Source organism: Amphiura filiformis, chromosome 15, assembly GCF_039555335.1.
Source record: "Amphiura filiformis chromosome 15, Afil_fr2py, whole genome shotgun sequence".
In the NCBI taxonomy this organism is placed as follows: Eukaryota; Metazoa; Echinodermata; class Ophiuroidea; order Amphilepidida; family Amphiuridae; genus Amphiura; species Amphiura filiformis.
In genome coordinates this window covers 28,521,247-28,588,405 of record NC_092642.1, presented here as the reverse complement: position 1 = coordinate 28,588,405, position 67,159 = coordinate 28,521,247, and the positions used below count along the sequence as shown (strand labels likewise).

At 36.2% G+C, this 67,159-nt stretch overlaps 1 protein-coding gene across 1 annotated transcript; it reads left to right on the top strand.

The window, feature by feature from the left end:
• The first annotated feature begins 7,377 nt into the window (after positions 1-7,377).
• LOC140170843 (atrial natriuretic peptide receptor 1-like) lies at positions 7,378-47,600 on the top strand. The gene is made up of 24 exons (XM_072194057.1): positions 7,378-7,411; positions 8,432-8,600; positions 11,759-11,916; positions 22,637-22,782; positions 25,392-25,547; positions 26,680-26,815; positions 27,483-27,568; positions 28,997-29,135; positions 29,269-29,353; positions 30,427-30,541; positions 30,921-30,983; positions 33,942-34,019; positions 34,219-34,323; positions 34,968-35,039; positions 35,995-36,160; positions 38,249-38,398; positions 38,908-39,082; positions 39,760-39,909; positions 41,273-41,396; positions 41,931-41,999; positions 42,989-43,163; positions 46,403-46,501; positions 46,968-47,059; positions 47,547-47,600. Exons 1-24 carry the CDS (start codon positions 7,378-7,380, stop codon positions 47,598-47,600), a joined length of 2,796 nt encoding a protein of 931 aa, XP_072050158.1.
• Positions 47,601-67,159: the final 19,559 nt, after the last annotated feature.

Genomic DNA, 67,159 nt, shown 5'->3' with positions numbered 1-67,159 from the left:
ATACCAGTTACCCAGGGGCGATACCAAGCCTAGCCTATAATCATGAATTCATGATAATATTCTCCCAGACGGGCCACAGCGGTGAGGTTCTACACGTGGGTACGTATAAATTTATTATTATACAATAATTATATTTAAATAAATATCAGGTTAAAATCGGATTGAATTCAGGTTGAAATTAGGTTGAAATGTCGACGTTAATACAACGTGAAATTCAGGTTGAAATTAGGTTGAAATTTCGACGTTGAATCAACGTTGAAATCGGGTTGAAATCAGGTTAGAGTCGATTTGCAAATACAACGTGATTTCAACGTCGAAACGTCAACCTGATTTCAACGTGATTTCAACGTCGGGTGTGCCCACTGGGAAAGCTCAATGTTTAGATATTTCACAATACCCTTAAAACAACTGATGCGCAGTCATTAACCTCTAATCAGAAAAAAGTATCTAGCAAGAAGTATTTATTTTTAGCTAATAGCTTATGGACGATGTAATACGTTATCAGCAATAAGAATCATGCAAGAAGTATATATATTTAGTTAATATAATTGATGTTAATGAAAGAACTATTCACCAATGACACTTTTCATAGCTCAGTCTACACTAGTAATGCCTGCCTTACATCACCACGTGTCGACCGTTGCAACGGTGTGGCACGTGCTAGTGCAGCTTAAGCCCTGTTATTCATAGGCAAGCTGATTTTGTGTGTTTGTAGTAATGAAAGAGAATAAACATAGTTCAAGAACTATTCCCAAGCCACCGTCACAAGAGGAAACTACAATGGAGTGCTCATCATAAAAAGGGTGAAATAAGGCTCCGAAGGTAACAGCGCTGGTGTTCTACCAATGGATAACTTCCCTAACTTATATCTTGTAAAGAAAGTAAATGAAGTATTTATTTTTAGCTTATATATTATAACTTATGGATAAAGTAAGTGATGTAATACATTATCATATATTAGCAATTAAAATCTTGAAGTATTAAAATACACTATATCTTATATCTTGTAAAAAGGTAAATAAAACAGGGCGCTATCGGGTGATTTTTGAGTTAGCATCTAGTTTTGCTACATTACTGGGGCCAATTTTTTGGCATCCTTACACCTCAAATAATAAAAAGAATTGGTTCCATTTTTTATATGCTCCCTGAGATTCCAACGAGGGGTCGAAGGTCATAATGGGGGTATTTTAAATTTGTTCTATCATGTTGTAATATACCTCAAATTGTTCCTCTCATTGCTAGGAATAAAAAAGTAAACTGTTATTCTGTGCTAGAATGCTTAGTTCAGGATAGAGTAAACAAGGTTAAAATAATGTCAAATATCTATTGCACAGATGCCAAGTTTTCAAAATGCAGCGATTCAATCGCAACTTGTTTCAAATTACTCATCTCGGCACGAAATAGGAAAATAATCTGTTTGAGAAATGTATGACCTCAGAATGGGATAAAATCAAGGGTCAAAGTTTATGCATGTACATATTTCTATTGTGTTTGTGATTTCCCATGTTAAAGGGAGTAATTTGAGACCAGCTTCGATGTAATCGGATCATTTTTAAATTTTGACCTATGTGTATAACATTTTCGACATTTGACCTTATAACTCCTGAACTAAGCACCGTAGAAAAATATGACTATTTTATTCGTTGTCATGAGAGAAACAATTTGAGATACATTACAACATGATGGGACCCCCCCTCCGTGACCTACAGCACCTCGGTTGGATGGACACAAACATGATGGGACCCCCCCGTGACCTACAGCGCCTCGGTTGGATGGACACAAACGAATAGCGTTGTGTAGAAGCATAAGAATATATCTGAATATGACGTGAATCTTTCTCTAATTAAGCTCCTGGTCATATATAACATTTATTTGGTCTAGACCACCAAACAGAAGAGACACGGCGCCAAATTGCCCTAATGAGACACCAAATTGCGGGCATTCGTCTGCAATATTTCCAAAATCTTGCAACATCTTCTGCAAATTCAAAAAGCCTTGCGAACCCCATTTATCCGCATTCAGATAAATATGCCATGTTTTCCACATTTTTGGGAAGAGTGAGCCAACGCTAGATTTGCTAATATACTCTCTCATTGCGACATAATCAATGCGAGTGCACGTGTCAGGTGTTGTGTCTACCATTTTGAAATGTTGAAATGCTTCTTCGGTGGAGAAATCCTTACATGTGTGCAGATACTTGATGGTTTCATTGATATCTGGAATCATATCCTGTCTTCTTTCTAGGAGCAGTCATGGTTCAGCAAATTCGGTTAACTGTTTTTGCATAAATAATGACTTAAGGATGTGTTAGTTGTCCAGAGCATTTATGCTTAATTCAATCAATACATCCAGGACTTTTTTGACGGGGTGGGGTGGGGTGAGGGTTGGCAAAGAAAAGGCAGAAGTGGCAATTACTAGCTTACCAGGTAATTCTGGTATTTTAAATATTTTTATAGCACTGCTACTTCTAGAACGAAGCGCCATGACGGACAAAGACAAAGCAAATTAACAGCATGAGGAAAACCAAATCAGCAAGAACCACTTGTGATTGAAAAGCTGAAAAAGTTGAATAATCTGAGGATATAAATGTGACCTTACAGCGATCGAATGTAAATTCAGCTTTAGTTGTTAGTACAAAAGGCCTTTTTAATACCTCATGCACAGGGCAAGGTAGTTGACAGCTAAAAAACTGCATAATGAGATAAGTTTTTGCTTGTTACATTACGATTTACGCTACAATGGATGTTCAAGATGTTTTCGACTAGAAGGTAACGAATTAGATACGTTGCAGCTTAACAATTATTGTAAAAATAGCATCAACACACTATTATTATGTTATTACCCATTTATTGGATCTTTATAATGCAATTTGCATTCGATTTATTTTCAGTTATTTGTCACAATTTTTCTTGTTATATTTGGCAAACATGCGGCATTCAATTGACGAGAATAGGTCAGTCAAAGGTCTATTGCCATTTGTCTATTACTTTTTTGTCCTATTCCCGTTTAGTCTATATTCAATTGGTCTATTACCAGAAAGGCTGATTGCCAATAATCATAATAGTCTAATATCCATTTAGTCTCATATTGTGTGGTCTATGTCTACTAACCATATAGTCTAATAGCCATTAGTTATCGGACCAAATTGTTATCATGGTTATAGGACCAAATGATTATTGAACGTACGGTAATAGACCTATAAATATGTCTAGAGGAAATGGATGTAGACAAAATGGATTAGACCAAATGGTATTAGACCAAATGGTAAATCCCCAAATTAAGGACAATTAGGGGTTAACCCACCATTAACTGCAACAGAATCGATTTAATCACCAATCAATGCAGATTGGTATTGGTAAATCATTTTTTAAATATTGTTGTGAAAGGGGTAACAAAAAATGTGTGCTATGATTTGAACTGCTACATATTTTACACGTGTTATCCGAATAGCGCGAACTTTGACGAATTATAACTCCATAACCATTATCAACTAGAACTGATGAATGGACATTATGATGATGACATTTCCCACAGTGCTTCATTTACTTGCATTGGGTCATTAATGTGCGTGACGAAAAACACACATAAAATCAGTATCCTTTTGGAGAAGAGAGTAAAAAGGAGAGAGAAAAAAGTTGCATAATAGATGTTTTCCCCACCGCACCACCTACCCCTACCACACTATCCCATACCACCACCCCACACCTGATCCAAAGTACTCAAACCACCCAACCCCGGCACGCTTCGACACCACCACCATAAATGTAGACGTGCTCAAGCTGGACACAGAAATAGTAATCTCTCAAGTAGATCCCGAGTGATCCCTATTTCAGGCCTTTGCAAACCATGCCTCCATTTTGACAGTTTTTTGCTCAAATTATACTATTCTTTATTATTATTATTATTGTAGCATCAATGAGAATTAAATCTGAAGCAAACTTGCCCTTTTTCCTTTTGAATTGCAGACAGATTTTCTACGAGATTGCATCAGCGATTCTGTAGAAGCGTAAAACAGACCCTGGTTTTTGTCTCGCTGTCACTCGCCCGAGTTATCATTCGACATTTATTGTTCTTTTATAGTCTCCAGAGACTAACACGTGATTCTATTAAGTAAACCCGCATTATACGGAAGGTGAATAAATCTGACAGGTCCAACGCGAATAAAACAAAAATATAAAAACAATAATACCGGAGAAAGTCAGCATGAGTGAAATCATTTTCCAATCATGCAATCGTGCAAGCAGGTCCATCCTATTGAATTAACTAGGCAAACAATCTGGAAACGTCTGTAGACTTTTTAGTGGATGTAGAATATTCGATGTAACATGTCTTTATTCAATGTATTCCCATTCTATTTCATTTCCAGTAATCATGGTATTATTATTTTTATTAGTATTACTATTATAAAATATTTATATGGCGCTCCACAAAGCACAGAGCGCCTTACAAGAAAACATATACAATATCAATGGGAGGAGAATGGAATTAGATTAAATAACAAAGATATGTTACATCAACTATTCTACGTCGAATACTTGGAGTCTGTAGTGGCCTTAAGTTTGTGAAACATCACCGTTCCCCAAATCGGTTCAAAGAAACTTATTACAATCATTTGGTAAATATAGATCGACCAATATCTGTGTTACCTTGTTTTTCTAAAATTCTTGAAAGAATTGTTCATGAAATAGGCAGTAACTTTTTAAATGCAAAAACAATAGACCATGATAGACAATATGGGTTACTTTGAAAACATTCTACGTATGTGGCTGTATTAGACTTAATTAAAGATGCAAATAACGCTATTGATGAAAACATGTATACTGCAAGTATCTTCATGGACCATTCAAAGGCCTTTGATGCTATTAATCATGACATCTTATCACAAAAATTGAACCACTTTGTCTTTCGCGGTGTACCCTATAACTGGTTTGAAAACTATCTGTATAACTGTAAAGAACCTTTTAATTCTACAAATTCATCCATACCAGTGTTAAGTGTGGTGTGCCACAGGGTTCCATCCTGGGCCACAACTGTTTATTATCTATATGAATGACATCTGTTGAACATGAAAACTTCAATCATTTGTATTATTTGCAGATGACACATTCAACTGTTTTTTTTTCTGATAACAATATTCAAAGGCTTTGTGATAATATGAATAAAGAGTTGAAGGAGATTGTTCACTGGTTTATCCTTGAAAGCCAATAAACACCCCTTATGTTTATAAGACCACCTCATCAAGCAAAACATACAGCTGATATCCACAATGTATTCCTGGATGGATGCAAACTTTCACGTGTTTATGATGCTAAATTTCTGGACAATTGATGACAACCTGGTCACATATTAACAACATTAGTAAGATTTGTTCTAGGAACATTGGTGTCCTAAACAAACTCAAACTATTTTTATCCAAAAAGCCTATATCATTTGTACTGTACGCCAATATTACCATAATAATATTATGGGTTTCTGCTAATAAGTATTAAACAGAATTGTGAAGCTCCAAAAAGAGCAGTAAGAATTATTACAAATACATAGTTCGTATCTTTGCCACACCAAACTACTCTTCGAAAAGTACCATTTACTTAATACAGCCTGTCTCAAAAAATATTGAGCAAGGGAAAAAGGTCCCTCTTTGGCAATTAGAAAATACTGTTGTGGCATGATGCTTACCTGAAAGTCAAGGACGCAGTCTTAGCTTTCAAATGCCATTTGTTCCATTCAATTTGCTGGTTTTAATCTCTCGAGATATGTTAATAGTTGATGAAAAGGTAAAATCACAATTGTGCCACTTTTATTAGGGAAGAGGGATGTACATGTATAACAATGATAGCATCAAGTTTATCAAGAGTCTTAGAAGTCTATGAGTCTGAGGTCTTAGATCCGAGCTAAATAATGCATCTATTGGCCGCTGGTTCTAATTATGATTGATCTGTCTTTGTTTTAAGATATACAGGGGTAAAAATAACTGGTATATTAATTATTTTGCACTCTGTATTTTACATAATGGTGGACAATTGAATAAGTGTGTGCACAGAAAATGGAGAATGTGAAGGGATACGGTGAAAGGTTATATATCACTAAATAGGCCTGGGCGATACATGGAAATACGACGAGTAACTATTTGTTTGCATGGCATCTAAAAAGACCGCATTAAAATCGTTGAATTTGATCAAGTTATATAGCCAAAAAAGTACTTTTTAGTTGTATAGTATCAAAATTCATACGCACGGCTTCGGGTTTTAGTAAATATTCGCCCTGTCATATTGTAACTTTCAGCTTCAAGGGCGCAACACCATTTTATGGATGGTGTTTACGGTTCATTGCGTTAAAACAAGAAAAGTCTCAGGTCAACCTATGTTGAGTTTTTGATCATTTGGCATCTAAATCATAATAGTTTCACGAAAACTGTGAGAGTTCTGAAAATTCCACCCGAAATTAGCAATTTTCCCATTGAAACCCATGTAATACATAATTAGTGGCATTTAACCAAAAGCGACAGTACAAAATTAACTGAGAGCGGCTGATGTCGCGCGAACCACCTGCGCGCGCCAACCATAATAATTATAAAGGAGGTGTCATGGGTATGGTCTATTCTTTTTAAACTTCAATTCCAGGATGTTACTGGCCCAAGTTATCATTGGCCATCACGGACTATGCAATCATTCAGCAACGTTTGTTTCACTAATGAAGACCTGAGCGCAAGAAGACATTAAGTCCACTTGGTCCCTCAACATGTATACACTAAAGTTATGTATAGTTTCTTAGGATAATATAATGATTTAATACATGTTCCAGGGTGAAAACATCATGAAAACATCATGAAAGGCTGTGAAACATTTGTTTTGTCCCCTGAACAGGTACAAAAATGACCAAACTATACGAAACTATACGCAACTTTAATGTATACATGTTGAGGGGCCAAGTGGACTTAGGGTCGTTTTGCGCTCAAATCTTCACTTATGGAAATATGATTCTGCGCAGAAAATGTAACTAAAACAAAAGAATGAGTGTACATTCAGTTTACCTGGACATGAGACACTTGGCGTCAAAATGGGTAATAGGAAACAATGTATTTTGCTCCTGGCACTAAGTTTGTTATGCATCCTCTATACTTTTATCGCAGTAACACAGGCTGACTCGAACTCGATCGAAGAAGTACGAGTAGTGCACTTTATGTGCGACAGGCGTGACACACTTGGTTATGTTTGGATGGAACCGGCTTTTTATATCGCGTATGAAACAATTCTTAAACGAATTGAAAATGGAGTTTATCAAAATTTCACCCTTCATGCGTACTCTTCTTATGATGGGTGTGGAACCAGTACTCTTGGCAAAGCTGTGGATTTGTATACTGCACAACCATATCATGCGATGATAGGACCTCCTATTAGCACATGGACATTCGGTAAGGGAACTTATTTAATTGCACTGCAAGTCTGAAAGATCTATAGGCCTACTCTTGCAAAAATATGAGAGACTTAAATGACCCTTTATCAGTTTTTAATGCCAGGATTAATATACTACGACATTTTTTGCGGGCATTGTTCCGGTGCGAGACATCGCGAGTTCCAAGGTGATCCGAGAAAAACATTTTTTTTGCATCAGGATGATATTAACAGAGTTAGGGATCGAACGTCATTCTGCTCCCACTATAAACACGCTGTCATACAGCGTGTTTATAATGGGAGCAGATATACGGTACATTGAGGTACAATTCTATCCGGACAGAAATTATCCGGAAACTTGCCAACTAACACTAACGTAACGGGTAGGGTATGTAATGTATATATTGGCGCGAGATATTTGCATTAATAAACGCACGAGGATAAATTGTGTAATGTATTACCGAAAGTAACAGCCTTTTCATATGTTCATGATGCGTTGGATGCGTGCTGGACATTCTAAACCCTTCTAGCCCATATTTATCAAAATGGAAGTTACCTGTTCGTCGCCATGATCACACTGTTAACAGATGGTTTATAGCTCATGCCACAATATTTACACAAGTTTCCCGTAATTATGTTTTTACATTAATGTAATTTATTAAACTAACATACCCTTCAAAATCATGACTTTTGATTTTGAATAAAGCTCGGGAACTGTCGTTTTATTATTATGATGGAAACATTAGTCAAACATGTACACGATGTTCACGGGGATGTTCATAACACATAGTACATGTCGTGCGGGACGACCATACACACACTGAAAGGACCGTGCCAAAGCACGACCGAAGGAGTAACACAAATTAATTGGTGACATCTGCGCTGGTAGTAAATTCCAATTTTCTTTGCTTTTACTTCAGTTGTTCGGCTCAAAATTAACAGGGGACATATCTGACAGTAAAAGCTACAATGTTATGGAAAAAAATACTGATCTATTTTTATGGAAATATTACAATAAATTGTGTTTTCTTATTTACTAGGTCTGAGTTATTTAGCCAGCTATTGGAATATTCCAATAATAAGTGGAGCTTCGACATCTTCTGAATTTGCTAACAAGGATCGTCACACGCATTTTACTCGCTTGAGCTACGATGTGATTGGTATGGCGTATCTAGTCTCAGAGACATTCAAACGGTTTAATTGGACAAGGTAAGTTGACGCTGTTTCGTACCTCGTTTCTTTTATGTGTTTTTTCATTTATGGGCAGAAAGGGGAGCATAATGCTCTGGGGCTGGGCATTGTATAAATCTTCAAATACGCTGTCTCTCACGCGGCACTGACAGAATCACGTATCGATGAACCTGCTGTAAACTTGAACAAATCAAGGTGTTTGACGAATGTGTTTGTATTTAAATAAAACTAAGAACAAGGAATATCGCTTTTTATTTTTTATTTAAATGGGTGGAGTGAGAACTGAGAACTATAAAAAAATTTTAGTCTATGCTGATTTAATATTTAGTCAGCTTTGTCATGTGTATCTGCGTCTTGTTCACTTTCTTCAAACCTTCTTCAAAGCCCTCCGTTTCTTTCTATCGCTGGCGTGAGATACCAGGGTTAAGACATTAGGTAGGCAAAGCTTTGTACCGGTTAAGTTTACGGGGCCAATTCCGCGTATTGTTCACACTTTTCATACTATTTAAGCCCCCAACCAAGGTGAATTTGATAAAGTGCGTCCGGAGCAACAATGTTTCAATTTTAGCCAAAAATCAAGGTATTATAATACCGTATATTTTCTGTATTTTTTACAGTTAACCTACTTACCTCGAAAGCATTTGCCGAAACGTGGATAGGGGGCACACTTGATATTGTGTTCCATCCCAAAAATGTGGAGGGGAAATGTCCCCCTATCCCTCCAGGGTCACGTTGATGCCCATGGCGCAAACAAGAATACCGTTTGGCCGCACTACAAGTTTGACTATGGCAAATTAAACTTGATATTCTTTTCCTCATAATCATGATAATCAATGTAAGCGTTACTTAAGTGATTAAGGTTGCCCTTTTTTCTTATCATCCAAGAAGCAATGTTCTAAACCGTCACCTTTCAATGAAAATATTATACTATGTTGACCTTATTTCAACAGTATAAAAATAGTTTCAGATAATGCCACAAAGGTTTTTTGGTATCAAACAACAAAGTATATATATTTAGTAGCAGGTAAGTAGTGTCAATTGCATAAGAATGTTTGATATACTTATGAATATGAACAAGAAAGCTCGTCATTTGATTGATTTCAACCCATCTCCATTGCATCTATAAGACAGGGTTGGGCGTAAGTACGACCATCCTCTTTGAATATAGCAACTCACGTTCTGATAGTTTAGACTTTGGGCGGAAAGGCTGCATAATGATCAACACTGTGTGTGCGTGTGCGCGGGGTGGGGTGTGGTGTGGGTGTGGGTGGGGTGGGGGTGTGTGGGTGTGTGTGTGTGTGAATGACCATTTGAATACATGAATTCAAAACCCACCCAAGTCCATGGGAAGTGATTTTGAGAAAAAAACATATGTATCATTTTAATTCCTTAGATTTTTAATTCCAGTTAGATTTACCTGGTCAATATGGTAAGTTTTACGTGCAAATGAGTAGGTTAAACTGTATTAGGTATGACGATTAGCATTTCAGGGACTTCGTGGAGTTCATTTTAAATGCTGGACTTGGGTGTTTTTTTTAATCATATAAGACAATAATGTTGGAATAAGATTACCACTAGTAAGTAAGATAATACAAAATAAAGCACACAGGTATGTATAATGTTGATAAGCATTCTGCCATGTAATATAAACCACACACTGATTAAACCCATTTTATTTCAAAAGTCACTGTCCAGTAATAAATTTGTTACAAATGGACTTTTATACATACTGGATTTCAATCAATGTGTTACAAGACTCAAATCATGGACTTTGGTGGTTCTTTCATACATGCTATTTTTCACATGCTCAATAGACACAGAGGATAAATTTGAGTTGTTCTTTCATACATATGACAGGCCTATGAATAGCAACAATTTCCAATGCTTAAGGGATCTAAAATGAGCATTTATTGCGTTTCGACAGTATTTTTGTGGGACATGAGAGCACCTCAGACCTATCGAATTGCATTCTGAATACGAAGCATGTCTTTCTGATATCAAATAATTTTAATTTTTGAAAATCACAATATAATACAAATTTTATGACAAATTATAAAAATTTGATATTTTTCAAATTTTGATATATAACAGTACTCGAAGTAAATGAAATAAATCTAATGATATATTCTTAAAGTGTATGTATCAGGAGGAAAAGCCGACGGTCAATTGAAAATTTTGACCTTTCATATTGAAGATATGGATTTTTTCCCAAAAAGACCTAATTTTTTTGGGTGTTTTGGGGAAAAAAATCCATATCTTCAATACAAAAGCTCAAAATTTTCAATTGATCGTCGGCTTTTCCTCCCTGATACATACACTTTAAGAATATATCATTAGATTTATAAAGTTTACTTCAAGTACTGTTAAATATCAAAAATATCAATTTTTAATGATTTGCCATAAAATGTGTATTACATTGCGAATTTCAAAATATCAAAATTATTTGATATCAGAATGACATTCTTCGTATTCAGAATGCAATTCGATATGTCTGATGTGCTCTAATGTCCCACAATAAATACTGTCCAAACGTTCATATCCCAGCCCTTAATTCAATTTGGCCAAAGTATGGACTTGTGTGGGTTTTGTATTCATATATTCATTTGACTACTTTCTCTAACAGTAACTTTAAAACTGTGCAATGTAGCCCATAAAAATAAATTTCTTATGGATACATTGACCTGACCGACCGGTGTATTTCATTCAATTCGATTTGCGAATTGATACTTAGTATACGGTGAAGAGGTCAAAGGTTTTATTTGAATAGCCTTACGGGGCTCGGGACGGGGCTAATCTTCTAAGAGACGTGAAGTCCTTGTGCTATTGGAATACAGTATTTTTAGTGACAACTATGTGATTGGAACAGGCTCTGCAAGTTGTCAAGCGCAAGGCTATACTGGTCAGGGTCAACCAACACCTGTGTTTAATTGCCGCACTGATCTAAAATATTATCTGCCCGACAAAATAGTTCTCCTCCACTGGGGTGCGGGTGAGTTTTAAGCTACAACGCTGCTTGTTCTAAACCGATTGTAGTGAAATAAAGTTTGATTAGTCCTCTTCACGGATCAAAAGACCCCATAAACTACCCCACAAACTTCACTGGTTTTAACAAACTTGTCATCCGATTGGGACAACCTGGAGAATGATAGATTAATTCCGTCTTTTGTCTTTTATAGATGCGGTCACATTAGGGGAAATGGATACATAAGTTCAATTCCAGCGGACACCATAGATGCAACATTACTAAGCGAAGACGTTAGATTATACGAGTACTGGACGAATGATTTTAAAAACGTAACTGACGCTCTAAGAAAGGTGGGAGAAGTATCAAGGGGTGAGAATTTCACAAATTTTGATAGTACACTACATAGGGCCCCTGCCTGTACTGTACGATATTCTAAATAACTATGCAATAAGTAGCTTGCCAGGCCGTCCAGGAAAGCAGTACAGTGGCCAGGGAGCGTAGCAAGCCGGTGGACATGATGGACGAAGTGCAGGGCCAGTACAGGGTCCCCAGGTTTCACCCGGGGCTCCCGCCGAAAGAGAAAATGAAGTAGGTTAGGTGTCCCCCGCTTATTATGGTCAATGCCCTCCCACTGCCCTAGTATGACTCACACTACGTTACTGCAGGGCACACCGTCATCATCCCTATATCTTCGTGTTAAAAATTGCAGTGATAGTACGATGAATCCTCACGTTTTTCAACAACTACGCATGGTGATTTTATTCGAGATAGGCCGTGCAACTCAGGCTAAGCATACAATTTGAGATTTTGAGCGCCTGCCACACTGTTTCTATTCTATGTTTTACGATTTTCGCATGATCAATATATGGCTGGCCGTAACCGTCACAACGTGGAGCTGCTACGCGTAGCTTACTTTTCGCTTCGCGGAGCTAAATTGACCAATCATGTTAGATCTTTTCATTACGCGGAGCCAGTGGATGCATCCTCGTTCCAGAGAGAGAAAACTCTTGCCAAAATTAATGTTAACTATGGGGATTTTAAATGAATCGATTGTAAATAAACCACGACCAGTTGTACAGGATCAATACAATTGTTTGATTAGTGTATAGTCAATGTTACCTTGCATGCATTTGTCATGTGTGTGGCGTGTTTGTTTGTTTGTTTGTCTACTGTGTCAGGCCAGGATCACTGACACCCACGGTACTGATACTCTCATACTATCACGGTGATCATATTGTTGAATGTTGTTGACTTAAAATAATCATGATGCAGTCATGTCTACAGTAGAACTCACCACGACCTTTGAAGGACTTAAACCCTATTAAAAGCTATTAAACCAAGATAACACTCAATGAAAACGGCTCAACTATGTTACATCAGATCTTCTCTGGTTAAATACATACTGCACTTGTGTCTGTTTTACCTGTGCAATGAGCAATGAGCTGGTATTATAGTTTCAGTTGGGTGAACGATTATAAAGCGAACGCAAGGTAACAATACTGTGGGCTTTTGTTTACGAAATGAGACAATAGTCTGCTTATTGTTAACCAGCGTTCTTGAAAATGAGAAGCTTAATGACTTAACACGGTTTAGAAATAATTTCTTCATATTTTTTGGTACAAAAGTACCAATATTTCCAAACACCTAAATTAGCTAAAAATTTAGGACATGTTACAAAACTATATTTTCTAGAATTTCAGAGAATACTTTAAATATTGGCCGGTTATTTTTTACACAGTAGTGACGTCAACTAGGCAATGGCCTATACTTCTAACATACACTATTTGTAGAGGTCACACGTCAATGGTGAGCGCACTGAGTATTGTGTATAGGAAAACGGACAGTAACTACAGTATGTATGGCCTACTACTAGTATATAAAGTAAATCCGAACTGGTTTGCAGTTTGCTGAGTGTCGAATTCCGCAGGGACACCGCGCAAGTTATACAAATTAGCTCCCGGCGATACACTGCAGATCGCAGAACTGTGTGGATAGTTTACCACCACTCTGCCTAGCTATATAGTTATGTTCATTCATTCATTTCATTCGGCTGCGAAGCAGGCGACTACAAAGTTTCTCCATGTACTACAATCTGAAGCCAAAGTGGCAATGGCATCTGGCAGTAGAAAGTTGTCGAAATCCCCCAACAGTTTTTGCACATAAGACAAGTAGGATGTTCTTTGCCTTCCAGGTCTTCTTTTACCATGTAATGGGGTGTAGATCTCGTTTGTCGCCGTATCATTTCCTGCATCCTCAGGATATGTCCCAGGAATCGTAGTTGTCGTGATCTGACAGAGTTGATAAGAGGCACAGTGTTGGTGATGGCATAGACCCTTTCATTACTAACATGGTCGGTGCGCTTGATGTTCAGCATTATCCTGTAACATGATGTACCAAAAGCGTTGATCTTATTTTCCATATCAGTAGATATCACCCAGGACTCACAGCCATAGAGCAATACTGTAACACAAGTGGTGTTAAACAGCTTGACTTTTGTTGTAACAGTGATTGTTGGACTTCTCCACAGATGCTCCAGTTTCCAAAATGCATACCAAGCAAGCGCCTTCCGTCGGGAGAGGTCACTGGTGCTAGAGCCCATCATGGAACCAAGATATTTAAAATCAGTGACATACTTGATGGGTTCTCCGTATACTTGGAGTGGTGGCTGAGGATTGCAGTTGATGGTCATGTACTCAGTTTTGGGAACACTGATGATGAGACCCAGGCTTTCTGCTGCAGCCGCTGTTCTGGTCAGCTGTGCCTGTGCCCGCGGGATGGAAGATTCAAGCAAGGCAATATCATCAGCGAAATCCAAGTCGTTCAAAACCTTGGCAGGATAACGCCTGGAGCGACGCGGGTGTGTTTCAACACCGCTGTTATTCCCCTCGGTAGCCATCGTCATCAAAGAATCGATGAGAACAATGAATAGGAATGGGGCCAGAACATCCCCTGCAATACTCCAGTAGTCACTAGGAAGGGATCCGAGATGTTGCCATCTACCAATACGGCACTTTGCGAATTAGTATACAGTACACGTATTGCCTTTACGATGCTCTCAGGGATACCATAGTGCCGCAAAACAGAAAACATCATCTTCCTGTTGATTGAATCAAAGGCTTTCTTGAAGTCAATGAATGTTATAGTTAGTGGAAGTTGGTAACTATGGAAAGCCTCCATGATTCTACGGAGGATATGCGTTTGCTGTGCACAGCTTCTGCCTGGTCTAAATCCGGCCTGGTTACTTCTTATTACAGGATCAACATGGTCCCTGATTCTATTCAGTAGGATCCTATTGTACACCTTAGCTGCAACTGACATCAGTGTGATTCCTCTATAGTTGTTCATGAGGCTGAGGTCTCCTTTCTTTGAAGGGGAACAATAACATTGGTAATCCACTGTTCTGGTGGCGTAAGCTTTGTAAAAACTTCTACGCAGAATTTATGGATGATGTCTACCATAGCTTCACCACCACCCTGTTATGTACAATAGTTATGTACAATAATGTATGAGTTTCTTATGAGTGCATGTCCATCTTAATAATAAGTCAGTTCGTACTTTTCATAAACTACTTTTTGAATCATAACTTTCGTGACCGAGGATATCTTGCAACTACGTGACGCTCGTCTGGCAAATTCTTAATGAATAAATTCGCTTCACGTAATGAGTAAGTCGTACTTAATTAGTCAGTTTTACCTCCGAGTAATGAAAAACTCTAACATGATCATGATTGGTCAATTTGGCTCCACGGAGCAAAAAGTCAGCTACGCGTATATCCAGCTCCACGTTGTGGCGGTTGCGGCCTACCATATCAGTATCCCATATGATATTTCTATTGCAAGAAAATTTTATTTGTTGTCAGGTTTTATCTTAAATACACTAACTGGAAATTAAATACACTAATTAGTGAGGACCGGTATTTTGCTGTGGATATGTTTAACTGCAATTTGCGGGTAAAAATTTGAAATCCTGAGTAAAAATTTTGATCATATTCAACTCTTTGAGAAAAAAAATTATATAAAAGAATGCATGTAAAATCCAGCTGCAATACAATGTACATTATTGACACACTATCACTCTCTTTATCTACGGCAATAATAGAATATCGATTTCAATCGAATTGAATACGATGCTCAGTTTTGAGTTTATAGTTGACTACTAAGCGACCTAAGCGATCGATTGCTAGCCAATCAGATAGAACTCCTTTTCTTGCGTTCGGTGAAATACCAGTCGCCCGTCGCCCACCAACGGAGTATTAAATTTATATTTATCGAATAGGAAGTCGACACTGTGCAGGGAACGTTAAAATTACCAAATGATGAGGCAAACTTTGACTGAGCCAACCCTATCGTTGCGCCAAAAAATGCTTTCAGTGTGACAAAATGTCTCACTATTATGTTGTCAATTTATGTACTGAGAGAGTGAACATGAGGATTTTAATTGAGATTGCCCGAGTACCAACTCACAGCGAAACATCTCGAACAACTGAATTATGAGAAATTATCCATACCACAAATTTCCCAACAATACCTTGCATATAGCTAGAAGATCCTTTCACTACTCTCATATTTCCAAGAATACATACCGTTTAGTGTTTTGTAGAACATAAATTGGTTGATATTTGATTACACCTAACAAATTTCCGATGGGCTATTTTGATAAAAAAAATTCATAAAAGCTTCAACCATCAATTTAGTATTTTTTTGGATTTTATCGGACATACCTTTTATTATGTATATTAAACGCCTTGGCATGCGATCGGATGCGTACAGTACACAGACATACTAAAACAGGTTTATAAAAGCGAGTTTAAGATTACAGTTAACTACCAAAAAATAAATAGCATGGAATGTAAATATACTTCATGGTTGCTAGAGCGCTTATAACTCAACACAAGAATACGCTGTAAGCAATATGAAAAAAGGAGTTTTTCCGAGTATTCATGATAACAGCATGGTAGCCCACAAGGTAGCTGCCTGGCATTGTCTCTTGAACATGCTTTGGTCGTGCTTTGGTACAACCTTGTTGTATCAGTACTGATCCGTAAATACTTAGATACCGACACGTGTCATAACATTATCCGCACTCTCATTTTATCCAAAATGGAATATTGTAACTTACTCTTCAATGGTATAGATAAAAAACACCTAAACCGTCTTCAAGTCTGCCCGCCTTATCTTCAGGCAACCGAGTCGCAGTCATGCCTCTCCTTTTCTCCACTGTTGCCTGTTGCCCAAAGAAAGAGTCTTCTCCAAACATTCAAAGCATTTCACACTCAATCACCTGATTACATCTCTTCTTATTTTCAACCTCGGACCGACAAAACATCTTATGCGCTTCGATCTGATGCTGCTGTCACATTTGAAGTGCATCGTTCCAAGAAACAAGCTGGCGATCGCGCCTTTTCAATAGCGGAACCGCGCCTTTGGAACGAGTTGCCCACCACTGTCCGAGGTCAGGAAAATATTACCACGTTCAAGAATCTCCTTAAAACTCACCTCTTTCCCACTGATTAGCTCTTTTCCTTTCTTGTCTTCTCTCTTTTAGCGCTTTGTCTACTTTGGTAAAAGCCCGGGGGCACTCCAACTTTGGAGGTGACGCGTATGTAGGGCTGTTAAGACCCCCTTTTCAGCGTCGCTGTCACCCAAAGACCCCATATTTTTTACGAACACATGTTCTGTCACCCGAAGACCCCTTATTTTTTCAATTGATCTGTCACCCAAAGACCCTTACTTGTTCAATTTGAACAGCAACTTTCATTTATCACTGATTTTGTCACTTATTTTGAAAAAACAAAGAAATTTGAAGCCATTTAGAACTAGAAATTCGATTTTCGTGGTTTCTGAGGCGCAATTTCGGCTCTCACCCAAAGATGCCATATAAAAAAAGGTCATGTTCTCACCCAATGACCCCATATTTTTTACATTTTGCTCTCACCGAATGCCCAAAATCAAGCTCTCACCCAATGACCCCATATTTTTTACATTTTGCTCTCACCGAATGCCCCTTAGTGCGGAAGCGCCAGCCCTACACCTATATCCATTTCAAATTGAAGTGCCCCCCCGGGGGTAAAAGGCACGTTATAAATCGCATTGTTTATGGTTATGTTTGTTTGTGGTCAATGGATGAAATATCGATGTGCAACTGGGAACTCGGGTGGTAAAGACAGGGGGATGACACTCTTATTCACATTTTCATTTTACAACGCAAACCTATATCGAATCCCGGTGGTTTGCGAATAATGAAATGTCCGCATCCAAGATCAATTAAACCCTGGTATGAATTATTTATTAGCTTTCGCCACGATCCGTTTTGCAATAACATAAAAGCACTTCAAATAACAGCCCGTTGAGTTCAATGAACTACGCCCTGAAACCGATAGTGCCCCGTAAAGAAGCTCTAGCTCCCATTGACCTCTATACAGGTCAGTGAGCTCTCCATACACAAATGAACAAGTACAATAGGACAAGGCCAGCACCTATGACCTGCTTAGTGACATGTTATTTTGAAGTCTTCTAAAGTTTAATATCTTGAAGATTAGTATTCGTTTGTACATATGGACTGCGCATTTTATGATGCAAAATATTAGTTCTTATATAAAATTACAAAATATTGGTATTATGACACACGGTATAGGTGATATAAAACGACTAATAAAATCATGTCATCATGGCGTCATGTCAAAGGTTCATTATATCCCGTATGTTTGTCTAAATTAATTAATATTTTCAGAACAATTTCTACACCCATTTAATATGTACTCAGGTGGAACCTGACTTTTTTTAATTTTGATTTCTTTTTATAACAAATTCAGGTTTTCCATTGCGCGCGCTGCCGGGCAATACAAATTTAAATGCTAACATTGAATAAACGCGGAATTAAGAATATGCGTTTCTAGTATATACAGCGTCTGACTCTACCTGAGGATCTAGCCTGAGTCCCATGGGCTCCAAGAATAGCTCTCCATACACAAATGAACAAATACAATGAAGGGTCACCATTGCTCTCCATACACAAATGAACAAATACAATGGAGAGTCCGACTGCCATGCAAATGAGCCAAGTGTCCTCTCAAGGTATGCTCTGTGGTTAAGACTCTGGACCGGTAATCCAGCGATCGGGGGTTCAATCCCCGCTAAGATTATGATATGCGATATGCATATGAATAGACACTCGAGTAGGCTTCAAGTGTTTTTATAATCTCGGTTGAAATATTTCGATGGTCTATATTTGTTCACAGCGAAATATGCTAAGACTAATTTGGAAATCGAACCCATGCTTACTAACTTGTTCGACTTCTCTACTCGTGAAATTGCACTGCGAAATTTAAAAACGTCCTTAGTATACTTTGATCAAGGTATCTCTAAACCTGATATTCTGCGGTTTTTCGAAAATCGAAAATGCTTCCTACACGTTTTAAGTTTCTGACAAATAAAGATATCGATAATGTTATCAGTTAAGAGGATGATAGGAAACCACGTGACCAGAACCAAAACTAAAACTCAATATTTGAATGACCGAGTGGCTACATAAGCTGTATCTTTGCTCGAAAAAGCCCAATTAATGACATTCGGTGTTCTTGGAGAAATAACTCGAAACAGACTTCCATGACAATCGTTCAAAATTGTGGAGTTTTTAGCCTGATGATGGAGACTTGATCAAGACTGAGTGTCGCACACCGTCATCATCCCTATATCTTCGTGTTAAAAATTGCCGTGGTAGTACGATAAATCCTCACGTTTTTCAACAACTACGCATGGTGATTTTGAGCTATTTTGTTCGAGATAGGCCGTGCGACTCAGGCTATGCATACAATTTGAGATTTTGAGAGCCGGCCACACTGTTTCTATTCTATGTTTTACGATTTTTGCATGATCAGTATATGGCTGGCCGTAACCGCCACAACGTGGAGCTGCTACGCGTAGCTTACTTTTCGCTTCGCGGAGCTAAATTGACCAATCATGTTAGATCTTTTCATTACGCGGAGCCAGTTGATGCATCATCGTTCCTTATATATAAAACTCTTGCCAAAATTAATGTTTACTATGTGGATTTTAAATGAATCGAATGTAAATAAACCACAAACAGTTGTACAGGATCAATACCATTGTTTGATTAGTGTATAGTCAATGTTACCTTGCATGCATGTGCCATGTGTGTGGCGTGTTTGTTTGTTTGTCTACTGTGTCAGGCCAGGATCACTGACACTCACGGTACTGATACTGTCATACTATCACGGTGATCATATTGTTGAATGTTGTTGACTTTAAAATAATCATGATGCAGTCATGTCTACAGTAGAATTCACCACGACCTTTGAAGGACTTAAACCCCATTAAAAGCTATTAAACCAAGATAACACTCAATGAACTCAACTATGTTACATCAGATCTTCTCTGGTTAAATACACACTGCACTTGTGTCTGTTTTACCTGTGCAATGAACAATGAGCTGGTATTATAGTTTCAGTTGGGTGAATGATTATAAAGCGAACACAAGGTAACAATACTGTCTGGGCTTTTGTTTACGAAATGAGACAATAGTCTGCTTATTGTTAACCAGCGTTCTTGAAAATGAGAAGCATAATGGTTTGCAGACTTAACACGGTTTAGAAATAATTTGTTCATATTTTTTGGTGTTATCTGTCGTTTACATATCCTTCCTAAAACACAAAAGTACCAATATTTCCAAACACCTAAATTAGCTAAAAATTTAGGAAATGTTACAAAACTATATTTTCTAGAATTTCAGAGAATACTTTAAATATTGACTGGTTATTTTTTACACAGTGACGTCATATAGGCAATGGCATAATACTTCTAACATACACTAGGTCACGCGTCAATGGTGAGCGCACTGAGTATTGTGTATACACCTATCCGACTTCGCCATTACTGCGGTGTCCCCGATGTAAAACTGCGGTGTCCCGAGGTCGGGGTTCCATCCATTATTTATTGTGTGCTATACAGAATTGTACCCGGGAATTGTACACAACAGTGATATTCAATACACAATCAATGGTATTGAATTACGAATTAAATCTCCCGCTCTGGTACATCTGTGTTGCCGTCAATAGAGGGCCAAATACAGTAAACGCTTCTCGGATTGGTGTATAGGAAAACGGGCAGTACCGTAACTACAGTATGTATGGCCTACTACTAGTATATAAAGTAAATCCGAACTGGTTTGCTGAAGGTCGAATTCCGCAGGCCACGCCGCGCAAGATGTACAAATCAGCTCCCGGCGATACACTGCAGATCGCAGAATTGTGTGCATGGTTTACCACCACTCTGCCTAGCTATATAGTTGTGTACAATACTGTATGAGTTTCTTGTGAGTGCATGTCCATCTTAATAATAAGTCGGTTCGTACTTTTCATAAATTACTTTTTGAATCTATCATGACCGAGGATATCTTGCAACTACGTGAAGCTCGTCTGGCAAATTCTTAATGACTAAATTCGCTTCACGTAATGAGTAAGTCGTACTTGATTGGTCAGTTTTACCTCCGAGTGATGAAAAACTCTAACATGATTGGTCAATTTGGCTCCACGGAACAAAAAGTCAGCTACGCGTAGCAGCTCCACGTTGTGGCGGTTGCGGCCTACCATATCAGTATCCCATATGATATTTCTATTGTAAGAAAATTTTATTTGTTGTCACGTAAATCACAGGTTTCGTTTAAATGTACTAACTGGAAATTAAATGTACTAATTAGTGAGGACCAGTATTTTGCTGTGGATATGTTTAACTGCAATTTGCGGGTAAAAAATTTGAAATCCTGGGTAAAAATTTTGATAATATTCAACTCTTTGAGAAAATTATTTTATAAAGGAATGCTGGTAAAACCAGGTGCAATACAATGTACATTATTGACACACTATCACGCTCTTTATCTTCGTCAATAATAGAATAATCGATTTCAATCGAATTGAATGCATGAGTTTGTAGTTGACTACTGAGCGACCTAAGCGATCGATTGCTAGCCAATCAGATAGAACTCCTTTTCTTGCGTTCAGTGAAATACCACTCGCCTGTCGCTCACTACCACTCGCCCGTCGCTCACCAACGGAGTATTAAATTTATATTTATCGTATAGGACGTCGACGGTGTGTGTCGTTAGTAGCGTAGTGGGCTAAAATACATAAATTAGTTAGAAACTCAACAAAATAAGTAAATATGGGTCTAATATTTACTCTATTAAAACAATTATGAATTTGTAGTGAGCCCTACCAGGATGGTGAAAAAGAAGGAGGAAGAACGGAATTATATCCTTGAGATAATCCCGTAGGTTATCCTGTCGCACCTATTCATAGTCCTTTATTCTCAAGTAGTTACACATCTACTTGAAAGTAGCCTTTGATGTGATGTGCCTTGCCGACTACGGTTGATTAATTTTCACTCCAGAATTGAAACCATATCCAATGTTTCTATAGATAATTCCTTGAAAGTATGACACGTGTGTGTTAAGAACCTGATGTTGCTCTGCAGGGATACAGCACGTGGATACTATAAGAAAGAAATGTAGTTTTGTAAAGATTCCAAAAAAATCCGCCCATTTTGGAATATATATTAATTATTTAGGAGAGTGTTTTAGGATTTTGTTAGAAACGGGATGATTTTTGATCATCTATATTTTATTGTTTTAATGTATTTTCCTGTCATTTCCTGCAAACCTAATAAAGATATTTTGATAATTGAAAATAGTCTGTATCATAAATCGTAGAGGTTGAAAGCGTAACCAAGCGTGCAAAATTATTATTTGCCATGGAACTTCGGTCATATTTTATTTGAAATAAACTGGATGTTATGATCTGCATGCATGGTATGCATGGTATTGATGGTATACAGACACTGACCTTTCCCTAAAACCAGTAAGCAGCAACTTGTGTATCACACCCGTCATGGGTTCGAACCCTTTTGTTGTATTTCATTGTTAAACCTAAATAGCGTGATTGCTTTTGAATGAGCGGCAACACACATATTTTGTTTGAGGATAGCTGGATCTATCTCCTTCTTTTACATCTTCTCTGGCCCTACTAATGAGGTACGTTTTAAAATTAATTGTGTTTATGCCTCTTGTTCTATTTCAGTAATTATCCTTAGTGGTCGAGGTCACGAGATACGCGAAGCCATGGCGGCTGCTTATGACCTTGGTTTCATCAATGGCGAATACGCGTTCCTTGCATTCTACCCATTTAATAATACGTTTTGGTGGGGAAATTACCGATGGAATCAGGTAAGTTTTAAACAATTACAACAGGCCGTATCACATACTGACGTATTCGACATTTTAAAGATTTTTGAGATATTGATCCAATAGTTTATTATGTTCTACTCTATAATTATATTCACCAAAACCATGCCTCAAAGTGGCCATGGTGGCTTAATTAGTAAGATATTAAAGGCCCATTCAGTGATTTGCTCCTCCGGACGATCGTAAAAATCATAAAAATTCAGATTTTGGTACCTTTGTCTGTATCACATAACGACGTATTTGCCGATCACATACTGCGCAAGCCCAATATATCGTATCTAAAATTTAAAGAATTTACCGTTTCACAATAGTGACGTATTTGCGCTACGTATTTGCGCGACTTTGTCATTGCACGGTTGTATTGTCATTTTCACATAGTGAAGCATTTGCGTAACTGTTTCACATAGTGACGTATTTGCACGGCGAAATTGTCATTAGTGCTTTTGCACATAGTGACGTATTTTATTTCACATTGATTTTTTTGCAGAATAAATTATAAGTGAATTATTGTGAAAATATTGCATATTTGCCTTATTTTTATTTTGGTTTTAATCGACAATAATGTTTTAATCAAGATTATGCAGCAAATGAAAATCGCTACATTTTCAAGTTCGATTTACTCGAAATGCGTATTTTGCAAATACGTCAGTATGAGATACGTCCAACGATTTCAACAAGTTACCTCAGACCTAGTGAAAAACTATAATGAGCTGTGACATCATCACCCTATTTACACATCGCCGTCCACAGCCAATACAATTGGAGCACCATTGACCTGTTTGCCAAATGTTCATGAGACTGCCACCAGAGGATGATCATGCAAATGAGAATGTACACAATGACCTGCGCATGCACGGCTATAGAAGAATCCAACGAGCCAAGCGATGGGCAGAATTCAGTTGGCCATTACTGGGTCCCGTCTGCACCAAACTGGTGTTGTTACTGCCCAATTGGATGGATTAAATCCACTTAAAAATCGATGTTGAATTGTACTGTGTTATAAACATGTCTACTTGTAACACAGGTGATGGAATGCAGTTTAATATCCCCGCCAAGGCCACATCATTTCACATTTCAGGTGGTATAGATTTAAGGTGGGACCCAGCTATGATTGCCATTGAGGTGTAGGAATGCCTGAAATTGGATTCGTCTATAGAGGCCCTGTATGCTTTTATCGATTGGCTCCAAACAAAGTATTTGAACCGGTTTCCTTCTCCGTATATCATGGTAATCATAGCGCTCCAAATATTCAAAAGTTCCAACAATTAAAGTTTCAAATGTTCAAAAGTTCCAATTCCAAAAGTTCAACATGTAACACAAAAGTGTAACTAGTTTCAACAGGTTTAACATGTGGTGATATTACTACTGTAGTCTATATATCTACCTCAAGTCACCGGCTCTAGCTTTGAAGTTCAGCGTGTGCTGCGTTAGCGTGGTTTCTTGCGTGTACAAATACGGCATGTTGATTGCGCGCGTAAAAGTATTAAAATCAACGCTAGGCTAACACAAAACACGCTGAACTTCAAAGCTAGTGCCGGTGACTCGAGGTAGATATACAGACTATAGTATTGCTTAAGGGGCGGGATATGAACGTTGGGACAGTATTTATTGTGGGACATTAGAGCACATCAGACATATCGAATTGCATTCTGAATACGAAGAATGCCCTTCTGATATCAAAAAATTTCGATTTTTTGAAATTCGCAATGTAATACACATTTAACAGTACTCGAAGCAAACTTTATAAATGTAATGATTTATACTTAAAGTGTATCTAGGTGAGATGAAAAGCCGACGATCAATTGAAAATTTAGACCTGTCGTATTGATGATATGGATTTTTTTCCCAAAACACCGAAAAAAATCCATATCTTCAATATGAAAGGTCAAAATTTTCAATTGATCGTTGGCTTTTCCTCCCAGCTACATACACTTTAAGAATATATCATTAGATTTATAGAATTTACTTTAATGTGAAAAATATCAAATTTTTGTAATTTGTCATAAAATTTGTATTATATCGTGAATTTCAAATAATGAAAATTATTTGATATCAGAAAGACATTCTTCGTATTCAGAATGCAATTCGACATGTCTGATGTGCTCTCACGTCCCACAAAAAATACTGTTGTTGAAACACTCAAAACGCTCATTCGAGATCCATTAATATCAAAGGACAGTCAGTGGATAGAGCGATTTCTGATGCACCACTACACTCTGCATGCCCAGTTTGTTGACTTTGTTCCAAATGAACCACCTTCTCAGTGAATTCCAGTTGCGAACTGGTCAACTCAAAATCAGGCAATCCCATAGTGGTGCCATGTGTATCAGCAAAACTACGATCGTTGGGTGTCTTACGGGGGAATATTATTTTTTTTACTTGAACCATGACGAGGAAATTTTAAGTTTTGAATTGAGGTAAAGAGGAAAACAGGAGAAATCTGACAATTTTGAGCGGACATAATAGGTGAGCTCCAAATTTGTGTCGATTTTTTTGTCAAAACTCGCACTACACTCCGGTGTAAATATTGAACTGTCCCTAAAACGCATTTTCAATAAAATTATGAATTTTATGAACGTGTTTCTAAACAGAATGATGGTTTAGACGAGAAAGTCAGAAAAGCATATGACGCTCTTCTACATATCAGACTCTACGAACCCAGAACTCCAGAATATGCTGAGTTTGAACGCAAAATAGCTGAACGCCAGGTGAAAGTGCATAACTGGACGCGCCCTGAAGGCGATTCCGTGAGTATAGTAGAATCAAGTAGGATACGGCAAATCTTACCCGTTCTCACAAAACCCGAAACGGACGACGGACCTACTTTTGAGAGAGCGCGAGAAAAAAACCCAATTATTATTAAACAAAACACAGGTATTTAACAGCAGGATAATTCATCTGCTTCATTCCATAGTGTTTTTTGGTCATTTAAAAAAACCCAAATTGGTACATATGTTTTTAATAATTTTTAAAATTATCGGAAGTCTGGGGAGTAAAGAAAGGCCAGGACATGAACAATCAATATTTTATTAACATTCACCAAACAAACTGGTAAGTTAATACGGCATTAAAGTTACAAATACAAATATTTACAATTGAAGTTGTAATATCAAATCTGATTTTGTTAAAACAACTGCTAGGAATTTTCACATCTCCTCAAAATTTTGCTTGTTTCTGATGCTATGAAAATAACCAAAGTTGTGTTCATCTATAAAAAAGACATAATATTATCAGCTCTCAAGTATTGGGTAATTATAGACCTGTATCTGTTTTACCGACTTTTTCCATTCTTTGGAACGAATTGTACACAGCAGATGCTATATTGCTTTTGCTCAAAAATAATGTTTTCTTTAAAATATGGATTTAGATATTAAGCATTCCACGTACATGGTTATACTAGATTTCATTAAAAATACAAGTAAGGCTATAGATAATAATATGTTCACTTTGGGTAGTTTCGTGGATTTGTCGAAAGCATTTGATAAGATAGACCACAATATCTTGTTGGATAAATTGTCACTATGGCATCCGTGGAATATCTCAAACGTGGTTCACGTCACAAATTGGTGTACCCCAGGGTTCAATACTGGGACTTTTTTTTTTGATTGTCAGGGGATGCAATGCTTTCTCAATCCCAATTGTTGCGATTAGTTGTTTATTCACGGTGCCGCACCTAACGCCATCGTGGAATGAAGGCGATGAATTACTCAATCAAAAATGACCTTTTGACTATCATGACTATTGTCATGTACATTCACAGGTGTGCATGTTGACTAGTCTTTGCTGCATTTCTAATAATTACTTTGTGACTGTACGGTATATTACATTTGTTTTTTGTTGCAATAGACAATGATTGATTGTTTGATTTTCTTTTAATAGACCAACTATTTTGCTGGTGCTTTCCACGACACGCTCATACTCTACGCCAATGTCGTCAATCAAACTCTAGCAGAGAACGGTAGTGTTAGGGACGGAGCTGCCATGGTGAAAAAGATGTGGAACTCAACATTTGAAGGTTGGCGTTTGATGGGCCAAAAAAAACCCACCCAAAAAAAAAACAAGCAAAAAAAAAACGCTGCGCCGTTGTGATGCGCAACCCTGGTCTGGTGAGGTAGGGAGGTACTGAGCTCAATCAAGGGTGTAACCATCTTTTTTTCTGGGGGGGGGGGCACATACAATTTGTATCCATTGTTTAAAACTACCTATCATAAGAGCATCAACCAACTGTTCCATGGTTCAACTCTATTCAGTAACCTTTGTCACACACAGACAAAACTGACCCAAGCGGTTTTAAGACTAGGTTTCATAATAGAGGTTATCCATGTTCTATAAGCTGCATATCCTATCAACGACTGCTATACCTTGTTTAGGACATTCTAAAGAAGTACCTGCATGTGCAACCATGACTGTTTCAAAATAGCCCGCCAAAGTCATGCAGGTAACTCCGAGGTCGTGCATTGAATTAGTTTGAATGAGGAATACTACGGGAACCAGTGCCTTTTGTTAGAAGTCACACATGAGTGAAGTAGATAACCTCTATTGTTCATTTCTTCACTTGTTATCTTGATACACATATAAATAACAAACCAAATTTTTTTTAGTCATGAACCAAAAATATCCAAATTGTATAATACAATTTTTTGTTACACCCTATATTGTAACATATTCATTTTATTTTTCAGGAATAGCAGGTACAGTAGCAGTCACAGCTACCGGCGACAGAAATGCTGATTACTCACTGTACGACTTCAAAGGGGATAAATTTGAGGTGAGATTATAGAAGACCATAAGAAATTTATTTTTTAAAATAGCATAGAAAATATATTTGAAAAACTCACTGAAACGGAATGCAGCGAATGCATCGGTGCTTAAGTTGATAGTGTTGCACTGATGGAAATTGAAAATAAATGGGAGGTGACCATTGGATTTTGGAATACTTAAAACTTATGTTTAGGGGACCCTAGCATAAATTGTTGTCCCTTTCAAGCATTCATGAGAAAAGAACACGTAAATGTACTTGTAAATATGAATAGTTCCTTAATATGGAGTTACTGACACATACCGTACAACCCCGTCTACAAGCATATAGAGTGCTTCTGATGAAAGCTATGGAGTTTGAACAAATAAATTACGGATCCAAGCATATACAAACAAGTATTATTTTAAGACCAATCTATTGTATAGGTATATTTACGTTTGCTTCGAATTAATTTAACTTTCATTAAAAACACTATATAAGCTTGTAGACGGGGTTTTACGGTATACAACGTTATTAACTGTAGTCTACCGTACTTTATTTTTTCTCATTAACATATTTAAATTAGGAGTTCCAGATCGGCGTTTATCCGACGAAATCATCCAAAAACTGCCGAATTAGTTTTGAACTTGGTATACCACAGTCAAGACGAATTCTACAGTTTTTTTTTTTTTCTTTGGAAATATACCTACTTAGAACGTTTACTTTCAATATGATAATGAGAAAAATATGAGTTTTTACCTGGTATAAAAATCAGCATTGTAATGGGGGTAAAGTATGGGATGAGGCTATCATTCGGGTCATCCACCTTAAACTGAACCATGCAATATATTTGGATACCTCGGAACTTAACAAAAGGGAAAAAAACTTTCCTGCCCGCCCTGCGGCCTTGATCGAAGTAGATAGCCCCACAGGGCTACAAAGAACCACACACTGAGAAAAATATGGATAATAAGCTTAAACTATAAATTAGCCCCCGATAGAGGGCAGGGCTTGAAGAATGGGGAAAATTAAGGGATGATAAAAGTTAAAAACATTAATATTAAAAGTAGTAGTTTTTACTAATGGTGTTCCAATATATTAAAGGCCCCGCAGGTCAAAAATGCGTAACCATAATGTAACATTGACAAACAGTAATCTTAATGTACTTTGACACCGCAGAATACTTTTATATATCATTTTGTTAAGTTGAATTGGCGGGAAAATAATACCATGTCAACATCCACTTCTTTTCTTTGGTAACTTAACTTGGCGGGATAATTTAACTCGCTACGACAACAAAAAGTTGATTTGGCGTGATAAATCATCTGTTAACATAATGGTGATAATAAGTCGACATGGCAAGATAATTATCGACATGGCATTCTTGCCAAGTCGTGGCACTTAGACGCTTCCGTAAATATATATGTCAATAATGCATGTATTATTTCATAAACATAGGTTGTGGCAAGTTATTACGGGGCAACGGGTCAAATTGTTATTGAAGGTGATATACATTGGCCAGGAGGGGCAGACGGACCTCCACCTGATACTCCATTTTGTGGATATGAAAATGAGAATCCGCTCTGCCGTCAAGAAGGTAATGACATATTTTAACTTACATTTGCAAGTGCACGTAGCACTAAAGGTTATTACGTGAAAATTGACTGAAGATCACAATGGCTGCAAACGGCCATTTTATTTTTCGAATTTTCTATTTTCTTCTTTTTCAGAAACTGTTTCGCCTATAGCAATAGCTGGAATATCTGTGGCTGGAATTGGAGTCATTGGCATAATTATATGCTTTCTTATCTACAAGTATGTTTGATCGAAAATGATTATTTTAAGTTAATTCATTATTATTTGTCATGTTTTGTTACATAATGCAAGGATGACCATATGACCATGTAGCGACATTTTCTTACTCTCTTAAAAATACGTGGTCATTTTAGTGTAAGTTTGTTTGCACATTTGATTTTAACGACCCTTGGTTTTGAGAGTGTAAATTATTCAGTGGAATACTGTTACTGTTATAATATTGCATATATTATGCCCATTTTAATAAAAGCTAGAAGTAACAAATGAAGAAACAATTCCTCTAGTTCCATATTCAGAATAAAATGAGTATTATTATTTCCAACATCAAAATAATGGTAAATGACATCTATACTTTAATCAGCTTGTAATCGGCGGGAATTGTTAGTCTATACTCTTATGCCAAAAAGTAGACCCACAATAAGAGTGATATAGTTGACATGTTTGGTCTATATTGTTAAATAAAGTAGACAAAGTATTGGACTTAAATTAATAATTCGTGATACTTCTGGCGTCATATCACAAGACAATTCTCGAAATGAAATATATTGATATTAATCCGCGATGCTATAAGGTCCGCCGATTACGAGCTGATCAAACTATGGCCTTCCCGTTTGTGTGACAAATGTACCCAGAGGATGATTTAATGAAGCCCCATCATGCACTACAAAATTATTATCACTAGAGTCTCAACCGCCACTTTACTTTTCAAATCCCATTGAATTCTGTGCAAAAGATGTTGTTTTAGAATTGTGTGTGTGTCATTATTACTTGGTCGATTTCAGAACAAAAGTGATGTATGCATAAAAGATAATTCACACCTTCTGTAGATAACATAAAATATGAAATCGACCAGCATTTTGAATGTGTTTTTATTGTAAATATATCTGTCTAATTTCAAATTTAACCATGCACGTCTATGCAGTGGGCGAGCAGTGGTGTCATGTTCACTCACACAGCTATGCTAACCGCAAGTAGTGTTGGTTAGTACTTAAATCATTCTCTGAATGTACCCAAATTACCCAGGGTTAACACAGTAACATTTGTGTTTTATACTCTCCTTCCTTATATTACAGGAAGATGAAGATGGACGCTGAGCTCACAAATATGTCATGGAAAATCAAGTGGGACGATCTCGTATTTAAAAATATTGGCAAATCTACAGGAGCGTCTTTAAAATCATTATCAAACGTAAGTCTGATAATATTATTTCATCATGCAAAGATATATTATTGAGTTCGATAATCAAATCATGGAAACAATGTCACGAATGAATGATGAATGAATGACGGAATTAATGATGAATAAATGACGGAATGAATGGATGAATGAGTGAGTGGGTGAATGACTGAATAAAAATGAATGAACAAGTGAATGGAAGATCAAATAAATAATCAATAAATAACCATCTATGCTTGGTCGATTATGAAATCAGTTAATTTACTATTGTTAATTGTGATAACATTTTTTTGCATTTTAATTTTTGCATGTAGTGATATTTCACCAATATATAATTTTGTTTCGGGTGCCTAAATAATCAATCAGGCCTGTATGTATTTGTATTGGATAGCATGACAGAGCAGCGGACGAAGCGATGGAAAACCAAGTTTTTGCAAATGTGGTTATGTACCAAGTAAGTAATAACTTGTCAAGTCGTGTGATACGTAATTATACCGCAATATACTTTTATTGCACATTCACCGTTATGTATTCTTCTCCCGTGCATGATGATAAGGATAGTGAACTTTGTGAAACGCACTAATCAAGATAATCGCACGCGATGTGGAGTTATTACATTTTGAATATCGCGTGTTTAGAGACGACTGTTTCTATTCATTTGTTATGGTCAATGTAAGTTTGTTTTAAATAAAACCATGTGATTTGTGCTTGATAATTATTTTTCTAACATATAGAGCATAATGTCGTGATTGCCAGAGACTTCCTTTAACCCTAACCCCCTAAGGGCTTTTTGGCGACGGGAAGGGAAAGAAGGAAAGAATAAAGAGAGAAAAGAAGGAAAGAAGTTGTTTGCTCTGGGTGGGATTCGAACCCGAGACCCCTCGCATGCCAAGCACTCGGTCGGCGACACTTTGTCACGGGTCTTGGGCTTCGCTGCACAGTGGGCCAGAATCGCCTCAAAGTGTGCCAAAAAACGGACAATCAAACGCATACAAACACGGTAAAATAATTATACTAGGGGTTTTCGAGGCTGCAGAATTCAATGGAAGCATTTTTAGAAATGTATGACGTCATCAAAATGCTGAACGGTAATTGGTCGATTATTTTTACAACAGTATTTCAAATTATACATGTTAAAATTTTAATTGAAAAAGCAAAATAGGGGTTCCAAGGGGAGCGAAATTCAATGATGACATTTTGGAAAGCGTATGACGTCATTAATATGCTGATGTATGATTGGTCAATTATTCCTCCCGCAGTAGGGCCTAATTCAAATGCCTGTGTAAGAATTATTATAAAAACTTTCAAATCGGGGGTTTTAAGGACTGCGGAATCCAATAGAGCCATTTTCCAAGGTACGTCATTAAAATAACTAGCCGTGATTGGTTAATTACTCTTACAACAGTGATTGTCCGATTGGAAAAGTATTATCAAATAGCATATTCAAGGTTATACGGATTGCAAAATTCACTGACGGAATACCAAATCTAGATGTCACGTTTAAAAATTGGCAGACCATGGGGTTCTTGTGTCTTGAGTTTCTTTCATGCATAAATTCTATAATTTATATGGATTGGATGTTCAAAGCAGAATAGAATGTGCACGTAATATATGAATATACGTTTCAATCAACAAAAGGCTAATAATGTTAGAATAGGCCTACTCTAATTCCCAGATATTCATAATTTAAAAAACAATTATTTTTCCGACCAAAATGACCACAACTTTATCACATGTCCTTAATTTCAGCACAGAGCTTAGGATTTTTCATATGAACTGTGAAACTGAGCTACTTTCATGAAATTGTTTTATGATACCATTATCATGATTAAAAAAGTCACAAAACTAATCCAAAAACTAATCCAAACTGTGTGTGTTTTACTAGGTCATTTTGTGAAAGCAAGGAGTTTTCATATTAAATGTATAGTTAGCATATGTCTTGTGATGCTGCGTATATCAGGCTCTTTTTCTTCTAAAAGATCATGTGCTTTCCTTTTCTTTGAACGATCGACAGTGCCTCCCACATATTCGATGGACTTCTCGGCCCTCCTAGGAGGGCCGAGACGTCCATCTCGGCTGGTGCTGGTGCTGATGAAGTTCCTTCAGAATGAGAAGTGCTACGAACCTCTGCAGCTGAAAGTTCAGCTGCTGCATTGTCAGTTTCCGGTTAAGCCAGTCTTTATTTTGAATGTGAAATGATCCACATAGTGTCTAGACAGTTATTCCATCGTTCACGTAAACGACAAAGAATGCTTTTTACTGTCTTTTAATACCTTTCAAAATGTTAAGCTGTGTTATCTGGAAGTTCATTTCTATGATGAATGTGCAAAGCATCCATACAAACATGGTATGATAAATTTATATCTGAAAGTGAGCCTGCTTCATAAGCAGCATAAAAAAAGTTTTTGATGATTCCATGATTTTGTTTTATCTCGATCAATGATGTTTTAAAATATTGAGACCTTATGCTATTTCTTAGAGCAGAGTTGTAGTGAAACCGCAAAATCCCCAGGGTATTAAGCAATATGAGGGCGCTATACACATGACATGATATCCCGTGCGCCGTACTGATCCATCAAAATCAGCTGAAATGTGAGCAAATAGGGTACATTGTATGGACCCTGGAATGCAGGCTGGCAAATATTTGCAAAAACAATTGCCGTCAACATAGTTCTAAGACTTGTCTACAAATTATAACATTATTTTTTGAACAGGAATCGACAGGAATCCAAACTAAATTTCTATTTTTTCCCAAAAATGCATATTTTTACCGTATTTCACCAAATTAGCCCCCTCATTACTCCTGATTAATACAATTATTTATATTTTGACTTTAATGATTTGGTTTGACTACTATTAGGTATGACATATGCACAATGGTAAGACAACAGTTTCTCATTTACTAACGTTACATTAGTTGTTTTCAAAATTCACACTTTTACCATTTTAAGAGAAAATGTGACACTTTTGGGGCAAATTCATGACTAAACGACACTTATGAAATCCATCGAAACATAAATTATGGGCCAAATAATATACTTCAGAATGTTTTCTTTCACAAACAACTGAAAAAGTTTGGAAATTACACATTCACCAAATTTGAATTTTGGCACACTTTGATTCCGCCCTGGCCCACTGTGCGCTGGCCAGCGAAACCGTGCCTATATATCACTTAGGGCGATTGCGTTATCACAGCACGTGGGATGCATGCACGAACAGCGCATATATCAAGTAGTATTTTGTAGTATTCAGGCGGGTTAGGGTTAACGGTTTTTTAAACAATACCCACGTTCTTAATCTGTCGGGCTAAGTTACACAAATTAAGGAATTATAATGATATAACTTCCCCCGCCGTTCAAAATGTGCTAGTTATTCGTTTTAACCTTTCCCCGCCAAAATCTTTGTTTTTCAGGGTAGAATGGTTGTTGTGAAACGCATTCAGAAACAAAAGGTGGACATTACGCGAGATCTCCTGATGGAAATGATGAATGTATGTTCATTAAACTTTTTTTTATCATTGTAATCAACATTAGTAGTAGTTTGGCCAAGTATAATAAAATATAATACAATGTTTGGTCAAGTATAATACAATGTTTGGCCAAGTGCAAAACACTGTTTGGCTAAGTATAATACAATGTTTGGCCTAGTACAATATTCGTCATTAATGTATCTATCATTTTGTTTTATAGATGCGGCGAGCAGAACACAGTAATATTGTGCGATTTGTTGGTGCGTGTATTGATAGTCCTAATATTGCAGCATTTGTGGAGTATTGTCCGAAAGGAAGCCTTCAGGTATTGTATGTTTATCCTGGTGTCAAGTATCCAACAAACAGCCAGTAAATATTAATTGAAAAGAAATAGTTCATTTAAGATTGTTATGATATAGCAGTGTCGTACCGTGGCCTCTTTCTTTCTACTGAAGAAAAGCCAATTTTGCCGCCCCTTCCTCATCAGCTCGAAAAGGTTGCCCCAATTTTTTTACGGTCGTTTGGAAAAGTGAAGAGCAAAAAAAAACAAAAAAAAAAAACCGATTTATAGGCGCTACCGCCCCAAAAGCAACACATTTTGGTGTATAGTACAATTTCTTCACATTTTCCGCTCTTTTTTCTTTACTAATTCTTTTTGCCGCCCCCTTCTTCTTCCATCGCCCCTCTTTTTGCCGCCCCTTCGAATTTGCCGCCCCTGCTTGGACACCGGGGGGCTGGCGCCCCCAAAGCCCCCCCCAATACACGCATGTTTATGTTAGTATTTTATATTTAAAGCTAAGATACATTAACATTAGCCGACTTCTGCCACGATATAGATGCATTATTTTGAAAGAAGACAAATTCATTTTTAATAATGATAATGTAAGGATATATTAAAATTAGGCAACTCTTAAATGCTTACATTATAATGGTTTATAATAATATACCTAAATTGTGGTAATATTTCAGGATATATTGGGGAATGAAGCTTTGAATCTAGACTGGACTTTTAAAATATCCCTCATGACAGATGTATTCCAGGTTCGTAAATATTAAAGCCATATTATAACATTTTCAAACAAAATAGATTAGCATTTCTTTGCCATAAAATGTTAGCTTTTACTGTCAGATATATCCCTTTTATTTTTGAGCCGAACAACTACGGCAAAGCAAAGAAAATTGAAATTTACTACCAGCGCACATGTCGCCAATACGTACCACTCCTTCGGTCATGTTGTGGTACGACCCTTTGTTGTGTATATCACCGTCCCGCACGCCGTGTACGTACTGTGTGTTATGAACATCGTGTATGCGTTCGACTAATAATTCCATCGTAATAATAAAGCGCCGAATCCGGCATTTTATTCAAAATCTCGGATTTTGACAAAACTACAGCACCTAGAGTCTTGATTTTTGCAGGGTATATTGGTTTCATAAAGTACAATTTAATCGTGTAAAAAAAGAATTTTAAAAATTCAGTGAGGGCATCTTCCTCAGCAAATGTTATAATATGGCTTTAAGTTAATTTATTATACAAAGTTTTTTCAAGGGAGCTAAGTTCACTTTTTACATATGCTAATTTAATTTAATTTATAGGATTTTATTATCAGATATTCCGCAACACCACCTGAACAAAGAATCCTGGATACGGCCCTACAGTTTAATGAAAGTTGTATAGACGAATCCAATTTCACGCATTCCTGCTCCTCATTGGCAGCCATTAGCCGCGACGGGTACCCAACTATCCCACCTAAAATGTGGGATGATGCGGTTTGAAGGGTATTATAAACTGCATTCTATCACCCGTGTTACACGTAGACAAAAGAATGATGACAGTTTACAACACAAAAGAATCTAACATCGAATTTTAAGCGGGTTTAATCCACCCAATTGGGTACTCACAACACCTGTTTGGTGTATGCAGGTACCCAAATATGGCCGACCAAATCATGACCATGACTTGGCTCATTGGATTCGTCTATACCTTTATTTTTAGGGACTACAATATATTCACAGCAGCGAATTGGATCATCATGGCAGCTTAAGCTCGTCAAATTGTGTTATAGACAGTCGCTTTGTGTTGAAATTGACCGATTTTGGCTTGGATGTTTTGAAAAGCGGAATGGAAAATCGCGACGACGATGAAAGTGCCGCTGTAAATAGTGAGTATTATTAGATGTAGAGAATAATGTACAGGCTGAGTCAAAAAGAAGTAAACCCATGTTTGAGTGGCTGTAACTTGAGATTTGCAAGGAATGTGCTAAAAATAAAAATACCACTGGAAAGAGCAAATTATACACGTCTAAATAAATAAAAGAATTATTGCAATTGCTTACAGCAAACTAAAGTTATAATCATTTGAATACAACCACCCATTTTTGTAGCTGCACACGGCTGATTGATTTTCATCCATTTCAATTTCGACGAATCAGCAAAGTGCTAACAGGATTTTGCTTTTAATTAATATTCAAAAAAGTCCATGACGGTACTATAGTTTGTAGGGATATCAATTCAAGTCTTTACGAACGATCCGGCAGAAGCTTGATTGGGGAATGTTGGGTAAAGGATTGAGCTGATCTTTGGTCTTGCTGCAACGCATGTCTAACTCTAGCAATGTTCACTTGTGATCTAGCAGTTCGTGGTCTGCCTGAAGCTTCCGGCTATCTGTTCCTTAGTGTCACTGTCCCATGCACATTGAGCTTGTTCACATTCTTATATACTGCTCCCTTATATAAAACCCGGTTAGCTGTAGGAAATTGGAGACGAAAAAGACGCTGAACTACAGTGGGACTCTTAGTTTCATGATACTTCGTCGACAGACACGTGCGCTCCTGTACGGTAAATTGTGGTGCCATGTTGTCATTTGGCCCGTTTTATTATAATGTAGTGCAATGAGGTAAAATTCATATTGAAAAAAGCCCTTTAACATGTAGATATTATTGATCGAAACCACACCTGCCACAGAACTTTATTTGCATTTGAATATCGCGCCTTACCAATCAATATAATAGGTAGACCCATACTTGGGAAGTAAAACCGTGTGCAGCTACAAAAATGGGTGGTTGTATTCAAATGAGTATAACTTGAGTTTGCTGTGAGCAATTGCAACAATTCTTTCCTTTAGACGTGTAGAATTTGCTCTTTCCAGTGGTATTTTCATTTTAGCAGATTCCTTACAGATCTTTAGTTACAGCCCCTCAAACATGAGTTTACTTCTTTTTGACTCAACCTGTACTAGCATTCAATTAATAATTGATTCGTGACATTATCTTGTCATTCTGTGTAATAATTCGGTGCAATAAAGTTGGCTTATACACATATATCCCCAGCAAACACAAAAACGTTTTAAAAACGTTTTTAATAAGTTATATTTTGGCTTTTTGTTCAGATAAAACGTTTTAATAACATTAAAATGTCGGGTTATACAAAGGTCATGAAAACGTTTTGTATGAAAACACACTACAACAATATTGTAACAATGTTATCAAAAATGTTATCGTAAACTATTTTTGCAAAAATTTTTGCCATATATTTAATCAACACTTTAATAACATTATGTTAAAATATTTGCACCCAGCAAACACAGAAATGTTCTTAAAATTATTTTTTTTACATTTTAATAACATTTTTAAATGTCGGGTTATATAAAGGTCATAAAAATGTTTTTGATACGTTATTGCAAATATTTTGGGTAAACCTTTTTCGCAAAATATTTTGCAACCTCAAAATAACATTCTGTTTAAAATGTTTTGTATCAAGTTTTCAAAAATGTTTTTGGAATGTTATTAAAACGTTTTTATACCTTTTATATAACCCGACATTTAAACGTTTTCTGTCAAACATTTTGTGTTTGCTGGGCAGTAGATGATCAAAAAAGGTTTTTTAATGTTATGAATACGTTTTATACCCTTAATATACCCTTTATATAACCCAACATTTAAACGTTTTCTGACAACCTTTTACAACCTTTTGCGAATGATGTCGAAAACGTTTTGTGTTTGCTGGGTCCTTGCCCACACCCCGACGCACACAACCGCCACTCACCCCTACCCCTCACAATCAGCGAACACACAGATTTATGTATATGGCGGGTGTTTTTTCGCTCTAATGATATTCCGTTTATCGTTAATCATCTATTACTTGCATAAAACATTATTTAACCAGTGTTTTTTACTTTTGCTTACTTAAAAAAAGAAATAAATATACCTGAAGTTTATCAAAAACATTTTATTCGCTAATAATTTCTTTAGAACTTTTGTGGAAAGCACCGGAATATGTACGCCAACCTGACTTAAAGCCAACAAAAGAGGGCGATATCTACGGAACTGGAATAATAATGCAAGAAATTGTGACTCGTGGCCTTCCGTTTGATACGGAAAGACAGAATATGGACGTTTCGGGTAACGTACTTTATCACAGTTCAATCTCTACATTAGGCTAAAAGAATGTTGCATTCAATTTTACTTCAAACCTGATTTGTTGGCATAGTTGTAATGCCCAATTTAACCTAATGGGATTCAGCCAAATTCATTGTGTGTCCTTAGGACAACAGAGCAAGTTATTCATAGTTATAGCTTAAAATCCCCGGCACATAGAACACCACAGTAATTTATTAGTGACTAAGAGTTTACTTTTATGTTGCCTTATTAGTTTAGCAAAGAATAACTGAAATTAAGATTTTACCGACATTTTTTAGGGTTTAAAAAAAAGTATTAATAAATAATGACATTTGGCTTCAGATTACAATGTGGAAAGGACGATGTGCTCTCTGTGTCACACAAAAACACTGTGCAAACGTTGCTATTTGATCCCTTAAATTTGATATCAATGCATAGTCGAAAACGTTCAAGTTACTATTGAGCTATTTTACGTTTCTTAATTAATTTCTATTATTATCTTAACATCGCAGGTATTTTAGCTCAAATAAAGGCAAAGCAGAATCCGCCGTTCCGACCCTCTATTTCACACGAAGCATGCAACAACAACAAACTTTTAAGGTCATTAATAGAACGGTGCTGGACGGAAAATCCACATGATAGACCATCAGCATCTACGATAATTACCGACTTCAGGAAATGTACAAAGTATGTTATCAATTGAGAAAAAAGACAATTGGGACTTAAAGCCACATTAGAGAGATCAGTCGATGACCTATAAGACTGAAATTTGTCGCTTGTCAAAATTGTTCATAAATCGGGAGAATACCTTTAAAACATTTCTTTTTTTTTTTTTTCATGTAGAAAATTGGAAATACTACGTCCGTCTTTGATATCCCCGTCCTCCAATACACAATTTCCATTTCGTGCGCCACCAGTTAATGGATTTTAATTTTCAAAGTTTGTATGTTTCTATTACAAAGAAAGCAAAAGAAATAAATATCAGTTTGGATTCGCAGGTAATCGTTTTTGTCCGGGGACAATGAATTACCTTACTCAATGAATTACAAAGTTTAAAAGATTTGTCTCTCCTGACACGAAAACACGGGTTATACTTATAGCTTGGGCTTAAAAATTGTTTTAGTGGCGCAACATAAACAAATTAGGGTAGGCCGGTCGGCATTAAAAAAAAAAGATTTGCACACATTTTAAGCTGTAAATTGGAACTTTTTTTAATTTTAATTTTTTACATTTTTTGGCAAAAATATAATAAAACAAAGTTGACACTATAAACATTTCTTGCTGACCTCAGATAAGCGTGTTTTAATAGAGCATTCAATAACACGAAAATAACATAAATGGAATGTTTGTTTACAACTTTCTAGGGGTACTTTATCTGGTGGTATTCTAGATAATTTACTGTTACGGATGGAGCAGTACGCAAATAACTTAGAATCCATCGTAGAGGATCGAACATCGGCGTTCCTGGAGGAAAAGAAACGATCTGAGATGCTTTTGTATCAGGTGTTACCCAGGTAAGTAAGAATTGTACCAGGCTGAAGAATACAGGGAAACAGTGAAGTAGGCAGGTCCAACTTGCCCAATCGCGACATGAGTAAACAGGAAGAGGAAGACCCAGTGGAGGCTGGTTGAGGGCATGACAAGGTATGCAATCTTCATTCAATTGGGATTGGGCAAATAGTGTGGTTGGGGTAGACTCGGGCCAACCCGGTTTATGGTCCTCCGTATAACAAACTGTCAGGAGACAACCCAGTACGCCTTTCTTGATTAGCCGAAAGTCATCACGATCTGTGACCGGGAGGAATTGGCTGTCAATCAAGCACTGGGCTTCAGTGGTTGATGGCAGACAAGTGGTGATATAAATCATCATAATGCGCGCGAGTGCTGCGACTTCTCTGGCTTGAAAGGCGATATCAGTTGTCTCGGCCCAGCCGGTCTGTGTTCCTCCGTCACTAAACAAACCGTCTGGCGACAACCCGTAAAATGACGATCGCTGATTGGTTAACGAATTTCCAAATAATACTGTTTTCAAATGGCTATATAGGACGTTACTTGTGTAAGTGAAACTAAGCATCATAGGCCTCCCACTATTTGTAGATATCTCAAACGCAAAATATACGCTAGCTTAGCAGCCACTGAGGCGCCAATCGTCTGATATGATCAGCGATTCGTAGCGCGTACTCGCGTACGTTGTGTGGATTTATGTAACCACATAGCTGTCCGTCAACCGCTGCATGCGCTGAAGCCCAGCTCTGATTGACAGTCAATTCTCAGTCTTTCCATTTTATGATGACGATGATTAGCCAGTCAGAAAAGACGTACTATGAGGTTATCGCCAGACGGTTTGTTTAGTGACGAAGGAGCACAAATCGGCTAGGACCGAGACTATGATATCAGCTGATTGGCACCTCAGTAGCTGCCGCTCCTAATCTAGGCATATTGTAACTATTGTACATTTTGCGCTTGTGGTAAGCTACAAATCTGGGCGGTTTTGGTATCACTGTTACACAAATAATGTCACTTCCAGGGTCCACGTGGTTCCATAACCAATTGAAAATGTTTATATATGTAAATTCATTAACCAATCAGCGATCATCATTTTAAGGGTGTACGGTTTGTTTCGTGACGGAAGACTTGGACCGTGTGCGAGTGCTGATAGTCACTGTGGTGGTTGCGGCAAGTGTATGTGGGGGTTGTAAGTGTGGGGTGGGGTGTACCTGGTATGTGTGGTCGGCATGTGGGTTGTGTATTGACTCCGACCCGTTGACTATTACATACCGATGTTCAGGAAATAATGTAATTACATCGTGTACTAGACGCACTTTACATTATAAACATAAACCTGTTGTAATACGGTATGTTTCTCGTCTACCGCAGAAGTGTGGCTGATCAACTCAAGAAAGGAGAAGCAGTAGACCCTGAGACTTTCAGCTGTGTTACCATATATTTTAGTGATATTGTCGGTTTTACATCTCTGTCTGCACAGAGCGAACCTTTGGAAGTAAGTTAAACTTGGAACAAAACTACATAGTTGTAACACAAAAATTCAAAGAACAGACCTTCCAGAATAGGTAGTCGTTACTCTCAGACGACACCATGAAATGCTTTGGAGGGACTACCATCTCTTTGGAATGTGAAAGAATATACATTCCATGGTGTCAACACAGCCAAAGTCTATCTCAGAGTCTGACAATTGCCTTTATAGGTATGAAACTCAGAGTAACGGCTACCTATTCTGTAAGGTCTGTTCTTTGAATTTTTATACGCTCTCCGTTTTGGGTTTGAGCACTTTATTCAAAAGATAGTCTAACTATGAGTAAAAGGTTTGTTTGTTGTAACATTTAGATTTTTAACCCTTTGAAGAATAAAGATTTCTGTATTATCCACACTGAAGAAGCTATGTACGAAGAACCTGATACTGTTCCCATCTTCCTGTACTTACTTTAACATTATTCCATATCAAATCAAATACCATTTTCCTAGATTAACACTTTAAAATATAATGCTTTTAACACGTTGATTAAAATTGTTGCAGGTGGTTACTCTACTGAATGATCTGTATATCTGTTTTGATGAAACTATTGACGAATTTGATGTTTTCAAGGTAAACACTACACGATATACATGTATTATTATTAAACTGGCGTTTCCAGGGGTGGACAGACCCAGCAAACACGAAAACGTTTTAAAAACGTTTTGAATAAGTTATATTTTGGCTTTTGGTTTAGGTAAAAACATTTTAATAACATTAAAATGTCGGATTATATAAAGGTCATGAAAACGTTTTAAAACGTTTTGTATGAAAACACACTACAACAATATTTTAAAAATGTTTTCAAAATTGTATTCTAAACTATTTTTGCGAATATATTTTGCCAAATATTTTGTCAACACTTGAATACCATGATGTTAAAATATTTGCACCCAGCAAACACAGAAATATTCTTAAAATGTTTTTTTCAAAACGTTTTAGTAATATTTAAATGTCGGGTTATATAAAGGTCATGAAAACGTATTTAAAACGTTATTGCAAATATATTGGGCAAACATTTGTCGCAAAATATTTTTTCAACCCCCAAATAACATTCTGTTTAGAATGTTTTGTATCAAAAATGTTTTTGGAACGTTCTTAAAACGTTTTATACCATTTATATAACCCGACATTTAAACGTTTTTTGTAAAACATTTTGTTTTTGCTGGGTAGTAATTATCAAAAAAAATGTTTTTTAATGTTATGAAACCGTTTTATACCCTTAATATACCCTTTATATAACCCGACATTTAAACGTTTTCTGACAACCTTTTATAACCTTTTGCGAATGATGTCGAAAACGTTTTGTTTTTGCTGGGGAGTGCCCCCAGAAATGTTTCAGGAATAAAATGGGGACGGCAAAGAGTACAGTTTTCTTCAAATGGCTAAAAATGGGACAAAAAATTGACAAATGGGAACAAACATTTGGCTTTGCCCCCTCCCAACACAATCCTGGCTATGCTATTGGAATTTGAAATTGTTTTCTTTATTGTTATTGATAATATTATTGATAACATAAATAATGTTTACGATGTTTTTTAATTATCATGTTTAATTTTTAGGTTGAAACCATTGGTGATGCCTATATGGTCGTATCCGGTCTGCCTATACGTAACGGTGACTATCATGCAAAGGAGATTGCTTTAATGGCATTGGCGCTTGTCAAGAAAGTCGCCTCCTTTAGAATTAGACATCTACCAGATCATATAATGCAACTTCGCATTGGAATTCACTCTGGTAATTAAACATGAAATATCTAAGAAATAATTAATCATATTTTAATATATAAGTTGGATAAATCGTTTTACATTAATGATTAAACAGTTGCAAACGGAGCTTCTTTTGTGACCTAACAAATACTGGAAAAATGGAACTTTTAAATTACATTGCTATTGTTGATAGTGCCGTGGTGGTGGTGCACGGCCCGGAGGTGAAAGTGCCGTGGTGGTGGTACAGTGGTGGTAGTGTTGTTGTTGTTGTTGTTGTTGTTGTTGTTGTTGTCGTTGTCGTTGTTGTTGTTGTTGTTGTTGTTGTTGTTGTTGTTGTTGTTGGTGGTGGTGGTGGTTGTGCTGCTGGTGGTGGTAGTGGTGGTGCTGGTATTTTATTGGATTCGCCAGTGCTGCTGATGTGTCTTTAAATCCAGCATTTTGTAATCATTAACGCATGATCCTTGTTTGTTAAGGGGGTACTACACCCATTGATTTTTTTTTTGCATTTTTTTGCATTTTGTGAAGAAATTACAAAAAAATTGGACAAAGTGGTATGCAAAATGAAGGGGCAAATCTTCTCGTTTTATTGGTGGCATCGGTATCAACGTAGCTTACATGCTTTTAAAAGTAGAAGCCAAAAGGTGGTACATCACTGATGATTTAAATTCACTTCATTTTGGATAGCTTAATATCAACGGATTTCGTTAAAATTTTGGATATGTGTTGCTAACACGTTAGGGAAATAAAGTTGATATGTAAAATGGGAATAAGTGGTTCCTGATTTCTTTTATGACTTCATGAACTTGGTGCTCCACAACTATCAAAAAAGGAACTGGTTAAAATGCTTCTATTTTCAATGTTGAGCTATATTTTGTATTTTTAACTTGCGACATTATTTCACTGAAACTTAATTAAGCCACAGGTAACAGGTTACCACAACCATACTACAGCAATGTTGAAAAAATTGTATTTCTTGTCACCTATACCACCATATTGGGTAGTTTTCCGTAAGCTTAGCTTTTGTGATTTTGGTAACTATTTTATATTTATTTGTGAAATCCATCTCAACTAGGCATTCTAAATTATACTCACCATTTACATCCCAAGGTATATTAGTATATCCACCTTGCACTTCTCGATATATATCCAGTTAAAGACAGAATATCAAAATTATTCCTCATTATGATACATTTTGTATCACAGACTCTCACATGTGTATTCAAAATTGATGCTTAAATTTGACCTGAACCAATTGACCTATAACCTGACATACGGTGACATAATAGCCTTTTCTTCTCCTAACAACACATCAATAACAACATCAATATCAAATTGACTAATGACTATGCATCTATTGTGTAAGTGTTTATTTAATTTATTCAGTGTTATATATTTTGCAAGCACCACTAGATTTTCTATAGAGAGTATAACAAAGGATTTAATGTATTCTATTCATGTACCCTACTTGAACATGTTGAAAAGAATAAATTATGGTTTGTTATGAAACACGCATCTGAGTTACCAGGATACGGTAAACAAAAAATATATAGGGCTAAAAATTTTTTTTTTTTGTTTATTTCACATGATCCGTGCATATATCGCCTCGCTATAAATGAAAAAATATTTTTTTAGACCAATCAAACCAATATATGGGTGTAGTACGCCCTTAAGGTTTCCACCGGATAGTCTAAGAGCACCTTAGATCATGCGCTTTAACCCTAGAACAACTAAGTCATATTTTGTAACACGGATTAGAGGTGGGGGTTGTTGCCAAAGAGCTTTTAAATAGAAATAGAGTCGCAATAGATTATATAATCTTTTGTTCGTTTGATGCCGATTAGAAGTTGCGACAGGCTATTCATAAAAGTGGTACCATTGTTTCGAATAAAGGGGTTCCGCCATTAAATTGGTCACTGATCCGGCATCATATTAACGCTCTACACAACAGGCGAGTATAAATAAGTGACCACACTACAGTCATGTGTAAGGGCAGTCATGTGTAAAGTGGTACCATTGTACTCACGTATCCCAAATGTGTGCTTGTGTGGGTCTGAATTCTATAAGGAGGCTTTAGCTGTCGATGCAATCATCTTTACCACCCACCTGACGTTAGGCGTTTCATTTAAATAAATTGAATGCTCTTCTGATCGATTACATATTAGAATGTATGAAGGCTGCCATAATGGTAATCGCTATACGTATACATTTAAGTATAAGTATAGGCCTAATAAAGGTTGTTTTTAAGAAATTTCCATTTAATTTTATTTTAAGAAAGAGATTGGTATAGAAATAGTGGCGTACCCAAAGAGGGAGGGGGTTGGGGAGGGCAGATTCACCTCTGTGAGAAGTCTTGGGAGGGAGGAGGGAGGAAGAGGGGAGGATGGGATATGGAGAATGAGAGAGGGCTGGAGGAAGGGATAAAAAGATATAATAAAGACAAGTAGATAAATAGAAATATAAGGAAAATGATGGGAATGAGAGAGGGAGGGTGAGAGGGGACAATGAGAGCGAGGGAGTGGATAAAGTGTAGGCCTAGGAAAGAATAAGTACAGAGAAGGGAAAAGAAAGGAATGACGAATACATTTAATAATAATTATTAGGCCTATATAATAACTAAACACATAACAGCACTGGGCAGCCATTCGATGATGTCAATACCTTTATTCGTTATGTAATTAAAACGCCCAGTCAGATGTATTTCACACCTACCAAACACAACTCACCCAATTTCGCAAACTGGACGTTGAATGTACACTCTCATGAATATTGATTGGCAACATTTTCCAATATGTCAGCGCTCTAATCGGAAACAATAGAACAATAGACCCTGCAGAGCGTTGGTTGTTGCAACCAACACTCTTACAAACGTTATATTTGCTATTAATGTATAGCTATGAGTATCTCCTATCCAGTAATACCAAAATAAGTACAAACATTCCCCACATAATGTCGCCATGACGTCCTAATGTGACAGCATCCTTGCAAAATTGAGAAATTCTGGCTATGTACAAAAAATAGGCCGAATTGATTTTCGGCTAAAAATTGTACAAACATGCGATGCGATTTTCAGCGATTGTTTCATAAATATAAGAGAAAATTAGATATTTTCTAACAAATTAAAAGTCAGTATCTCTTGAAATAATTTTGCAAGAGCGAAATGAAAATCACGGATTTTACTGTAGAACCCTATGGTAGGCTCACTACGACCATGGTAATTTCTGATGGTAAGTCCTACCCCATTAATAAATTTATTTTGATATCATACAGGTCCTTGCGCAGCAGGCGTAGTGGGACTCAAAATGCCGCGATATTGTTTGTTTGGAGACACTGTCAATACTGCATCCAGGATGGAATCGAATGGACAAGGTGTGTAATACGACTCTGAGAGTAATATATTTTTGTCTCTCTACATCCTCCTTTCAACATAATCGGGTTTGGCGGTAAACGAATCATTTAACTTTATAGTCAGTAGGATCGCATAAAATTTAAAATGATATTATTAGCAGAAAGGTGCACCATTCTATGAAAACATATAAATTAATAGAATTCTTTACAGAAATTTAGTATTTTTGGTTTACCTCAAGTTCGTTAGTGACATAAATACCTTTTCGCGGTTGCGCTGTAAGCGTGCCGATAAACCGCCCTTGTACACGTCGTACGTGTACGTTCTGTGATATTAACTTTACGCCACGATGTGATACTGCTCCTAGCGAAATGCGCCACTACATCACTACCGAATAAGATTGGTATCTTATTTGACATGAAGGCATATAATTCAGATACTTTCTGAATGATTATAAATAATGTTTTTCGTTTTTCTACGTTTTAATAGCTCTGAAGATCCATATAAGCAATTCAACAAAGGATATTCTGGAAACATACGGTTCATTTGACATCGAACTGAGAGGTGAAGTAGAAATGAAGGTATTGCTGTTGTTCCCAAACGATATACTTTGTGTAATTTATATACTTTTGTAGGTCCTGCGGTTCATGAGTTATATTGTAAAGATGGCTGAAACAACAACACTTTTGTAACACGTACTCATTAACAACAATAGCTCAAGCAAGTTTTCAAAGTATATGATTTGTAGAATGAACTTTTGCAAAACATCAAAGTGTTATTTTTCAATAACATATTGATTAAGATAATGAAAATCAATCTTTTGGCTGCTTCGACCAACAATACCTAGTCTACCCTTAAACACGCAAAAGATATATTATGTGGAAATTCTTTCCTTTGGATGTTTGTCAGTTTCGTACCAGATTCCTTTTAAAGTAAGATGTTTTTTGTCAGTAGGTACGGAATTGATTTCTTATTGCGGACTGTTGCCTTTTTATCGCTGTTGTGTCTTATTTTTTGATCCACACAATGTACAGATTTCTAATATTTTACCTTAATTTATTTTTGCAGGGAAAAGGTAAACAGACGACTTACTGGCTAAACTCTTGTGGCACATGGAAGTAAATAGCACAGATATCCTCCTTCAAATCAGGGTGATAATGTGTTTCACTTTTAACTCTTTGTCAAAAAAAGTGCAATAGAGAAAAGAATCCATCTTTATTTAATAACCGAACTGAACCTTTTAGGTTTTAAAACATTTTATAAATAACATATCCATTAGTGATCTTGTGTGAAAAAAATCAAGGAATTAGCATTCACCGTTTTGTTTTTATGCCACATTTTATAGCGATACTCAATTTTAATGTTTGTCCAAGAGACATCTAAAATTTGAATGTCAGCCCACTCTGTGTAAGGTAGATTTGGAACAACTGCCGTCATTGGCATTGAAATAAAATGGAGCACCCAAAGTGTTATTGTCCTTGGTATTGTTTAAGGAGAAGAAACATTATTTGTTGTTGTTTTCATTTTCCTTTTACTTTAAAGATGTTTATTCTCTATCAAAAACATATAAATTTGTAAGCGGGTTTTTCAAATGTCGAAATGAAATGCGCGTAAATTGAAGTGGAGTGAATTACAAAATATCCAGTAAGTTGGACATATTGAGATAAAAAAAACTGGAGTTGGAGTCGAGTGAGGTATGAAAGACTTAAAAATAATGTTAGAAAGTTTGTTTGAGCAGAAAAAAAAGGAAATTAAAATAACGCAAAAATCAAGTTAAAGTCAGTTTCAGAGCTGGTGCCTTTAACGTGCATTGTGTGCTCTGTTTCAAAATACATGGTACCTCGTGGACAAATAATGAAATTGGGTATCGCCGCAAAATGACTCATAAAAATTAAACGGTAGTAGCGAGTCACTTAATTTTTTCATAGATGGTGACTATTGAGTGTGGCATTTATAACAACTTTCAATAATGGGAAAGTTCAACTTGGTTCTTACATAAATTTTGATTGTTTGCTCTATTGCACTTTTTTGACTCAACCTGTACCATGCCTGTCCTGTTTGAATCATTTTATGCGAAGATGGCATAAATGATTGGTAATTTAAGTGTAAATTTCTAATGCCTATAGCTGATACGACAAAATCTCACGTATTCATAGGATATTATAGACACACCTGAATAGAGTCAGTGTAGTAATTAATGACAGATTAAATTATAGTTAAGTAGATAATGGGGCAACGCATCATGCACAAGAACAAATATACACACATAATTTTTAAAAAAGCAAGGGAATGTGTCGGCATTGGATTCGAATGTGCCCACGTTAGTACGCAGTTTTAACCACCGTTTATCAGTGGGAGCTGGTAACGCGTTTGTTACGAGTCGTACTTGACTCAAGGCCAAAATCACCTTTTACCCGAACTCACACGAATGCACAACACAAATACACTGTTTGATTATGCTAACAAAATCTATGTCTTTAATTGAAAGCACGTTATAATTGGTACAATATATGACAACAATGCACATACACAATAATCAAATATAATCACTCTTTATCTATTTAGTACTTAGCCAGCATTCTTCTTCTTGGTGATCATAATGCAATGTTCTGGACGACTGCTGTAATATATCCTTATTCATTTGTCCTGCGAAAATCAGCTAAGTCCTTTGTACACTTGCATTGATAAATCCTTGCGTATAAAATCCTTATACGAAAATGGTGTTCTCCAAACACGTTTATAACTCCTTGCGCAGTTCTCCTATACTAAACTCCTTGCGCCGTTCTCCTATGCTAAACTCCTTGCGCAGTTCTCCAAATTTAACTCCTTTCGCTGCTTTCTCCAAACTTGGTGCTATTTCTACCTTTCACACAATATCTTCAGGAAGCAGGACTGCGATGCAGTTGTCCCCACTTATTTTGACAGTTGCGTTGAATCAAAATACCAGACTTCAGCAAGTCGACAGAAGAATATATTTCCTTTCTTTGACGTATTCTAGATCTTCTCCAACAACACTGGTAAATAGTAGTACTTTGACTACATAAAATATTTCTGGTTTGCAATTTCCTTTCTTTGAAGGAATTGGACTGTAAGCATATAGCCCAGATCAACACTATCGATCAACTGTGACAATAGTTATGTTTACATTTTCTTATATATCAGGCCCTGGGAAATCCCCAGTATTAATACACATGATGAGAACTTGGAAATTCCCAAGCCTTAATTATAACATTAACCTTTCTCATTACATCACTTCCTGAGGGGAAATCCCATTGCATCACTTTCATTTTACAACCTCACGGGGTTTCCAAATATTCCAAATTTAGAAATGATTCAATTTGTTTTTTGATCAAGTTGATTCAAGAAAGGGAATCCCTAAAATGTCTCATAAAATAGATTTTAATTGTAAACAAAGATAATCAAATTAAATTACTCAGGGCACATCACACATTCGTCTAGAGATCGAATGGTCGTGGGTTCGAATCCAATGCCGATACATCCCCTTACTTCTTTTTCATGTTAGGTTGTGTGAATCTTTATAAGAAGGAACATGTAAGAAATAAAATCGAGGTCATCCGCGGTCAAAGGACATCTAGGGTCTAAATTTTACACTTGGGCTTAAATTTGGTCAACACTCCTTAATGTGGGAAGCATGAACAAAAGCAAACAGGTTATCCAGGTCATGCAGGGGTAAAACGTTAAATTTGATAAAATAATTCTCTCCATGACGTGAACATTATTATCAAAAATTGAAGAAGAGGGCCATGAGTCAACAAGTAGTATCGTTATCATACTGGTGGTGCTCTCATGTCCAGCTTCAGGTATTCTTGTACTTAAAATCATTCACGTTGATATAATGATTGAAGTCGGTCGATTTTATGTTTATTTATATATTATTACTAGTATATAATATTACAAGTTATACTAGAATACGTACGATTAAAAGAATGTTCGATGTTGTAATATCGTGTTATATATAAATCAGAACGTTGTAAAACACGTAAGATGCATGGTGTATTTTAAAGGTAAAACTATGATTATTTATAATCTTCGTGTTACAGTTCATTGTGTTCTTGAGTACCAATGTTCTAATTATGTTATGTTATTGATATATTGTCGAATAATCTAGTAAAAGAGAAAACAAAACATTAGTCATCACTAATTTGTCAAATATAAAAAGAAAATAGCACACTAATTGCAATTTGTTAAAGCTGTGAATAGAATAGACAAGTAGACAATTCAAAAGATTCTTATTTTAGCAACCCTTTTATTCTAAGCCAAAAGGAAACTTTTGTTGCATGTGTTTGATTTTTTTTATCACATTTAAGCACCATGACATTTTCAAGTTCATTTCGGAAAGCTTACTATCAGCTTGTTTAAATATTTTGATAACACATTACAGAAATAGTGTTGATATGCAAAATAAGAATATGCATTGAAGTATAATTTCTTGCAAATATTTCCTTGACCTTTATATAACCCGACATAATATGTGTTATTAAAGCGTTTTTACCAATTGAAACAAAAACGAGTTTATAACTCGTTTAAAATGTTTTAAAAATATCTTTGTGTTTGCTGGGTATTATTATCAAGTATCTTATATACCTTTTATCTTATAAAGTAAGCAGTGTAAATATACCCCGGGAAATATACACTATCCGATATTAGCAAACAAGTGGCTACATAAATAAGAAAGTGAAGTTATATCTATAATGTCAGATATTAGCAACAAGTATCTAACAAGAAGTATCTATATATCTAATATAATATTGCTTAAATATAAAGTGATAGTATATCTGCATTAAAATTTAAAATTAAAAAGTAACAAGTATCTAGCAAGAACTATTGTTTAATACAGTATAGCTTATATATTGTAAAGAAAGTAACTGGTTTACTATCTACATCATAGCAACAAGTACAAGTATATAGCAAGTAGTATTTATTTTAAGCTTACAAATTGATATGGTTTACACACCGAGTGCCACAACACTGTGTTTCATGCCCTGCAATCTTCAGGTGACTGAGCACAAATTTAAAACTACTTCTTTTTAACACGGCTTGCTGGCCTGTTGCCATGCCTACATTTACTTATTAACTCACTTCTTCTATTTAGCAGATCCTTTCCTTTGATACGTTTTTCACACAAAATTGTAAACTTCTCCTCCAAACACAAATTGCAAATCCCTGACTTTCTCTTGAAGGTATTTGATTTCTTAACGATTTCCCAATTGATTGCATAATCTACCTCATTCTCTTTCAATTTCCATACATACTTAGACAATTCAGTTTCTTTTCTGTATTTATCTGATCTGAATGACTTTGAGTGGTTGTTATACCTTTCTTTAAAAGTATTACCTGTAAGGCCTATATACTCTTTTTGTTACATTTTGATATTTCACAGTAGCCTTGTAAACAACTGATTTGCTCAAGCATTTCCTTTTAAGGACAACTGTCCTTTTTCCTGCAGTTACACATTTTCTTAGGTGTTTTGCTTTCATTGCTTTTGCTAATGCCCGCATTATGGGATGTTATAACGCTGCGCATGTTTGGCATGCAACAGTAGCTGACCTTCATGCTATTACTGTTGAAGATTTTGTTCAACTTTGTACGTTTGGGGAAATGCTTTTGATCAGTTTTATAAAGGCTCCCCTACATTGGTTTTCACATTCATACTATATGGTGGATTGAACCATATCACCTTTCTCTTTCTGTTTCTTTTGTTATTATTGTTTCTTTGAGTTGTTTCCCTTTTAGTGAACTTGATTGCTTCTTTATATCCGCACGATTTCAGAGCGTTGTTGTAATTGTCAGCTGCTGCATTAAATATATCCTCATTTGAAGACAAGTTGGAAACTCTTTTTCCAATTGCCGCCGGTATGTTCTTGGTTATAACAGTAGGGTGGTTTGATTTAGTGTTGATGTAGACTGGTGGGTTGTTAGGTTTGCGATATGGTTTATGACTGCCATCCCTGAGATCTAAGTGGGCATCGAGAAAGTTTACCGATTTTAGGTTAGTTTCTACTGTTATTTTGAGACCGAATTGTTGAAATTGCTTGGTGATTTGTTTTCTTATTCTGTCCGCTTTGCTTCCGGAGCACCTTCTTAATACCGCAAGTCCGTCATCTCGGTACAAACCGACACTTTCTATGCCCAGGTTGGATTCTAGTTCGTGGAGTATAAATAAACCTACGAGCTCGCATACTTCCGCTCCATCGAAGGCGCCCATGGCCACGTCGAATGCGCTGTTGGTTTCCCGTTTCATCCACGCTCTGCCGTCGTTGTCAAAGAGCAGGGTCTTTCTAGAATGCATAATGGTGTCATATTCCAGTTCTGTTATTTTCGTGAACGTATTGGCCCATTCTAGTGTCTTCTTGAGGAGGTTCTCGGAAATTGACGGATAATAGTCTACAATGTCAAATGTGATGAATGTTAGCGTGCTCTTTTCTGGTAGATTCATGAACCAGTCTAAGACAGCATCTGTGCTCCTCCATTGTTTCACTTTTGTTTTTTGCCTAATCTCATTGTTTATACGGTCCAACATTATCTTGCTTGCTCTGCCAATTTCGCTCTTTGTTGGATTAATGAGTCTACACTTAGTATTGGTCTCAAAATTGTCCTTATGATCTTTCAAGGTGATGAATGCATCTTTCTTTGCAGTTTGGTTAATCCTTTCAGATAAGTTGAGGTTCCTAGCTATTTCATTAAATTCCTTGTCTATTTCATTGACAGTGTTCTCGTCAGCTAATTTATAGTTCTTTGTTATGTTGTCTGTCAAGAGTTTGTTGTATTCATTGCTATCCATCTTGTAAATGTTTCGTGATTTGTCAGCGTTCACAAAAATCTTGTCAGATGAGTTGATATCGTGCACGTCCCGTTTAAGTTTGGTTTGGAAACTGTCGTTTACTTCTTTGAATTGTATTTTGTCTACCATTTCGAACATGTCCCTTTCAAAGCCATCCATTTGTCCCTTAAAAGGGAAATGCTTGAGCAAATCAGTTGTTTACAAGGCTACTGTGAAATAACAAAATGTAACAAAAGAGTATATAGGCCTTACAGGTAATACTTTTAAAGAAAGGTATAACAACCACTCAAAGTCATTCAGATCAGATAAATACAGAAAAGAAACTGAATTGTCTAAGTATGTATGGAAATTGAAAGAGAATGAGGTAGATTATGCAATCAATTGGGAAATCGTTAAGAAATCAAATACCTTCAAGAGAAAGTCAGGGATTTGCAATTTGTGTTTGGAGGAGAAGTTTACAATTTTGTGTGAAAAACGTATCAAAGGAAAGGATCTGTTAAATAGAAGAAGTGAGTTAATAAGTAAATGTAGGCATGGCAACAGGCCAGCAAGCCGTGTTAAAAAGAAGTAGTTTTAAATTTGTGCTCAGTCACCTGAAGATTGCAGGGCATGAAACACAGTGTTGTGTGGCACTCGGTGTGTAAACCATATCAATTTGTATTACAGCTCTACCCATCTGGGTATCGAGCACTCTAAAACTGTTAGTGGTACTTTTTACATATGTTTATGATATTTTAAGCTTATATAGCTTATGGATAAAGTACATGTATATCAGCAATTATAATCTTGCAATATTAGTTATTATTATTTATATCAGGCTTTTGAGCGATACAATAAAACTGTATATTTTCAAAATACCCGGATGCAATACAATATTTCTTGAATATTGTACGCGTATCGCGTGCGCGTCGCGCGTTACCATGGTGACGGCACTAACACGCGTCATGATACAACAGCACAACAATACACTACAGACATACGGCACACAGGAGATTTCGTACTATAGGCTATAAACAAGTAAATTCTCAAACTTAATTCGCGGTAATTCTGGAAGATGATAACCTTAGGAAATATAATGCACATCTACAAATAAAATTATTCTGAAATTGTCTTTGGAAAGTAAAGAGCAGAAAACAAGAAGGTCAAAAGGTAAGCTTACATTACAATACACATTGGTTAAACCCGATGGCTAGTTAAGCTTAAATTTTCATTTTACCGCATAGCAAAAGCCTGATAAAATAATAATAATAATATTGAATGGCTTATTTTCGTGTGATACAAGAATATATTGCACTCGATAGAAAAATATTCTTGTATCACACTTAAGGGAGGTGTAATGAGAGTGAACCTGGTTTGGATGCAGAGGGAGTGTGCCTGTAACAGACACAGCCACCAGAAAAGGACCAGCTCAGATCGCGCGCCAAATAAGTTTGCAGTCCAGAAATTTCATTTTTTCTCAGCCTTGCAAAAAATAGGCAGAGGCGGAATCGAACCCGGACCTCGGTGTTGTAAAACCTACTGCGTTACCACTGAGCCAACTGACAATCAGCTATGAGAAGTTTGATAGTAATCCTTGATATTGCTGAATAGAATAAATCAATACTGATAGGTCTATTTATCTAATGTACGATGCTATTCAAATTGGCCTATAAACTAGGAATATAATGTGAAATAACTATCAATCGATCAATCAATCAAGTTGTCAAGTTATCAACAATCAATAATAAACCGACGTAGGCCTATCATGGAATATTACTAACTAGGCCTACTAACTAATATACCAAATAAATAAAATAAATAAATAAGTCAGTAAATAAATAAATAGGCATAGGCCTAAATAAATAAATAAATACATAATGCAGAATGCAGTTAGTATTTTAGTTGCAAAATTCCAAACATTCTATTCACACATTCTATTATAATTTTCTGCTATACACGCAAAGGACCTGTGCCTTTAATATGTCCGCGCCTAATCAATAATGAGTCTTTCACCATGCTCACACACCATGTTAAACTATTGTATCCCTGCAAGTATTATCTACTGACCAAGTCCTAACAATGAAATGGATGCTATAACGTACCCAATCAAGCGAACATATCAAGGTCATATCAGGGCGTTATACAAAGAATGGTCAAAGGTCAACGTTTCCAAAGAAGTATAGTAATAGATGTAGACACAAGCTTTCGTGCGGGAAACATAAACACATAGTCGTCAGTCGTGTGGTTTTTATGAGATTTGATACGGCGCTGAAGTCTATTGGCTGTCCCAAAATCAGTACCAGACCCGGTTTCCAGACGGCAATGTGTGTTGTTACAAGGAATGCAAACTCATTTTATCAATGAGCGAACCACATAGAGGAATACGACATCTATCGTGAGCCAATCTGCATTCTGTTGCCTGCAAAAGCCGACGATCAGGTAAAAATTCTAAAAGCAGCGTGACTAGATATTTGCGTTAATTTCATGATACGTGTAAAACGCATTGAAAACGCCAAATTGCAGTCATAAAATATATAATATTAGTAAATCACCCAATCGAATGTTAACGTAGGTATGTGGAAAAGAACTGCAATAACAATAACAAACTATGTGCCCAAAGAGTTGTCTTTGGCATGTCGCTTTTTTGGAATATCACCAAAAATATCAAATTTTGGAAAAACGCCCCAAAATTTAAAACAAACACGAACCTTCCAAAATAAATATATATTAGCACCGGCGGCCCAGTCACTACCTGCCGCTGTGATTTGGGGTAACTCATTGATTCCCCTCTCCAGATACCGGTACTTCAAGGTCGCTCATACCCCAGCCCTTAAAGCCATTCAATATTATATAAATATACTATATCTTATATCTTGTAAAAAGGCAGATGGTTTGATATCTACATCATATAATTATAAGCAAGAAGTATCTAGCATAAGTATAATATATTATTGCTTATGGATAAAGTAAATTATGTAATACATTATCAGATATCAGCAATACTATCATGTAAGAAATATATATTAGTTATATCTTATATCTTGTAAAAAAGGTAAATGGTTTAATAGCTACATCATATAGGCCTACTTGCAATAAGTATCTAGCAAGAAGTATAATATATTATAGTTTATGGATAAAAAGAGTGATGTAATACATTATCAGATATCAGCAATAGTGTCATGTATAATATTATAGTTTATGGTTTAAGTAAGTAATACATTAGATATCAGCAAAAAGTATATAGCAAGAAGCATTTATTTTTAGCTAATATGTTATAGCTATAATGGATGATGTAATAATTATGTTATCTGCAACAAATATCTAGCAACACGTATCTATAGCTGATATCTATTGCTTTACAAGCCATATCAAAATGATTGTTCTTTATATATTTATAAAAACCATTAATAATGTAATACCATTTCATTTTCAATATAAATTAAACCGATTTACATAGTACATAGGCTAAGTACTACTTGTTCCGTTGATTTTGATAGAATTCTCCATAACATTTTGGAAATATTTGTCCTTTGATGAAGATAATACCACGAATATCACTCACAGCACAAAATAATGCGTTCACTTGCTTGCCAAATTGAGTACTTCTACTGTGACGAGCAAAATGGTAATTTCTATACTTTGCGTTCATAAATTTGTTCAAACAATAAATTATACTGAAATATATACTAGACTTGTAAACAAAAAAGTCATGTTTAAAATAAAATAATTATTGATTCTTGATCATTACTAGAAAAATACAAACTGCTTTTACACATTTTCCTGTCAAATCACAGCATTGCTATAAACAGTGGGATCGGATAGCAACGTTTGCACAGTATTTTTGCGTGGGACATCAAACATATCGAATTGCATTTTGAATACGAGGAATGTCCTTCTGATATCAAGAAATGTTCATTTTGAAGTTGGCGATATAAAGCACATTTTATGGCAAATTATTAAAAATTTATATTTTTTTTATTTTTCATATTTAAGGGCTGGGGTATGAACGTTTTGGACAGTATTTATTGTGGGGCATTTAGAGCACATCAGACATATCGAATTGCATTCTGAATACGAAGAATGTCCTTCAAAAACTGATATTTTTGATATTTAACAGTCCACGAAGTAAATTTTATAAATCTGATAATATGTACATAAAGTGTATGAAGGTGAGATGAAAGGCCGACAATCAATTGAAAATTTTGACCTTTCGTATTGAAGATATGGATTTTTTCCCCAAAACACCAAAAAAATTAGGTCTTTTTGGGAAAAAAATCCATATCTTCAATATGAAAGGTCCAAATTTTCAATTGATCGTCGGCTTTTCCTCCCAGCTACATACACTTTAAGAATATATCATTAGATTTATCAAATTTATTTCGAGGACTGTTATATATCAAAATGTGAAAAATATCAAATTTTAATAATTTGTCATAAAATTTGTATTATATCGTGAATTTCAAAAATGAAAATATGTCTGATGTGCTCTCATGTCCCACAAAAAATACTGTCGAAACGCTCAAAACGCTCATTCCAGATCCCTTAACAGTCCTCGAAGTAAAATTTATAAATCTACTGATATGTACTTAAAGTGAATGTAGCTGCGAGGAAAAGCCAACGATCATTTGAAACTTTTGACCTTTCGTATTGAAGATCTAAATTTTCATTATTTTAATTTTATTTTTGTATTATATCGCGAATTTAAAAAAATCAAAATTGTTTGATATCATATAAGGACATTCTTCGTATTTAGAATGCAATTCGATATGTCTGATGTGCTCTCAGGCCCCACAAAAAGGCTGTGCAAAGGTAGGCGACCAACCCCTTAAAGAGCGCTGAATTTCTTAATAGAATGTGTTATTCTCACGAACTAAAATTCACTAAACCTGACAATCTGAGCAAGTTGGTTATTGAAACAACATTCCCGACTTCAGTAACATGATTTTAAATAATCACAAAAATGGAAATCAGTCGGATAACAATCATTTTGTACAGTCTGTAACTTTGTAAACAAAGTATGTATGGTAATATCTACATTGTATTAAGTTATTAGCAACACGTATCTAGCAAGAAGTATGTATTAGCTTATAATATCTTATATAGCGTATAATCTTATAAGATATAGCTTATTTGTTTATCTACATGACCTTGTCTACCTAATATGCTGTTTATATCTGCTAAAAGCACCATTATCCAATTTCAGTAATATCTGTGGTTATTTGTCGATATTAGTGGGCTAATTCAGATAGTTGCAATCTCGCACCTAAAGGCTGGATGCAGAACTCCTATTCTTCTTTGATTGTAGCTCTTTCATGAACTGTGCAGCCATTCTTTCTTCCCATCGAGCAATCTTTGTATAAAAGAAGTAATGACGAGAATGGCCTGCAAACAAAACAGAGATCATGACAAGTATTTAATGGGCCTTGACATTGCCACATGACTTACAAATTCGGGGCATATTAAGGGGGTACTACACCCTCGATAAATGTGTGTCTATTTTTGCATTTTTCTCAAAACTAATAACACAGTGGTAACAAAAAGTTATGTATATAAGGGAGTGTTCAGAAATACTTTGGTGGGGGGACTGGAAAATATTTTTTTCATGTCGACATTTTTTAACCCCCCTCTTCGCGAACTCAAAACTTTTTGACCCCCCTCTTAATGGACCTAAAACTTTTTGACCCCCCCTCAAAACTATTTTGGCCCCCCCCCCCCATCATAATGTACCATTCTACATCAAATGGCACAGAAAACATTAATGATACTAAAATTTGTATTCATGTGCAATGAAATTATACGGTACCCATGTCATTGACATAAAATATGTGGAATTGTTTTAAAGTAGCATTTAGTATGTTTATGCAACCCAGTATTAATAAACCATGCTTTTATGATTGGAATTAGTAGCGACTAGCGACGGAAGCGTTCTGGTTTTACTGGCAGTGGCGTAGATTCCATTTTGACATTGGGGGGATGGGGCTGGAAAAAGTATAATGAATCATAGTACCATTTGACGACAGAATAAGTGAATGGTACAAATGCAGCGCAAAGCGCAAACATTACCCATTTGGATGCTAAACAATGTTCAATACATTATTAAGTCTTGATTGTAATATCGATCACATTAGATTTAAATGGCTGTCTTCTGTCCGATCCGCTCTAAATAAATGCGATCTAGGCCATCTTTTTGGGTATGATTCCACGGCAAATCCACACTGGGCAAAAACGTGTTTTAAAGAAGCTAACAAACAAATGTACGAGTGCACTTGGTATGATAACGCTAAAGCTAAATCTTCTATTAATGACTATGTTTTGTATAAGAAAGAATTAGGACTGGAGAAGTATCTTTGAAAAAACTGATTTCCGAGGACCAAGTTTCAAATTTAAGGCACGGTCTAACAATCTACCCCTAAATGGTAGAATTCATTCCTGGAATGTAGGCATGGACGAAAATTGTCCCATGTGCAAAAATGATAAAGAAGATATTCGCCATTTCCTCTTTACATGCACCGCCTTGAATGGTATTCGTTCGGAAGAATTCTCCGAGCTCGAGCGTACTCTTTCGGAACAGAACTTAGAAATGTTCTGGCAAATCTTTATGGCGGGGGACTTAGACGTGAAACTGTGCCTTATATTGGGAACCTCATGGGACCGTGAGAACGTACAAGTCAACAATTGTTTTGATATGTTTTGTAAAAGTTACTTAAAACGTGCATGGTCCTTGAGATCCTCTGTCTTGAAAGATATTTAATGTCCATTAATTGTCATGTCATACCAGTATATAATATAATTGTATTTTTTTCATTATTCTATATTATGTTTTATTATTCCTGCTAAGGACCCATTTCAAGTCAACTTGGGTTCAGACAGGGAATTTCTTTTCCTTTAATTTTTTGTACTAAGGCCATAATTTTGCATGTAGGACTATATTCAATTGTATTATAATTTTGTTTCTTGTTTATATATAATGTATATTTGTTGCATCGCTGGTTAGGCGTGTGCCACTGATACAAAAGTGTATGTTCCAATAAATAAATAAATAAATAAATAAATAAATAAATAGCTGAAAACCCATCCATTGACATGATTAAGATCCAGGAGTCGTGACAGTGAAAGTAGTTTTGATTCCCGATCAGAAGATGATCATGTATACCCCAACGAAAGCTTATAATCCAATAAATGCCCGTAACAATCGTGCAAATCATGTTAATTTTTTTGTAGAGCAGAGATAGAGTACTTACAGCGCTGATCATTTATATGGAAGCATTTCAGCAGCACTCTTATTTGGTGGGAAAAGGTCGATGAACTTTTGCACAGAAGTCAAGTTCAAACTTGTTCCGACTTGGTTAAAGGTTGAGTTGAGTTCCTCTAGTCATAAGGATTCAGAAAAGTTTTGACCTATCTACGATGAACGGTTATGGAGTTATGAGTTACGAGTTCTCAGGTGTACTCGCAAAGGATTATCGTCGGCAGAGTGCAACACTATCGCAAGTGCAGTAGAATGTAATAGCTGCCTTTTGTAAAATATATATTGTTTGCAGCACAATCCACTCATCATGCTCATTGAAAGTGTTGATGTTCTGTATACTTTCCTGATGGCCACTAAGCTAACCCCAAGATATCACCCTTACATGAAGTTGGTTTTTTTTTTTCTAGTGTTATTGGTTAAAAGTAAGTAAATTTATTGAAATGTTGCAAAGGGCAGCTATTACATTCTACTGCACTTACGATAGCGTTGCACTCTGCCGACGTTATGCTATTTACCGAAAAGGTAAATCCTGAGGCTGATGTTCTCATTCCACAAATATTATAACCCTTTCCAGTAATAATAAAACAAAGTAACAAACGCTCATACATAAAAAGATCACTTACGCATTGTGTGAATTTGTTCAAGGAATTCTTTCTTTCCACCACCAAAGATGACATGTAAAATCAATTTTACAACGTGTGCCATGTATGAGAAGATACTAAATGGCGGTACACACACTGGTTTGTGTACATACTGCTTCGTCAAGCAATAAAGTTGAAAACGCCAATGTACATCAGTCTCTTCCTGCACTTTGCTGAATGTATAGCTAAGGAAAGAAAAAACAGAAAACAAATAGGCCTAGCATTTCAAGTGCACGAAAGCTGTCGTGTTGAAAGTATTAGAGACATGAGTTACCGATTGATGAAAAATTGTAATTAAAAAATACCCTTCAACCCCCAGCTTCCTGAGGTGTTTTTGGTCCCTTATACTGTTCTATTTGGTGCCAATGGACGTCACTATGACCAGGCGGTAACATGCTACCAAGCAATATCTTTTCACTCTGAATCCTTTGAAATCAGATAATTGCCTCCAGTGGAAGGACTGTAAGGACGGTTTTGTACTGACAACGGTAAGAGTAGGACTACATAATTATCCAGAATGCTGCCCAATTGAAAGAGGTTGCCGGTTTGGCCTACATCGTCTAATATGACATCATAATGTAAGCACACCCTTTCAAAATCGGACAATTCTAGCTATAAGAACCATGGTCCAAAAGACAAAAGTCGAGTCTCAAATATTACCCCCTAAACATTAACAATCTTAAATATATACTTAATTTACAATATTGGTACAAGCATTGCATTCCCCTTCACACATTAATGCATCCAAAATACAATAGTAATCCTTATTGGACCCGTAAAAAGATTTCAAAAAGAAATCTTAGTGTGCCCTTACAATAAAGCAAGGAAAGATGCCCTAAGGGTAGATGAGGTATTGGTCGAGGCAGCCCAAAAAAACCCCGATTTTCATTGTCTAAATCAATATAATGAAATAACACTTTGATATTTTGCACAAATTCATCAAGTTCATTATACAAATCACATGCTTTGAAAACTTGCTTGATTTATTGTTGTGAATGAGTTATGTACGTTTTACAAAAGTGCTCTTGTTTCAGCCCTCTTTACAACATAACTCAAGAACCACAGGACCTACAAAAGTATAATGATATTTGAATTCTTCTACACACTCGCTAGGAAATGATCAATGCAAAAGTTTTGCTAATGCTCACTATCATTCGCAAGTTGATGTGAATCACCAAATCGCAAACCGTTTAAAACAGTTGCAAACCTTATTGACAAGGTACTATACAGTAAGCCAAAGAATTAAAGTACCAGTTATGTTCACCTCCTGTATATCTTAAACAAAGACAGATATGTCATAATTGGAACCAGCAGCCAATAGCTGCATCTTTTAGCTCGAATTTAAGACCTTATTTGTTGAAATAGTTCTAGAAATAAAAACACGACGATCCAAAAACCCAAGGAAGATGCCAATTTAAAAAGTGCAGTTTGTTCCATTGCATGCCCTATTGGTTTGTACACAAAGCGTTCGCGAACAAGAGAACTAGCGCCGTGCTTCCATTGATTATTGCGTTAAAACTAGCGTCGTGCTTTCATTGATAAGAATACAAAAGTACAACGTTTGATTTCGTTTCTTCATTAAGTTTTAGATCACCGTTTCTTTTATTCTCAAACAATTTCAACAAATAAGGTCTTATATCAGAGCTAAAGAGTACAAGTGCTTGTTTTAATTTTGACATATTTTAAACCAAAAGAGTTGTTGTAAATTTAGATTGCTTGAATGGATAATGAATGTAGTGTATTGCCGATATGTCCTCATTGATCCGAACAAGTCAAGGCAAACTTCTTACAGTATTAAACTCGTACCTAAACATGGCAATCAATAGATTGAGTAGAAGCACATTGGTGAACAGCAAGTACATTGCCACGAGGAAAGTGCCAAATCTAGGGTGCTCCGCGCATGGGTTATCGCCAGGCTGAAGTTCTGTTGCATTACTTATGCAGGGATCATCATCATCAGGAGATGCTAAAACAATAAAAATAATTGATGAGTAAGTTTTGAGCAATGTTATGAGCATAAAGTTGGCTACTTGCTTTGGCTTTCAAAACTAATATTTCCTCCACAATGTCTCTTGTTTTCTATTGATTTTTGTCATGATTAATGGACTGCAGTGCCCAAGCGATTTTTGCTCATTTTGGGAGCAGGTTGAGGCTTTCTGGCTCTCAACCTTTGATTTGTTGTTATTTTCATTTTACCTTTTATAATACTTTAAAGATGTTCATTCTCTTTCAAAGAAACATTCAAATTTGTGGGTGGGTTTTTCAACTGTCGAAAGCATACTCGATGTAAGGTAGGTGTGGAACAACTACCATTTTCATTGGCACTGAAGTAGAATGAAGCACCCAAAGTGTTTAATATTGCTTGTTTAAATAAAAGAAACATTATTTGTTGTTATTTTAATATTTACCTTTACTTTAGATATGTTCATTCTCTATAAAAGAAACGTTTTGTTGGCGGGTTTTTCAAATTTCGAAAACAAATGCGTGCAAATTGATGTGGAGAGAATTATATCAAATATACGATAAGTTGGGTGAGGTATGAAGGATTTAAGTAATGTTAGAAAGTTTGTTTGAACTGGGAAAGTTTGTTTTCACCTGGGAACCTAGGGAGAACAGTGCCAGTGCATTGATTGGTCACCCCAGGTTAAATAAATAAATAAATAAATAAATAAATAAATAAATAAATAAATAAATAAATAAATAAATAAATAAATAAATAAATAAATATTTATTTGCCAGTTACTACTAAAACATGTAACATTTTAACTGTCATTTTCTGTACAACTACTAAATAAATAAATAAATAAATAAATAAATAAATAAATAAATAAATAAATAAATAAATAAATAAATAAATAAATAAACCGAAAACATGAATTTGAAATAATTAGTGACTATTTGTTCATGTTCATGTTTTTTTTTCTTTTGAAGTCCCAAAGCATATCACGGTGCTCAAATAGGAGCAAAATATTTGTCTTTTGTAAGCAGTTGGACAACCGAATCTTAACAATGTTTTTATGGAGATTATCCATAGCTACAAAATGGTGTTTACAAAACTTTATGCTTCCGCTGTACGGTGGCCGAGCGGAACAGGCTAGGACCCATAATCGGAAGGTTGCGGGCTCGAGCCCCGGCGACGCCATCGTGTTGTGCCCTTGAGTAAGGCACTTTATCTCGATTACTCCTCTCCACCCAGGTGTGAAATGGGGAGCTGTTATGAATACTGTCCATTGAGCGCCGCCCAAAGGTATGAGCATGCCTTGGGCATTGTATGGCAGCTGACATAATCTAATGACGGCGGAATAAATGTAAAGCGCTTTGGTACATGTTCACATGTGAAAGGCGCTGTATAAATACCAACATTTATTTATTTTAACCGTTTCCGACGTACCAAATCTGTATTCACTTTAACCAACATATCAAATAACTGTTATTTTGTACCCAGAATAAAAGAGTATAATCAGGGTAATTTCAATATCCTGGCATGTAAGATAACAGAGATGTGATGATGTAGGTAGAACATTTTTTGAACCCAATATAAACGTTTTATGCAAAACATTTTCTGTTTGATGAGATGAACCTTTACCTTTAGTAATCTAATTTAGCAGGACAACAATATATGTGAAAATGCCCTTACCTCTAATTTCCTCCAGAAAAAAGCTCTCCGTATATCTGGAAATATGGTCGATATACTACGCTCTCCAAAAACTAATATTGATCCTTGACAGTTGGAAATAGTATGACGTGAATGAAAACCCCATAACCAAGAAGAATGATAAAGAGGATACACATGAAGAATGCCAAGTCGACAAACTGAAATTGAAGCATTGTAATCAAATTTTGCTTAATCACATTACTTCAGAGGTACCTTTGGGATGAAATCAAAACGATTCCGGGCAGTTCCGTCCGGTGGGAGCCAGTTTCTATTTTTCTAAACAATGGAATGCGGTTTAACTGCGCCGGTAACCGCTGGTCAACCGCCGGTCAAGTTTTGATTTCATCCCTTAAAGAATGCATCAAATCTCACATGATACGTGCAGTCAGCAATATTTTGACTCAGAGGAAGTTTTCATTGAGTCAATAAGGAAATTACAGTTTTGTTCATTCTTTCCGGTTTTAATTCAAAAATTGTTAGAATATCAAACCTGACATTTTTTTACAAATTGGAACTTTTATCTAAAATGACAAGAGCTGATGGCTGCTGTTTCAAATTCTTTACGAGGAACAGCCATGGAATACAAGGTGGTTAAAAATCTTTACCCAATTAAAAAGGTTCTTTTCTCGGAGTTTAGAACCACTATTCACAATACCGTTACATAATTCTAAACATTCTTTCTAAGAATGTGCGGTGAAAACATTAAAAGAAAAAAAGTTAATTTATAACACAATGGAGCAAATTTTATGTAAGAGGGTCCAAAATCAAAGTATACCAAATTACTCGTCTGGTATCTTCCTATAACAAATAACGTCATATTTACGTACCGGAAAATACGCGGTATATGCGCAGCAGTTTCGTCTCTCGCATTTCATGGAACGATTGACCTTCATAAACGAGTACGGTAATAGTAGGACGTTACCTGTTTGTGACTCGTCTGTATATTTTCTCGTCTGTAGTATTGTTCATTACTTTACCATCGTGTATTATATGTTATGACTAAAACCTGTTTAGTAACCCTGACAATTGAAGGCTACTCTTAATAATGTTATGTTAACTGCGCATTGGGTTTATGCAATCTTTATATTAAAAGCTACATATCTATATACTTTATTCATACCATTCTACCAATCATGAGAACCTTTGGTCCGATGTGCTTGACGAAAGTCAGGAACTCTAGAAACCGGAAAAAGAACAGAAACACTGAAGCAGCTGAAAAAATCCTGGCTGCTTCCAAGATAATCTGGTGACGATCGGAAAAGTAGCGAAGAGCTGTCCCTGCTATGAACAAAGTTACCACTAAGAAGTCAAATTTGTTCCATTCGTCAGACCACCATCCTTTCAAACCTAGAGTGAAACTATTAGCATCCCATTCTGTCAACTGAAAATCGAAATATAACATTTTCATATCATCAAAGCGTTATAGGTCAAATACATAGAATGATAAAAGCACTTCCCATAATCCGTTGGAATAGTGTCATTACCAGGATTTCAACTGTCACTGGAGCTAGTAAATCCCATTGAAATACATTGAAAAGATGTTGTTTTGAAACTGTCATAACCTCATTTCAAATATTGAGTTTTAGTATTTCAACCCAGATTATAAAAGAATAGACACTCGAGGTTGAGGAGAGAGGAGCCTAGGCAAGAGGTATGGGTTGTGCTTACTGGGGATAATAAACTATTTCATAATCAATTCATGTCCATGCATCGTTTATATTTCATACAAAAACAAAGCTCCCCTCCTCAACATACGCGCATAATTTCTAGGCCTCGGGCCGTAGAACTTCGGAGTGTAATTATACGGTGATATGAAAGTATGCCACCTACGACAGAGAACATTAAATACCGCCTGCGGTGATAGATATCCGATGATAATTATGTTAGCAAACTAGGCCATGAGATACTTATGGTTATATACACTACTGTTACCAGATCTGCTCCACTTTTTAATCTCTTGATTTTTGGTTTCTGAACAATAGAGAAACCAAAATTATAATTTGAAGTATAAAGCATAGAGCACCGGGGTAAACAATACTTACCGACTATTAATCTCTATAGTTGGCAAAAAGCAATAAAATGACAATTAGTGACTCCTACTTGTTTATACTTACTTCACGAACTTCTTCTGCGAGCATCGAAAACACCCATGCAATCAGGAGATAGTCTATCCATGTAAATCTGTGTTCATCTACATCTACAGGAAATGTCGTTGGGAATGATCCCATAGCAGGTTGTAGGCAAATAAGGCCACAAACAGAATGTACGACACCTGAAAGTTACATAATAATGAAAGTTACAATCAATACCGATTTCATTCTTAAATCTGGTAGCGATCGCGTGTGGCGCGGACGA

Coding starts and splice junctions, on each gene's coding strand:
- LOC140170843 (XM_072194057.1), top strand. CDS start 7,378: ATGATAGGACCTCCTATTAGCACATGGACATTCG. Junction 34,020..34,218: donor TCCTGATGGAAATGATGAAT/GTATGTTCATTA, acceptor TTTGTTTTATAG/ATGCGGCGAGCAGAACACAG. Junction 42,000..42,988: donor ACGAATTTGATGTTTTCAAG/GTAAACACTACA, acceptor TTTAATTTTTAG/GTTGAAACCATTGGTGATGC.